We start from the raw sequence: 68,147 nt of genomic DNA on the forward strand, positions 1-68,147 counted from the left end.
TATGTTACATTCTACGAATTTTTCTTGTTAAAAGTAACTACAAGGAATTTGATTTTACTCATCTTCCATATTTAAATATCTAAATATGTTTGTACATTCAAAGCTTGCTTTCTAAGAAAAAAAATGATTGTAATTCAAGATTTTTGTCTTCAAAAGAATGACATGTCTTAGATGTGCAATTCTTTGATGTTTTGTTGCGCCATTAATCTGGTAGCATGTTAGCTACACATTTAACATATAGTCTGACACCTATTTTGATTTTCCTTCTCTTTGGAATCCTGGCAGAACAAGAATTTGTTTAGACAAGGCTAGAAACTCCAGATTTGGCTTTGCCTGGCAGCATAGAAAGTAAAGTGTTTGCTAATGTATAATTTTGGGAAAGAGAGAAGGCTGAGGGGATCTTCCACTTTGACATGGTTTCAGACTTCATGCGCAAACATTTCCCTGCACTACCAGTCCCATATAAATCCCATACCTAAGATTGGATTCTAGTTGTTCTGCTGATGAAATGTGAAGACAATTCTTACTGTTTTTCCTTCTGTGCAGTTTTAGCTCTTCTCATTAACTTTGGGAAGGTCAACTGTGTGATTTGAATAGGTACTGTTAGGTTATGAAACAATGTGCATATTTCATCAAAAAGACTGAAGTGCTGTATACAAAGATCGTTTCCTAAAACATTTCAAACACAGCAAACTCAAATGACGAAATATTCTCTCTCAAGCGCATCATGTAAAAGGCAACAAACAGTTCTACTGAAGAGGAAAAGCCCTCACATGTCAGATGCTTTCATAATTCTGCATTCAGAAACATGTCATATACTAAATAAATCTATTTCCATAACCAGTCTGCTCATATTGAATTGAGAGCAAGCTCTCAAACCTCCTTAGAGAGAAATAGGGTCAGATTTTTTTAATTTAAATATACGTACAAAAGCCTCTGCAAAACAACCCAAAAAAATTGGTTGAGGGAATTAATTTTATTTACAATGTAAACATGTTAACACAGGAAAAAAGATTTTCTTGGTTACTCCCTTGATATCAAACATAGATATGCATTACAGTTCTGTGGATATTGTAGGTTTTAAATACATGTAAAAACAACTACAAAACATGACTGTTACACATAAACACAGATCATAACTGCATTTTTGTATACTGTATGCTCAGTAGATAACATACACATATGTAATATTTCACCTTGCTCAGTATTTTAAAGCTGGATCATAAATCAGTGTTAATAATGTTAACATTTCTGGCTCCATTCATAATTCAGATACCAAAGTGGATATCGTACATGGAAATTATTGAAATAGCTTATTATGACTGCATCCCTTAGGAAAGAAAAGCACCAGAAACAAGGAACACTCAGTTAAAAACCTCCTGTTTTCTTGTCTTTGGTCAAACTGACCATTCCACAACTAATACTGGAATTAACGACATGAAGGCAATCACAAAGCATAACAAAAGAAAGCATGATCAGTCTTGAATCAGCATGAAAAATGTACATGGGTGAAACAGATAAAGGAAAAAATGTCCATTATTAAACACATCCTGTAAAGACCCCTCCTGGTTATAAAAAAGGACTTCCTACCCTCTAGAAATGTTTAATGCTGAAAAATGGTTTTCTCTGAGTTTGAGCTGAATTTTATAATGAATCATGAGACAGAATACTTAAATGTGTGTCCTCATGCAGATGTCCCAAATATTACCTCAATTTTCAGCAGCAGCTTGGCAAGTTGCCCTTTTTTTTACCTGTTTATATTATTTGTTGCACTCATAGTGCTACAATAAATAATTCTTATATTCACTACTTCAAAATCAGACTCAAGTTTCCTCCCCCCACACTCTGAATGGTGTTGTGGAGGAAAACGGGCTTTATATCCAGATATCCACAGGGGCAGATCCTTGAGCTCACCAGCTGGTTGGCTCAAGCTCTGGCTGTAGCCCCTGGTTTTACATAGCTCTATAGCCCAGAGGGCAGTGGCAATGCGTTAGGGGGTGCACGTGCACTCCCTGACAGTGCTGGCACACCCCCCGACCAGCCACGCTCCCTGCTTAGGTGATGAGCGGGGGGGCAGGCGGGAGCGCTGGTGCCCATCCTGCGAGCACTGGCCGGTGAGTGGGAGCGCTGGATGTAGCGCCGCAGCCACTTCCAGAAGCACCGTGGCTGTTTCTGGGAGCAGTGTGGCCGCTTCCTGGTTGGTGAGTTTTGCCATAGGGTAGAATAGAAGCCAAAGTTCAAAATGCAGGTCTGTGAAAATGCAAATGTGTGACAGTGAGGATCTGAGGGAATGGGAGACAATAGGTGTGAGACAGGTTGGGGCGAGGGAAGGAGGACTGTAGAACTGGTGACAGAATATAGCTAGTAAAATGCAGACAGGTTACTTGGGGTTACTGGATGGCAGACTGGTTATAGTGGATCCCTCACATCATCACTGCCACGTATTTGCATTTTCACAGACCTGCATTTTGCAATTTGGTTTCTGTTCTACTCAGGCGAGCACACAGACACCAACAGACTCACCCTGTGCCTGAAGAAGGGTGTTTGTGCCCGAAAACTTGCAAAGGACAATTTTTCCAACTATTTAGTTGGTCTAATAAAAGATATCACATCTACCCAAAGAATCTTGTCAGCCTATGTCCTTAGACCAACATGGCTACAACCAAAAACCCCAAAGAATGATAGTAACTCTAAGACTGTGAATAAAGGGAAATATGTTTGGTCTCAGACCTAATTGCTCAGACGAATCCAGCAAGCAAACCTCCTGGGGGAAAAGAATCATTAATATGTAAAAAAGACTTAGGATTAGCCCAGATGGCCACACCAGGAGGTTGAATGCCTTCTGATAAATATCCTGACTGTGTATGCAAAGGTGGTATGTTAATATAATAAGTTCCTGTATCCAGATTCAAATGATTTCTCTGAAGTACGCGTGTTAGGAAGAAAATTTAAAAGGCTATCTGTCAGAGCTTCTTCAGCAACATTTAGAAGTTAGATGCTATGTTAAGTCATGAAGAAAAATACCAGTATGTAGTTAAAGCTGTTATAAATGAGAGACATCATGGTCTTTTCACTGCCCAAAAACAAAGGACGGTATCCAAAATGGTACTAAGATTGTTCTAAGCTATATTATAAACAATGGACATATGCTCAGACAAGAAGAAAGAGCTTTATTGGCATGGTATGTAGGGCATGTTATACTAATCCAAAGACAGCATGGACACTGACCTAAAAAAAATGTCATGTGTCTTTGACAATCTTTTACCACAAGACTTCTCTTACCCAGTTATCTCTTGCCTCTGTGTGGACAGACGGCTTGGGGAGGAACATGTAGAGGACAGAACTACTGCCAAGTACAAGGGACAATGACAGTTGTATCTCCTTAGCTTAAAACATTAAAAACTGCCGGGTGCTCAGATACAATGGCAACCCGAGCCATTATACATATGATCAAGTAATTGTTAGGTAGGTAGAGGGAGAAGAGTGGCCAGTGTAACTTGGAAGGAAAGGTATTAATGTACATGGGAAAAATAAGTAAAACATTACTGTGGAGTTGATTTTTTTAAATGGTGGCTTTTGTAGCTGTTTGGATTATTCAGTCCCTTACGGACTGGAACGTGTGTGGGAAATATAATTTGTCTGATTCTACCACTGAACATATCAGTCTAAAGACTGACTTTAAGTTTAAAAACTAAATGTGAGTAATACTTCTAATATGTGTGTATTAAGCATAATCAATACTTATTTTATACATACATTTATATTGTGTATTATTCACATTTTGATTCTAGACTTGAAACAATCTTTTGACTGACTAGGAGAGCCATAGACCTACAACTCAAATGTTACTGTGTGCTATATTTCACAGACAATTCTCTAGATAGAGAATTTTTTTTACAAACTTTATTTCAGCTGCAAAGGCAAAGTGTTAAACTGATTGAAATTTCACAAGATTGACATTATTGCTTAAAGTGCTTGCGTTGATTACATTAAAAATCAAAGTACATATCAATTAAAACATAAGGCTAAATAATATTAGCTACACAAATTATTATAGAAATACAGTAACTAGCATGGTTACAGAGAAATAAAAAAGCAAATAAATTAAAAAATAACAGTGACAAAAGGTACTAGAATATAGCAGGTATAAAGACAAAATTCCTTAAAACTTCTGAAGCATAAATTATAAAAGATAGTGCCCAAACTCCTTGGCCACAAAACAGCAAACAAGACACCAGGCATTAAGAGCCTGTTGCTGAGAAGTGCTGAATAATTGGGAGCTGCAAGTTTTCAGCAGCTCTCAGGATCAGGCCCCAAGCACACAATACTGTAACATGAGTACAAATGAGAATGCAATGCAATGCAATGCAATCTCTGAGGACAAAAGCCACATGTAGTCAAATGCTAGAACCTATTATAATATATAACAGAAATTCCAGTTACGTCTTAGTTCAGGTATGCCTGCACCAGGTTAGATGGTGCTAGGGAATATTGCCATGAAAACACGCCCCACCCACTCAGTTCTACTCCATGCATACATACAGCTAAAAACTAGCATGTAGCTGCTTTCTGACACATGCTTAGGGTTAACCTAGAGCCACTTTGAATTTTAGGCGTGCTCTACTCTAGTAGCAGCTATGCAATTTTTTTCAGCATGTGGTACATACAGAACAAAAGCAAGTTGGTGGGGCATTTTCAGAGCAGTACTCCCAAACACACTCCAGCACTGTGTAGACATGTTACTGTCTTCATTGAATTCAGTGCATAAGAGACACCTGCTGCTTTTTCTTCCTGCAGCTGCTAAAGGAATCAGACTTGAAAATGTTAGTCTATTGGAATCCACTGAAATCCACTGAAATGGCATGGGTGGTTGGGATGGTTGTGGGTGTTTTATTTTCAGCTAAATATCCTGCTTTCATTAACCTCCTTCTTCTCTATGCCATTCTTCTATTGCCATCTACTATTCTCCACAAATAAAAAAATATACAAAATACTGACAGCTTATTCCATGACATATAAAAGTTCAGTTTTGAGCTTACCCTCTATGATAACTGATTACACAGTGTACTAAAAAGCTTCCTTAAGCTTACTGGAATAGAACCAAAAATGTTCTTTCCTATAAATAAGAACATTGCAATAACACATACTAATATACAACTAACAAGAAAAGTGTTACACAGAAAATGGATCTCATGCAATGGCATGTGACACAAATAATGAACTTCAGTTACCTTGACTTAATCCAGGCAGAGCTCAATACATTATGAACAGACACTGCATAGGAGCACAAAATGTTGTTAAACATCTGTGCTGCAATCTCTCTTTTATCCCCACACCCCTCAGTTGTTGGCTAGAAAAGCTTTGATTGTCCCAGATTTTTTCAAATCTTTCCTGATGGGTTGGAATTATGTACATAAAAACATGTGGAAAAGGCATTATGCATTTATTAATTATCCATGTAAATTTATTTACATCATAGCAGCTGAGTACCTTGGCCTCCATCCAGCAAAACACTTAAGAATGTGCTTCACTTAAACCAAGCAATGTTTCCACTGACATCTACCTAAAATAGCGCATGATTAAGCAAGCCAGGATCAAGGTGTTTTGGCGTCTTGTAGGACTGGTTTTGAACCAAGGATAATAAAAAAAATGAAGTTATGATTTTATAATCACCAGTCAAAACAAGGATCCCCTGTTTTAACTGGTGCTAAAACAAAATTAGTATCAGCATCCTGTACTTTACAGTCTTTACAAGGCTGATGTCAGGCTATTGATTTTTGGACTTGTATCAAAGTTTTAAATCTTTTCTTGAGCTAACGTAAACTTTCTGATTTAACATCCCTGCAGCATGTTCATAAAAATCTTTTGGGTCTCTACTAATGTATCACAAAAATGTTGATGGACACTTTGTTTTATTCATTTTTCATAAAATGTGAAAAATCCTACCATAATAATGTTACTGTCAGCTAGCATACTGTAACTATCTATATTTATTATCCACCGTTAGTCTTGTCTTGTATCCAGAGAAAATAAAAAATTAGCAGATGTAGAATCCTAGATTTTATTTTGTAAATATTGCTTCGGTATTCAGACCTTATTAACTAAATAAAAATATTTTTCAGTAAACTAAATCCAAATATCTACAGCATTTCCCAAAATTTAGCTCCACTTCAAATCAACTCTAAATGCAAAACTGTTTTTCATACATACATGAACCGTAAATAATCAAGTTATACATTGGTGGTGGTGGTATATTTTAAAGTTTAGCAAAGCTGCTAGAACATGTTTGTGAGAAAATTGTAAAGTACAGAACATTTGTCTTACTAGTTAACTTTGATCTAGAAAGTGCATTTATTCACAACTAGAGTATAGTCTTAATCACCAGGCAAGTTGTAGATATATTAATTATACAGAAAGATATGAATGTTCATTAAAATTCCATTAGAGAAGACAGTTTTCCACACTTCAGGGACTAATGCAGCTCCACTGACATCAATGGAGAAGGATCTCATTGACTTCAAAGACAATTAACAATCTTTATTAGGCCAAACCAAAACTAGTATTTCTCTTCTTTGTTGAAAGATAGACATTTGTATCTCACTGGGCATATCTATACATGCAATTACTGTGCCTGAATAAACTCCAGCACAGTTCACGTCAGAATTTATTGCTCCTGGACGTGCCATCTGCACATGTGCCTGGGACTGCAGCACGCTGTGGTAGAGTAGCTGAGCCCTGGCTGGCAGGGGGTCCCAGCGGTCAGCCTGCCAGCCTGGGGCTGCTCTGGCCCAACTCAACCTGTTGTGGAGGGGCTGGCTGGAGTAGGAGGGTGATTCACTGTGGGGCTAACTGACAGGCAGGCCCAATGCTGAAGCACCCTCATGTCTCAGCCAGTCCTGTCAGTGTCTACACATGCATTGTGGAGGAGTAAATAACTCCATTGTAGGATAATACTTGTATCAGGCAGTACTATCCTATGGCAGAGTTAATTATTTACTCTGCCCTAATAGCAACGCACATGTAGCTGCTGACATTTTACTGTGGAGCTAATTAGGCAACTGCAGTAAATTATGTGGATACACCCTTTGTGAATAAAAGAAAAAAGTGTCTATACCTTTTTTAACCTAATTCTCCAATCTTTACTTGTATGAAAGCTCCTATTAGAACATTGGGATTACCATATAAACAAAAACTGTGAGGTCGTATTGTGGATCTGCTCTCTCTAGCAGCATGAGAAATAGTTTACAAATGTTTACAGATGAAAAATCCACATTTGTTTTTTCCCCTCCACTGTAAAGTGCTATTTCTTTATGTTACAAAATAGCCACTGATCATTCCAAATAAGCTTCAAACCATGTTATATCAAAGGCTAATATTGCATGTTCACTATAAAGTAATAAAAAATAATTTCACATTCACAGTAGTCGTGTAATGCCAGGAAGGTTTTTCACTCTCATAAGAGAAATGGAGATTCAAGATTCAACAGTATTTTAAACAATATGTTTTAAAAAAAGAGAAAAGATTCAGCCATAAAATTACAGTCAGCCATCTCAAAAGAGACTACTAAGAACAAGAATTTCTACTACATACATATTTACATACATACATACAAAGTGAAAATAAGTCAAAGTAAATACTGTGAAATGATGACAGTTCCCACGGGTACTGAACTCTCCTGTAGGGCCAAATCCTTCCTCTAAAGATACTCGGAGCTTTACCATTGACTTCAATGGGAGCAGGATTTGACCCTTAGGGTAAGTCTCCATTGTTTCCTCAGCACTCTCAGTAACACCAGTGAGAAGCATGACCCACCCACCTACTCCTGCTGTGCAGGTGCCAAACCCAGAAATGAGACAAAAGCGGGTGGGTAGGATATGGCTTTTGGCAGCACTCTTGAGAGTGCCTCAGAAGCAGTAGAGACATTCTTTGATTTGGGTCAGCTATCTGACATAAAAGGTTGACACATCATCAATCCCTTCTCAGACCCTACTGAAATGTCCTTCTTTCCTCCTTCCTAGCTAGGTATTTCTCGTATTACTTGTAGAGTGATTTAATAGCTAGAACATGACGACTTCCAGCCAGCTTTGAAAATGCAAAACAATGAACAGTCACACAATACCTCTTCATAGCTCTGAAATCATGTTTTCACCTGAACCTGTCTAAGATATCTTGGTGATCAAGATGTTGACAAACATAACTATTGATGCTGCATGTAGTTAACCAATCACTGCAAGTATGAATATTAATTATATTATTTTAAAGGTGCTTTAAATTGCAAAAGCATGGTCCCCATCCTAGCAGGTGTCAAGCATCTACAGTTCCCACCAATGCCAAGTGAAGCTGTTGGTACTCAGCATGTTATGGGATCAATGTTATAGAGCATGCCAGCAGCATCACTTAACTAGGTTGTGTAATTGTATCCCTGATTTATGAGACATGTTTTGTACAAACAATACTGGAAGATCTGCAAATTCAACTATGCAAACAAAGCATCATATTGTTCCTTTTAGCAGAAAGATAAGATCATTCTTTATACAAGTACCTCAGCTGTGTCATATACAGAACATCTCTCTCACTTTTCCCCACAAAACACTCAGTGCCTTTCTAAGTCTTGGAATCAAAAACTGTCAATCACCTCATCTGTACTATTTCATGAAAAAAAGAAGACCAGGTGCATAGTATTATTTTGTTCCACTGTGGTTTAAATCTCTTTATATGGATTTTAGTCTTGAGGTTACCTATTTAAAGTTTTAATAACCCAAGATTAAAGGATTTGGGAAGAATATCTTTCTAGCAGTGGAAGGTAATGTGACAAAATCCCTTCTACACTGAAAAGTGGTAACTACATTTTAGTATGTGTTCAAAGGAATGCTTTTTAATTTGACACTTCAAAGACATTTAGAAAGTTTAAACAATTTGTCCTACATAATTCACACATCCATAGAAAAAGTGATTCCAGCTCAGTTGTATTTAACAGACGACCTCAAATCCTGTTACCTGTATATATTATTCCATATAAATTCTACTAAGATCTGACTGCAATTAACTCTTGAGTCAGACTAAAGAAACCCAAAGCACTGCATGTCAAATTGAATGGTTATAGTAAAAAACACATCAACTATTTAGTAGGAGACATGGTAGGTAATTGTTCAACCATACAAGATGTGGTCTATTAAGATGTGGTCAGTTAACAGTGCTGATCAGTTTCTCCACTTGCAGTATTTTCACAGTTCTCCAAGTCATTCTCGTGACTGATAGAATAAAATATAACCAGATTCTGAATTTTTTGATATATCAGAGGTCAGACCATAGAATTCTTCAATAGCTTGAGCATCTATTTTCTGCAAAAATAGACAGAGGTTTTTTTAAATACTTGCTGGGAACACAATACTAAGCATGGATTAAACTGATCTCAAAATGCAAAAACAATTGTGTAATTATATGCCTTAGGGTAATGAATAGCAAGCTTTGTTAGCAGTTCACGATGTACAAACTTTTTTTTAACGGCTTAGAAGCCAAATTCTTCTAGCTTCAATCACTGAAGTCAATGGCACTGCTTGTTTGAGTAAACCGAGTGGGGTGTGCCTCTAGGTAGAGAAGTATCCTTTACATAAATGGAGAGATTCTTTCCTTGTTAGACAATAGCAAACATAGGTACAAACAGTAAATATGATTTAAGGTTTCTATAAAAGGGGAGAATAATCCTAAACACATTGAACTTTGGTTTTCTCCAGAGGTACTCTAATTCTTCCCTTTTTTCAGTTTTTTCAAGTTACTGAAATCCAAAATTTGCCATCTTTACTGACATTTAGGCCTACAAGTTGTACCACTGAAATCAATGGACTATTCAAGAAATTAAATACTGGCTGTCAGCAGAGATGAGACAGAAATTGGCTTAGAGCAGATTTGGACACTATTCCTTGCAGAGTTTGTTAGTCAGCCAGAGAGATCACTATACAGTGTCAGGATGTGCTCCCTCCTTCCAGACAATGTCTGCGATATTGATCTCACAATACTCCATTGATTCTAATGGATTTATTCCTGACTTATATTGGTGTGAAATCAGAATGAGACCCCTACCCCGGGAGCGTACTGAAGTGATTTTGTAGTGTTTGCTTAGCACTGTACTGCACTGCACTAAGTATGGGCCACATTCTGTTCTAATTTACCCCCAAGTAAATCCGAAGTGAATGAAGAAGCCAGCCTTACTTCAGTGATGTAATAATTTTTCCCCCACTCAATTTAAAATTCCATAACTTTGAAATCTGAAAACTTACACCAATGTTGCAGTCCATGGCAATTTAAAACAGCAAAGCACTGCAACATTTGTTTCTAGCCCTCACAGCTAAGTGCAGACATTGGGCGGGGAAGAAAGGGGTGAGGTTTAGATTGGGTTAAAAAGGGCAACCCAAACTAACATAGTTTGTGCAGGTGTAGACCTTACACTTGCACTTGATCTCAGTGATTGGAAATCAATCTAAACCTGTAATAGTACAGAAGTTCTGCACACACAGACAGTAGGCCTATGTGAATAGAGAAGTATTCGATTCAGATTCAGATCTGGCTGATTCGCAGGACAGTGATTCGATTTGGAGATTCGGATCACTATCCTGAATCAATTCAGTGCTGATTCGGTGATTCAGCCATAGACTATAATGGGGAATCACTGAAATACCTATAACTTTGTCATTTTGGGGCAGATTTAGATGAAAACAGTAGGGATGGTAGCCCCTTCTGAGGGCATGAAGCCTGTCAAGTTTCAAGGATATAGGTGGAGGGGTTTCTGGGAAACTGCACCTCAAGATGCTGAAAGCAAAACTCGTGTCGTGTATGTGTTAAGGCAGATTTGGATGAAAACAGCAGGGATGGTAGCCCCTTCTGAGGGCATGAGGCCTGCTCGGTTTCAAGGAGATAGGTGCAGGGGTTTCTAGGAAACTGCACCTCAAGGTGCAGACAAGCAAAACTCATGACATGGGTAACAGTGTTTTCTTAAGGCACAGCAGGATGAAAACAGCAGGGATGGTAGCCTGTAACAGGGGGTCTACCCAGTGCTCAGGTAGTAACAGCTCACAGAAGAAACAGAAAAGCTGCAGACAGAGGCTTATATGCTGTTTCTATGTCCCTTCCCCAGAGCACTGTGACTGGGGGGGGGACTCAGGGAAAGATCACAGTCACTGGCCAGCAACAGATATCAGTCTTTCCCCCTCTCCCCCCGCCCTCCCTCCCTGCAAGACTGCCTTCTGAATTGCCAAATTTCTGAATCTTTTTCTGAATTGATTTGGAGGCTCCGAATCGATTTGGAGGGGGGTGGGGGATTGTCTCCCAATTCAATTCGGATTCGGTGATTCGGCTTCCAAATAGCGCCAAATCTTCTCTGAATTGAATCAGCAACCGAAGCTTTGCACATCCCTAATAGGTCTAAAAATGATGGAACATGGTCTAAGATAGACTGATGTACACACAAACTTAATTGATCTAGGTTAGACCAGTTCATGGAACTTCAGTATAGTTACCTGTGCAGCCCCAGGACTGGGAAAGTCCAGCTGCTGGCCCTAGTCCCAGGGCTGTGCTTTTCATACCTGTCGCCCTGGCACCAGGCTATTTTTAGCCCCCCAGCCCCTTGCCATACTCCCACACAGACCAGCCAGCCCCTCCACCCCAGAGGTCACTCCCCGTGCCAGATTTATCAATGCTGCTGCCAGGAGCTGACCAAAGTATCAGTGGGGAGAGGGGTGGGAAGTACCGAGTTGTAGGTTCCCTGGGAAGGATGTTAGGGAGCTAAAAATAGCCCATGATTCCCCTCAAGCTCCCTCACAGACCCTGTGAGCCCCCGTGATCCTGCTAAACCTCCTGGACTCCACCAACAACCCCAAGGACCCCATTTACCCCTGCTGATCCCACCTGCCCCCAATCCTTTCTGTGGATCCTGCTTGTGCCCTGATTCTTCTGCAGATACTGTCTATCTGCCCACCCCTTCAATCATTCCTATGGACATGGCCTGCTCCCCTCCACCCCCAAAATCGCTCCCATGGATCCCGCCTGCCCTCTCCACCCTCCAATTGCTCCTGTGGACATCATTTGTTCCACATCAATCACTCCTGAAGATTCTGCCTGCCCTCCCCACTTCCCATCCTTGCTCCTGCAGATGCCACCTGCCCCCCCCCCCACCTCCCCAATCACTCCCACGGATAACAGATGCCCCTCACCCTCTGATCACTCCCATATATGCCACCTGCCACCCACATGCACAATCGCTTCTGTGGATCCTGCCTGTTCCCCCCCCCGATTGCTCCCATAGATCTTGCCTGCTCCCCACAACCCCCTGATTGCTTCCATGGATCCTGCCTGTTCCCCCACATCCCTTCCACATACCCCCAATCTCCCCCAAACTTGTTTGCCCTCCAACCACTCCCCGCAGTACCACTCCATCCTGACTTACCTTACATCAAGTGGCCATTTTTAACATGATCTAACCTGCCCCTCTAACCTCCCTGAATGTCTGCACTTAGCCATAGGTTTTAAAGTATTTTAACTTGACTTAGATTTTAGAAAACCATTCAAAATAAAATAAATATCTGGTCTAAAAACATTTTATGTTTATCTGAGAGAAAATAAACACTGTTAACATCAATGGGAGTTGTTCTCAAGTAACTATTTCAGGCTTAATCTGTTCGTTCATAACCTTACTTTTTAACAGAGATGAACCCAAACCAAAACTACATCACAAAACACTCTGCCTTTTTACAGAATTACAATCTAAACCCAGATCAAGGTCAGAATTTAATGGATGAAATTTAATAGTGTGAAGTCAAGCACACAGGAATGAATAACAAGAATTGCTACTATACTCTTGGAGGCTTATCAGTTGAAAACAGAAGTAGAGAAACAAAGACATGGGGATTTTAGTCAATAGCACATTGAGTGTGAGCAGTCAGTGCAATGTGACCGGAAAATGGGTAAGTGAACAAGTGCATTGATAATAGTCCTAATCAACATTAGCATACTGACCTCTACAATGTCATCATCAAACAAAAGCCAAAATCCATGACTTTTTACAATGGTAATATAATGCCCACGATTAGGTCCACTAGAAAAAAAAAATAAAGCATCAGGTTATATTGTGATAAGTGATATGTTGAAAAATACATATTTTGATTGAAGTTTCTTATGAGATAATCCATATTCCTAAGCAATCATGCCATCCTCCTTTCCTTTTTATTGAAATGTCTAAAGTGAATCAGTTAACTGAAAATCAAGTGTCCTCTTACTATTGACATTATAGTAGTTTACATATCTACTTCAAAAGTATTTGGCAGTTTGTTGGTGGCAGGCAGAAACTATTGCAAATATTTTCAAAAACCCTCAATAAAATTTAAAGAAAAAAAACCTTGTTAATATTATATATAAAAATAAAAATAATTATCTCCTACTGGATGCCAAAGGCAATAGCTCACATTTCAATTGGTTCACTAAGCTTCTTCCATATTCTCCATGCTTGGCAATCTCAAACTCTTGTAGTCCCCAGTTATAGCTACCATTCTTCAATCAAACCATTCTTCTTTCAGTTCTAACCAATCCTTAAAATTAGCCAGATTTCTAAACCACTTCTAAGTGACTTAGTAAAAAAAAAAGTATATATACAATCTCTCCTGCTAAAGTCTGACTATATTCTCTATATGTGTTTCTAACCTTGGTGGCCTTGGGAATGGAGAAACAGAGCCAGATTCTAATTTTAGGTATGCTCACATAAACCTATTTAAATTAGACTGGATTTGTCCCAGCTTTACTAACAAAAATCTGAGTGAAGCCAGAACATTATTCCCTATGGTTTTGGGCTGGCTTGTAATTATATATTTGTATTTTACATCCAGTGTGTTTCATAATAATTCACTTTCACATAACCTAAAATAGACCACAAACATGCAAACAGATTTACCAGGCAGATTCTTATTCCCATATGTTTTCTCACTGATATCATAGTGACTCAGCATAGATCAAACCCAAAGCCAAAATTCTGGATATGCCTGTACAGTATTGGCAAAGAAATTAGGTGATGCCTTAATACATAATTTCTCCTGTCTCATTTCTATAGACCACAGGTACTAGTTTTAAAAAACCTGCCTTGGAAACAGAATTTTAGTCCTGGGAAACATTTTTCATTTCAGATTCTTTTGTAGAAAAAGCTGGAATCTGGAAATTTTTAAAAGCCTTATTGGACACATCTACACATGTGCTTTAATGCACAGTAGCCTATTGTATTGTGTATTAAAGTGTCACATCAAAACCCATACTAATATGCTAATGCGCAATAAAATAGGCTACTGCACATTAAGCATCACTAAAAAAAGCAAGCACTTTTACTACTGCACATTAGGGCATCCTAATGTGCATTTATTTAGTACCTTATATTAGAGGTACTAAATTTAATGTGCAGTAGAAAAAGCACATTAATGAATGTGTAGATGCACCCATTGTATTTAAGTCAATCTTGTGACTTTTTGGAAATTTCTTCTGAAAGCTTCTCATGGACATCACTTTTGATATAATAATAATTTAGGGTATACTCAAATGCACTTTACCTGCCACAGTGAACAACAACAGCCACCAAGTCATACATGCGATCCAAGTTGATAGCATCTCCAGATGTGTTGAAGAGACGCAGCTCCAGAGGAAATACCACACGGTAAGACAACTTAGTATATCTGTGTAGCTGTTCCATGTATTTGAACCTCTTGAGGTGCAATGCAAGGATCATTGGCAGCTTTTTTACTCTCATCCTATGAAATTATTAGTAATAGTCTTAGAGCGTATATCATGAAACTAATAATTTCAGTCCTATTCCTACCTCAGAGTCTTACAATTAAACATACACATTCTAAATGAATTTTCTGGGGAATGGTCTTTAGGTCTAAGATATTTGGCTCCACCTCTTAAGTTTCAAAGTCCATTGCCTAGGAGAGGTATGGGGAGAATTAAAGGCACTTGAGCACAAGGAGGCGTGTATTCAGGATGCCAAACTCAGGCTTGAGATAATCACAAATAAGTGGGAATAAATGGGAGCTGTGTTGTCTCACATCAGAATCACATTGGACTCTATGAAAGTGTGGGCAGAAAGTTACAACAGCCTCAAGTGCCAGTTGTATCAAAGAGGTGGCAAAAACGATCCAAAGGGAAAAGTTGGTATTTCACATCAGAGGCAGTTTACTTGAACAGGGGTTAAATTGCACTGATCTTTACCCACCTTTTCTGCGCCTCTTGTTTACTGCAGCAAGTTTCACAGTAGTATTTCTGTTCACTACATAATGTTTCTGTGTTGCTGAAATCCCTGTAAACAAAGAGAATGCTTAGATCTTAAGATTTCTTAACATTCTTCCTTTAATGGCAGGATTAAACTGATCAAATTAAAAACAAATTAGACACAGTGCATGAAATCCTGCTTTTGCTGAAGTCAATGGGAGTTTTATCCCGTTTATAAAACGTGTATATTATAAACTTTTGTCATATAAATTATAACATATTGTGATGCAGCAAAGCATTCAGGCCCTGATTTCCAAAGGATCTTCCTGGTCCCTGTGACAGAATCTACAACCTTTCATTAGCCGCCTAAGCTCCCCATGAGTAGGGAGATTTAGGCATTTCAGAATGGGATCCATAAAAAAAGGCACACTGGGTAGGGAGCCACCCAAACTACCAAATATGAAATGGCAAGGACAGGGGGTATATTAAATTCTACCTCTCTCTGGGGCTTTGATTTTTTACTCTAGCCCTCCAAGGAGGTGCCTCCTGTCACTCAGGATGCACAGTCCTGAACCTTCTCCTTGAATTGGGCTCCGAAGTCTCAGGGGTCCCTCCTTACTTTTAAAGACAGGAGGACCCAGTGCCGTTGCTCCCCTTTTGTGCACCTTCACTTCCTGCCACTACATGTTTGCTGAACACAATCTGGTAGGCATGATCCAAGAATACTTTCTTGATTAATCCCCTCAGGTGATATATGCAGAAACACACCCAGTTTTTTAATGGAAATGAGTTTTGACGTGAGAGACAGCTTTTGAGCTAACATCCATCCATGTCCATAAGCACAGCTCTCAATACCTGGGAAATCTTATTGTAAAAAACTGAAGTGCACGCCAATGGATTTTAGGCACTTATAGGATCAGGCTACATCTCAAAAGGAGTTTTGAGGATTGCAGTTGTAGAATTAGCCACCCAAGCACTACTTAAGCCCTTTCATGGATCTAGGCCTTAAGGGCTTCTATACACATGCTGAATGTCTGCTCTGACGTGAGCTAATTAGCACTCATCGAAGCAGACTCGAGTCTACTGAAGCATGTTAATTAATGCACTCCAGCAGCTTCTGTGTCATTTCTACTCAGCATCCCAGCACTTCAGAATGGCTGTGGTGGCACTTGAACTAAAGCTTATCAAACATGGTTTAGGTCAAGTGCCCTTTCCACCATTTTGAAGTGTGGGACACTGAATACATGTGACGCTGTGGGTGCTTTAATTAGAGCAGCTCTCAGAACTGCTCTAATTAAAGCGCCCACCCCTCTACCCCAAAGCACGTGTATAGACACCCTAAATGTGTACTTAAATTATGAGTATACTCTTTGACTATCTGTGTTTAAACATCGGGATGTTCTAAAGTATTTGCTGGACTAGGAGCAAATGGGTAGTATCTCAAGTCAGAGAACTGTGAGAGTATTAAGAGGTTTTTGTTGCCATTATCCTCACTTTCACTATTATTTTACCAAATGAGGAATAACATTTTATGGAATAGTAGTATTTTATGGAAATTCAGCACTTAAATGCAAGTATCTCTTTCTGGGATTCCAGCAAGATTCATAGATTCATAGATTCATAGATGCTAGGGTCGGAAGGGACCTCAATAGATCATCGAGTCCGACCCCCTGCATAAGCAGGAAAGAGTGCTGGGCCTACATTACCCCAGCTAGATACACATCCAACCTTCTCTTGAATACCCCCAGGGTAGGGGAGAGCACCACCTCCCTTGGGAGCCCGTTCCAGACCTTGGCCACTCGAACTGTGAAGAAGTTCCTCCTAATATCCAATCTAAATCTGCTCTCCTCTAGCTTGTGGCCATTATTTCTTGTAACCCCTGGGGGCGCCTTGGTGAATAAATACTCACCAATTCCCTTCTGTGCCCCCCTGACGAACTTATAGGCAGCCACCAGGTCGCCTCTCAACCTTCTCTTGCGGAGGCTGAAAAGGTCCAGTTTCTCTAATCTCTCCTTGTAGGGCTTGGCCTGCAGGCCCTTAACCATACGAGTGGCCCTTCTCTGGACCCTCTCCAGGTTATCCGCATCCTTCTTGAAGTGCGGCGCCCAGAATTGCACGCAGTACTCCAGCTGCGGTCTGACCAGCGCCCGATAGAGGGGAAGTATCACCTCCTTGGACCTATTTGTCATGCATCTGCTGATGCATGATAAAGTGCCATTGGCTTTTCTGATGGTTTCGTCACACTGCCGACTCATGTTCATCTTGGAGTCCACTAGGACTCCAAGATCCCTTTCCACTTCCGTGCCACCCAGCAGGTCATTTCCTAGGCTGTAGGTGTGCTGGACATTTTTCCTCCCTAGATGCAGCACTTTGCATTTCTCCTTGTTGAACTGCATTCTGTTGTTTTCTGCCCACTTGTCTAACCTGTCCAGGTCTGCTTGCAGCTGTTCCCTGCCCTCCGGCATTGTATGCATAAGAACTGCAAGAGCAGCGAAAGGTCTTTCCAACCATTGTTATACTATTTTCAAGACACTTTTAACACTTTCTTTTTATCTTTTCATTAAACGGAGAAAGATTTGATTGAATTATATTTATATTATTTTCAGTACTAGTCTTATTTAGAATTTAAAAAAAACCCTATCCCATAGTTCTTTTTGTGAGCTCTATATAGCAGTCAGAAAGCTGCCTTCTTAAAACAAGCCTGTGGATGTTATTTATTTAAGTGCCCAATAAAAATAGGAACATATTTAGCAGGAAAAAAATTTTTATTTAAAAAGACTGTAGCTGAAAGTCAGGATCAAAAGCAGCAAGCCAAATGGTCTTTACAACTCCTTGTGGAAATAAAAATAATTGACGCATAATTTATTTTGTTGTTAGAGGAATTTTTCTCTTGCAGTTTGCCAGATCTTTTTACCCAGTGGAAGAGAATTATGTTGCAGAGTTGTATTCTTTGGAATACTTGTAGTGAAAATGTTTAAATCTGAAGAATAGTGAAAAATATATTTTATTGAAATATTGCCCCAGCAATATTTCTATTTTAGTCTGTTTTTCAACATTGTATTCATATTGTAAAGATGCACCAAAGTGATTATTTTCATAAAAGATAGCCAGGTAAGCGTAGTAAAATAATAGGACTTCATGTTCCCTATAGACAAAAACTGCAAAGTCATTTATGTCCATTTTCTAATGAAGGGTACTGTATAAAAAGGGCAGGAAAAATCCAGATTCCAGCTTTATTTATACTTATTAAACAGAGATTTTTCTTTGTTTAAAAGGCCATCTCAAAAGACAGTTGTTGCTTATTCTCTGCCTTAAACATTTTGTAAGTAGCAATCTGCAGCTACCTTCCAAAAAAGATTTGTATGATTTTGATCCTGTCTTATTCCTGCAATGGAAGATGAAGAGGATTCTTAAATTGTGGTTGTTACCTGTAGATGGCTTTGTACTATGAAGTAAGGTATGTATGGGACGGGCTATTGGGAAGGATCTCTGAAAAAATACTGAATGCTGAAGGAGAACTCGTGGAGGTCAGCTGAGGTCCTAAATGACTGAAAAGGGCAAAGATAATGCCCATCTTTAAGAAACAGAAAAAGAAGAATTTTGGGAAGTATAGACCAGTCAACCTGACTTCAGTACCTGAAAAGATCATGGAGTAGGTCCCCAAGGAATCTATTATGATGCATGTAAGGGGAACAAGGTGATCCAGAACAGCCAGCAAGGATTAATCAAGAGTAAGTCATGCCTGGCTTAATTTCTTTCTGTGATAAGGTGATAGGCTATGTGGATGTGGGGAGAACAGTAGATATGATATATTTTTTGACTTCAGCAAGGCTTTGGACACTTTCTCCCACAACTTCTTCATTAACAAGCTAAGGACAATTCTGCCTTGAGCAGGCAGCTGCACTACATGATCTAATGAGGTCCCCTCCCTATGGTCAGATGATCTTGCAATCTCAGGTCCAAAATGTATCCTTTTTTAAAAAAGAACTGCTAGCATCCTCCCCTGGAAAAGAGAGGCCTTTTTAAGCAAGAATTTTTTTCTTAGCTTAGCAATCAAACTTATTACACTGATGCTGAGATGTTCTGAAGGTGTGGATTACTACAAAATCCTATGACAGGATGATACTGAGAGGACAACCCTAACTCTAAAGGTTTTTAAAATGAAGTATTAACTGCCAAGATGTTGGCAGTCGTTCTCTGTGGAATGGTTCACTTCTGTTTCGTTCAGGAAGCTGTTCACTGCTCACTGCTCTCTTTCTGCTCAATTTTAGTTTGTGTGCAATCTTAGGGAGGTCTTCCTTAAACTCTGAAGATTTTTTTAAAATGTATTTTTAAAATTTCAATAGTAACTCTAGAACCTAAAAGTAAATTTTGGTTTGTTGATATCATTGAGTTAAGCAAAACATAGTGTTTAAATACAGATATTGATTTATACTACTCAGTGCCAAGACTCAAGATATTTAACATCCACCCAGTACAACCAGCCCTTCTAAACATGGCATTTAAAATGCAACTTTCAGGGATAGTAGTTAAAAAGCTGTCAGATTCTGTTGTACTACAGCTTTGCTACAGAATGGGAGCTTGCAAATAAACAGGATTACTTTTTGCCTTTAATTGCAGAATAATACACAAAGCAACAGTTTTTTTTAAATTTCTTGCGTCTAGGACCTAGGCTACCTGTTCAACACAGCACATACTTCAATTTTGGTACATGCATAAGTTTTAACCAGCAAAGTGCTTGAGCACTAAAGTTAAGCAAAAGTCCCAAAGAATCCAACTCTTATTCTGAAGGATCTTTTTCTTCTCTCTCCTGCACTCATGGTAAGATACCAAACAGTAAAGCATATTCTTATTCGGTATTCCACTGTTATATGAATATCCTATTTAGCCTCTTCTGCTGCTGCTCAGAAATACCTTGTTAAAAATGCTAAATAACTGATGTTTACATAGCTTTTATTTTGTCTCTCCTAGACTAGCAGAATTTAGCACAGTTGAGTAGAAATATCAAATGTATTTATGAAACTTCCATTCATTTACCTTAGACAGTGAGTAATTGATGTGTTTTGCTCCACATCAACAGAAAGGTCAAGAAAATCTTCATCTTTGCTACTAACCTGTAACAAAAACTATATATGTAAAATATACACAGTAGGAAGACATATTCTAAATGTATAGGAAAACTAAGTCTATAGTTTACACTTGGAACAATTATTACAGATGTAAATAGTAAAAAACTAACTCATCGTAATCTCTTCTGAAAAAGATGTCTGGGTTTATATAAGTATATTGACTGTATTGGTAAACCCATTCACCCGGTTGTTATACCAACCAGTTCTGTGTCTGGCACCTTTTCCATACTGCTGATCATAATCAAGTGACCACTACATCTGTTCATTTGACCACTACATCTGCTCACATGGCTTCTCAGCATCATATTTCTGTAGCAGCCAATTTTCAGTTAATTTATGACCTTTAGATGCTCATCCAAGAAGCAGCAAAATGAAAAACAGATTTAAATTTAAAATACAAGTTGTTGCTTCTACATGCTCCTAAACTTCTTTTGTATTGGTCTAGGATTAATTTAAAAAAACCCACGAAAATAATTTTGTCAGTTTTGACTGAGGCTCAGATTGCATCATAACTTTCTTAAAATACGTAAAATATGCTGCATTATATGCATAAATTATAATCCTGCATAGGCATTACACAGTTGCGGATAACAATGCAATAATACTATGTAGGTTTGTGTAAAGTGAGAATAAACATGAATGAAAAAAGTATTCAGTAAGGCAAAGCCTGTGTAATTTAGCTTTTTCTCATCTTTATTGACAAGTGAGGAAGTAAGCATTCTTGTACCAAGTATTTAATCTTTTGTCTACAGCTGGTCAGAAAATCTTTGGTGGAGGAGTTTTCCATTGGAAGAAACCTGTCAAGATGTAAACTATAAAGTCATGCTTATTTCAATGAATGTTGTTCAGGAGAAAAAGATGGAGAAAGTGATTCTGACTATATTTAAATGTTTTGATATTTTCAGGGAAAAAAAACTATTTTTGAGGGAGATCTCCAAAATATAGAAAGGTGGTCAGTGTTGAGGTGATTTTGTTACTGTGAAGGTCCAGGAAATTTGTCAGGCAAGAATTAACATCTTTTATTGGACCAACTGTATAGTTGGAATAGGCCATGCAGTGGTCCAATAAAAGATACAACATACAAGAATTCTTGTCATGTACTAGGCAGCTCTGAAAGAAACTGAGTTTGCAGGAGGATTACCCCACAAGCTGTTTCATAAAAAACAGTCTTGTTTATACAAACAGCGCACACAGACAGAACATTCTGAACTGCTGGGAGTGGCATCTGGAATAACTAGATATGGGACTGAAAAGCAAAATTCAAAGCCAGACTTGGATCCAAACTTCTCCAAAGTTGCAGAGGAACAGAATTCAATATTCTAGAATAAATGCCAAAGTTGTTTCTGAGCCACAGAACTCTGATTCAGACCCCCAAAATTCAAGGAGTTACTGAATCGATGTTCTACTTTGGACCCATCTTTGCACCCTGAACCCTACTGACATGGTAAATCTACCCCATCCCAGCCCAGAACTGCACACTTATTGTGAGGAATTTTGATCCAACTGAAGATGCACAGAGTTATGAAATATATCCAAATACAATGAACTGCAGCTCTTCAAGCAAATGTCCTGTCCAAGATGCAACTGCATCCTGAATACATACATAGGAAACCACAAAACTGGCAACATCTTAGGGCAGTGTAAACATTGAGCTAGAATTCAAAAGATAGAACAGCAAAACTTCAGAGAACATTGTGTCTCTGCAGCTGGAATGAAGAGTAAACCAAGTCCTGCTTGGCTTACCAAATGTTAAGAACATTTGGCATCAAACCATTCACAGAGTTTAGTGCCTGGTCTTGTTGGCATTAAAGTAGGAATTTTGCCAATTGTTTCAATAGGTGCAGTACCAAACATTCAGAGAAAGTGTAGGGGAGACTTCCAGTCTGGATCCAGGGAAGAGTATATTGTACTAAAGTGAACTGGAAGACTGGATTCTATCTACATTGTTAACAAGTGATACTATGACAGCTGGTATCTGAATATTTATACTACAGCAGAGATAAATGTACATCTATTAATCTGTTCTACCACTTTCTAAAGATTGAAACCAAAAATACATAAAGATTCCATCATACAAGCTAGAAAAGCAAATGATACATTTTTCCTGCAGCCTTGAGAAGATACAGAATCAGTCTTCCTACCACAGCAGTCCTAATGAGCAATTTTTACCACTGCTGAACCACTAGGACATTACACATAGGGCATTTTGCAGTTCTGCAAAAGTTGGCTTTAGTGGCCATGTCCAGATGAGCACGGCCATTTGTTTCCTCAGGGACAAGTGCCATTGCTACTTGTCCCCAGGGAATGCCTGTGCCATGTTTGGCCTACTGCATAGCAGGTTACCTTGGATGGGGTAGGAGATGCTGGGGCCAGCAACTGTGCTGACCCAAGCAGCCTTACCTGGGCTACTTACCTTGGGGAGCTGCAGCCATGGCACTCTTGCAGCGGGGAGCCTGGCTGGCAGCCAGAGCTCGTTTTGGGCAGCGTGCACTGCCACCACATGAGCCACCCTGCTTTTTTAAGGCATGGGGTTTTTTGACCCTGGGATCTCCCAGGGCCAACCCCCACCATGCTCAAGGTAGCAACACATGGAATGCCTGCGTGTGTAGCAAGTGTCACCACAGACTCATCTGTGCGCGCCACATACTGCACATCTGCACTTGTCTGGGCACAGCCAGTGGGAGCTTGCCTGAGTAAGCAATGAATGTACATGTTCTGCAGTATCTAATGAAGTGAGCTCATGTTCACCAAAGCTTTGATTTAGTTAGTTTATAAGGTGCAAATTTACCTTGCTTTCTACCTGACTTCAGATTAACACAACTAAGTACCTCCCTCCGCTCTTGAAGGATTTGGCCATACCAGTCTAAAAGGAGACTGTCAGCTTTTTAAAAAAAATCACCTTTTATTTTGGGGGGATTTTTTTAACTTGTGATTCTCACTTGTCTTATTATAAGTGAAACAGATTAGAGCAGAATAAGCTTTTTTCCAGATATTTCCAGTCTAATTTCCCAATTATTTCCTGATGTTTCCAGTCTGGTTTCCAGATTCTGATCCACTTATCTCCACACTACTTCCCCAGTGCTTCTGGATAGCTGTTTTCAAGCATGTTCTTCCCCCCTATTTTTACTGTGTACATGCCAAACCTGGAAATAAAGCTGTGGTGACGGCAACTGAACACAGAGATGTTGACAGCAGCAGAAGGGGATGGAGGACCACCATTCACCACCATTTCATTGTCACGTTTGTTTCATGCACAGCCAAAACAGATGGGAGAGGTGTGACTGGCAACGGCACCCTGGGAGCATCAGATAGCAATTTAAACAAACCCGTGAGCATGCTGAGTAGCAACTTACTCTCCACTTTTTGTGGGATTGTGGTGGAGAACTGTGCTATCTCATGATTGGGAGGGATCAGATTTGGTGCTGTGTACATTTGACAGCACCAATGAATAGTCAATTTTCATTGTTCCCCCTTGCATTCATTTTCCCCTGTTGTTTATGTGGATCTCACATACAACCGTAGCTGAGAGAGCAAAATTTATTAAAATAGGAAAATGTGACTAAAAAACCACAAAAAACTGGCAAGGGGTGTACAATCAGGTGTAGTACTGTAACTACCTTGTACTCATTTTTCAAACAGATGAGACTTCAAGTTGAAAGTGTCCTTTAAAATACTGAAAAAAATAACCCAATACAATTCGTCTGTGCTAATGACATTCCTAGGATGAATTAACACAACTTAATCTCCACTTTGCCACTTGTGAGTTTGCAATTATCCCTAACTCATGGAATAACAAGGCAAATTCATTGCCCACGGCTGCAGCATTCTTATCTGTTTTATTTATAATATGGTAGATGATAACTGGAGACACCAGATCAGCTAATGAGGTATCTAACTATATAGATATATATTTATGATTGCAAGGTTTGGGACAGGGTAGCCAAGTTATGCTTATAAAAATATACTTTTAGAAAAGAATATACTCACTTCAAGAAGTAAAGATAATACAGGAATATTCACATTTCTCAGGTGGCTGAATAGATTCACATATTTTATACATATATTTATCTACATGTGTAAAAACAATGTGTAAGAACAACCACCCCAATGCTTACGGTTTCACAGTTCAAACATCTAGTTTCGTTAGTCAGTGTTCCCTGAAAAATCTCATGCACCCAGGTGAGTTCTTGTTTATTGTTCTCTTCAGTTTCATTCATGTTGCCATTCTTTAATTTTCCGTTTTGCTTTTCCTGCTTCTTCTCCTCCTGTAGGATGTCTGCGATGGTGTTTAGCAAGTAATTTAAAAATTCGTGTGCATCTTGCTGCATGTAGTTGTCAAAGAGATCTACAAAAGACAAAGTCGTATGATTGTACCCATCTCCAAATACAGTTTTTTCCATACAGAAATGAATATGCCTAAATTCAGATTTTCTTCCCAAATATGCATACCAATTCAACAAGGCACATAAAACATACAGAACCAAAGCAGATAAGTAGCCCTACCAATTTCAACAGAACTAGTCAGACACTTAAAATTAGGTATGCATGAAGTATGTTACTGGATTGAGACCTAGATTTAATACAGCTATTTTTATGTACTGCTTTCATATTGCAATCAATATGTTCATTCTTGGAGGTACACTGCTCCTGAAGACACTTTCTGAATCTTCTTGTCTGCCAGTAAAACTCAATACATAATGAGCCACTATGCAACCACTTGCAAGAAACATGTGGGAGGCATCCCTGAAGAAAAGTCTAAGAAGATCCAGTTGCAGAATGTCCATCAATACTTTTTTTCCTACTGGGGACTTGGATATCCCTCATCTCCTTTTCCTGATGAAGCAGGTATTTCAGTTCCCCAAATAGTTGTATTTTTATCCCTTTAATGCCATTCTTACCAAGGCACATGTGGATGTCCATCAGGCATGGGGCTATAGATATACAGACCATTTTCCTTTGTACTGTCTGTGGGGCTGCCACCCACACTGATACGGCTCCAAAGCAGAATTAAACTGTGTTATCAAGAACTCTCTTATCCCCACATGCCCTTACACACTGAACAGTTGCTTAAAATGGAGTACACCCTGTTGCCTCTTATCAACAAATAAGGCCCCATGCTCAGTGAAACTAAATTACTGCCACTACTCTGGGAATGAGGGGAAGCAGCAGATGTAGCTCTCTTGATGCACACACATACACCACCAACACCTGTGGTGTTTTGAACAGTGTTCACAGACCTAATTTTCACACTTTTCCCACCTCCCCACATTATCTCTTTCTGTGATCCCTGACAGAAAACCCCTGCACAGAGGTGCTTGATACAGGTCCCTCCATCTCCCCACTCATGGCTTATGCTAGATTGCTATAGTCTTGCCCTTACTGTAATGAAAACTTCTTAGACAAACTATGTGTCCATGGAAGATTACAAATCTGGGTATATTTGTCATCAAATATTATATTACATGAACTTATATACATGCTGTGAGTATGTAGATACACACACATTCACGCAAAATAATTCATATCTAAGAAGCAGAAAGTACTAAAAGCTTATTAGACATGTAACTGAATATTTGATTAATTTAGCCACATTGGTGATTCTTTTCACCAATTTCACCTATTACATGAATTCCTAAAAAGTTTCACTCACCATTCTCCTTTCGTAACCTTGAAATGAACTTTTTTGGTGGAATCACTCCAACTTTCTTCTTCTGAGTGGCAATACTGTGGAAAAGGTCTGCCAGGCAAGTCAAGAGATTTTCCTTCTTTTTTTGTTGGGCTTTGTATGCCAGCACATTCTCCCGAAATGGCCGGCAAAAATACAATGCCTGCAGCACGGAGTTACAGTAGCAGGTGTTCCCAAACTGCCAAAATAAAAGCAAAAAAACCCTTAATCCTTGTGCAGTGGAACATAATCTAGTTAGTTACTTGATTGTGTCCCTTGTAGCAGACCACCCTAATGACCACACAGCTATCGATATGGGTCCCACACCCTGTACTGACAGCTACTCAGGAAAAACAAAGTATAAATGTGACTATTATTTATCTGACTAGGACTGAAAACAAAAGCTGAAAATGTTTTAAAGTATTAAATGCACTAGGTAGTCATTTGGTAGTCATTCCCATAAACTAGTATGTTCTCAAGGGGCCCCAAATCAATAATAAATTCCCACTGATACTGATGCAAACAGTACTTGCTTGAGTCTCATTTATGTATTCGTTAGGCTGTTAAAAAACAACTTTTGGAATGGTCTGGTCTTCAGAATTGTAACTGGTCTTAAGTATTTGACACAACTACAACTCACTTTAAGTATGTCAGCCAAAATCCTCCCTGGAACAAACTGAACCCCACAGCAGTGTTAAAAAGGAAGTATATGAAATTAAAACTGCATCAAAACAACAAAAGAATCTCTATGGTCCTCAAAACTATGGTTCACTATAAAACAGTACATGGTTCACCTTACTGAAATGGTACTTACATTGACCAATCCAAAGTAATGTTCATTGATTGGGAACTGCTCTGGGCCAATGTCTTTTTCCAGAGCAGAGGCATTAGTGCCCTAAAAGAGAGGGAAAAAAGCCAATTATTCTCCATTTCAAATTGAAATTTCCAAAATAAAAGTATAGACTAATAAAATAGAAACATCGTCTCTTCCCATAAAAGTGATTAATCAAGCTAACAGAGGTCTTAAGGATGAACAGGAGCTTAGGTTAACAAGAATATCTGAAAATCTTAGGTCTGGCTTAATTAAGCTAGATAACTCAGCAACGGTTGATGTGAGGTGAATTGGATAGTGACCCACCATCAGAACCACCATGCATACAGAAATTCACAGAACTCAGGGAGATGCAGAAGAAGCAATTTCCTTTAGTTATTTTCAAGTTGAGTAAAGTAAGTAAATAAAAAGCAGAGTGCATCACCCCTCCTCTTTGATGCAAGGAGTTGCAACTGATGAACAAGAGGTTCCCTGCTATCCTTACCAATTAATCTATCATTAAAAAGCCCAGCTTCTTTCTTAGCTGTATTAAATAAGAAAAATAAAACAAAAATTCCAATATTTAAAAACAGAAGGAACCATTAAATTATGTAATCTGACCTTCTGCATAACACAGATCATCACATTCCATCCCATGAACCCTGCATCAAACCCATTACTTCTGGCTGAACTGCAGCATATCTTTACGAAAAACAGATGGTCTTGATCTGAAAAGATCAGAGGCTGGAGAATCCACCAAATCCCTAGGTAAGTTGTTCTAGTTGTTAACTGCTTTCAGTTTTAAAAATCTGGAACTTATTTCAAAGTTGAATTTGTCTGGCTGCAGATTCCAGTCACTGGATCTGTTTATGATTTGCCTTCCACATTCAGCATCCTTATAAGAAGTGTTCTACCCATGTGCAGATACAGGCTGTGATCAAGTCTTTTCAACCTTATCTTTCAACCTTATTTTGTAGGTGTGAAGCACATTGTCTAATAATTATTGTAGTGCTTTTCTGAAGCCTTTCCAATTTATCAACATCCTTAGTAAATTGTGGGCAAACTGGGTGCAGTTTTCCAACTCTGGTCTCACTATGCCATATCTAATGGTATTGTTCTGTAATGCTTAACTGTTCTTAGCATTAGTTACCAATCTACCAATTTCTTTCACCAGAAAATTTTTTCTAGATAACTGAAATGATTTTAGATAACTGAAATGATTTTCAAAGGCCCTGAGCCAAGAATAGATTTCTGTGGGTGCCCACTAAGCCTGCCCTCACTGGATGATAACTTTTCCTTCACAATTACTTTTTGGATCAGGCCATTCTATCCAGCCCGTGGAGCCCCTAAAAAATTTAGAAAATTAATATTTATGTGCCCTTGGCTGCCTGTCATGTGGCCCTCAATAGCTTGCCAAAACTCAGTAGGCAGCCCTCCTTCCAAAAGGATTGCCCAGCCCTGTTTTGGATCTATCAATTAGCTTTATCAGTTTCATATGCTGTTATTAGCCGAATTCTTATAGTGTGTTAAGACACAGTATATCCATTACTTCTATCAAACAAGCTGTATATTAAGATTGGTTGACAGATCCATTTGTCATGAAATTAAGTTGATTGGCATTAATTATGTGACCATTCTTTAATTCCTTACTGACTGCATTCCAAAGCAGGTTTTCCATAGTTTTGCAAAGGGTCAATGTCAGGCTAACCTGGCTATATGTACTCAGGCTTTCCTCTTATCCTTTAAAAATATTTGTACAATATTACTTCTCTTCCAGTGCTCTATGGTGTACCAAGATTTGTTTAAAACAAACATCCTTGGCAGTAGGAGCACCAGAGCCAAAACCTTCAAGCCTGTTGGTTATAGGATTCAGTGGTTTTGAGGCTATTCCGCCCACCCCCATAAATCTAATCTAATTTTTCTTACTTCTGCCACCAGTTTTGCGCCTTTCTTGAAGACAGGCACCACATTTTTGCCATACTGGATTATCATCTGCTGTCACTCACTGAAAGTTGTATCTGAGTGAGTTGAATCAGCTAAATGAAAACTGGCACAGCTGCTATTGGAGACTTTTCAGGCTTTAAAAGACAACTTATTTGGAGTCAGTAGCTTCCATAAAGCTTCATGTACTTAACATCTCATACCTCTTATTAGATCACCCCTCCTCATTATACATGCACATAATTTCCAAACTACAAGTATGTGTTTAAATACTGTTGCTAATTCCTGGACATGCCATCTGAAAACTACACAAGGCTCAGTTCTCCAGTTCACATAACCAGATTGTGGACCGTAACAGGGGGCCTACTCAGGGCTGATCCAGCCATGGCCTGCCCACCTGTTCCTGAGCTAACTGCCCGTGTTCTCTCCCGCCACACCTTAAGGTTAATTAGTTAAATAGATGTAATTAAGCGGGAAGCTGCCCATTTTCTGCCCCAATGCCAGGGGGCGCTATCTGCAGCTCATTCCTCCCCTATACCACAGCCCAAGCCTCGCAGACGGCATCTCGATGTTCACATAATCACCAGCCCCCACTATGGGTCCCAGAATCCTACTACTGGACCCCACCTGGATTCACCCCTTTCAGGCGGCCTTTTCTGCCATCATACCAGGCATACATAGCTCCCTGAGCTGGTTCCCCTTCGGGTGTGATCCCCTCACCAGGACCTGATCCCCCCATCTCCAGGCCAGTCGGGACCCCAGGCCCTCAGTTCTTGGGCGTCCCTCACGGTGTGCCCCTGGCCCTTCAACCCTTCTGGTCCTGGCCCCAGCATGGGCCAGTCAGGGGAAACTCAGACAGGCCTGAGTCTATGACCCTTTTCTTATTCTCCGTGGGTTCACCCTCTGGGCCCTCCAAACAAAGGGGTAACCCACCCGGTCGTGGGGGCTAGGGGCTAAGGTGCCCCAACCCACCTTTCACTGGGGTGGTAACTGGCCTGACATTTCTTGGATTCTCCTGCACCACTGAGAGCCCCACCAGACCACCCACTCCTGGCAGGATGCAGTTTTAGGTCATCAACTACTTAAAGGGTAGTTCCAAAGAGAATGGAACTAGACTGTTCTCTCTCCATCTTTGGAGGTTTTTAAGAACCAACTAAACAAAGCTTTGGCTGAGATGATCTAGTTGGGGATGGCCCTGCTTTGAGCAGGGGGGTGGATTAGATGACCTCCTGACGTCCCTTCCAACCCTCATTTTCTATGATTCTGTATGGGAGTTTAATGTTCTGAACCAAACTGTATTCATCTTGGTAAATTAGTCCTATAGTATTCAGATCCAATCACAGATATAAAGGTTCAAAGAAAGAAAGTTAGCAATTTACATTCATCTGATTGACCAACAGAAGATGTAACATTCTCCTGCATGTGACTGCCATGAAAATCAGCCTTCCTGTCACAAGATGAGTCAGATAATTTTTTTCAGTTTTTGCAGTAAGTTTCTTAGAACTAAAAATGTCAAAAGGCCTCAGCTGTGGCCTTAAAGAGTAGCATTTCATTTTTATAACTCACCCTACATGGAGGGTGGGTATGTCATTATTAATAAATTGGTTAATATGGTGTTTCACATTTTTATGTAATTAAAATGGTCTGTGTTGCGTCTTTACTAGGAGTTTTGGAGAAAAGTCCTGCTAATGTTAATAGCAATTCAGTTCCAGTCAAAGCAGCAATGGAAAGCTCATGCTGTAAGGAGATCCTACATGGCCTGACAGAAGTCCAGGCTTTTGTGATGGTAATTCCCTTATGGCTGAGGTTAGCCAGATTCAAGACTTTAAAAAAAGAAGAAGAAAAAGAAGACAAAAAAAAAAAGGAGAAAGTATGATAAAGGTGTTACAGTAGTCAGAACCCTTGACAGGAAATCAGGTTGGTCAGGTATGACTTGCCCTTGGTGAATCCATGCTGACTATTCCTAATCATCTTCTCCTCCAAGTGCTTAAATATGGAATATTTGCTCCATGATTTTCCAGGGACTATGGTGAGGCCGACCGGTCTGTAGTTCCATGGATCCTGCTCTTCCCCTTTCTTAAAGAAGGACACTAGATTTGCCTTTTTCCAATCATCCAGGACCTCTCCCAATTACCACGAATTTTCAAGGATGATGGCCAATGGCTCTGCAATCACAGTAGCCAACTCCCTCAACACTCTCAGGTGCATCATGTCCAACCCCATGGACTTGCATATGTCCAGCTTTCTAAATAGCTCCTAACCTGCTTTTTCACCACTGTTGGCTATTCACCTCCTCTCCAAACTGTGCTGCCAGGTGCAGTAGTCTGAGAGCTGACCTTTCTTGTGAAGACTGAGGTGAAAAAGACATTAAGTACTTCTGCCTTTTCTGCATCATCTGTCACTGGGTTGTCTCCCACATTTAGCAAAGGACCTACACTTTCCCTGATCTTCCTTTTGTTGCTGACATACTTGTAGAAACCTTCCTTGTCCTTCTTTTCCTTTTACATTCCTTGCTAACTGTAAATCCAATTGTGCTTTGGCTTTCCTGATTTTATTCCTGCATGCCTGAGCAATCCTTTTATACTCCTCCCTAGTCATTTGTCCAAGTTTCTTGTAAGTTTCTTCTTTATGTTTTAGCTCAATGAAGAGTTCCCTGCTAAGCCAAACTGGTCTTCTGCCATACTTGCTAGTTTTCCTGCGTGTTGGGATGGTTTATTCCTGTGCTCTCAGTAAGGTTTCTATAAAATACAACCAGCTTTCCTGGACTCCTTTCCCCCTCAGCCTGGCCTCCCAGAGCATCCTGCCCATCAGTTCCCTGAGTGAGTCAAAGTCTGCTTTTCCAGAATCCAGGGTCTTTACTCTGTTTTTCTCCATCCTTCCTTTCCTCAGGATCCTGAACTCAAATCAACTTGTGGTTGCTGCTACCCAAGTTGCAATCCACTACTACATCCCCCTGTTTTTGAGCAACAGGTCAAGAAGAACATGGCCCCTAGCTGACTTCTCCAACACTTGCACCAGGAAGTTGTCCTCAACACTTTCCAAAAACTTCCTGGATTGCCTGTACACTATTGTATTGCCCTCCCAGCAGATGTCATGGTGATTGAAGTCCCCCATGAGAACTCTCATCCTCCTAGTCTGGTCGTCTATAGCAGACCCCTGCTGTTGGCTCATATTTTAAAAATTACCAGCCTCTGTTCAGGGTCAGGTGCAACCAAAGACCAAACATGACTCATCCATTCAATTGCAGGGGGCTTTTATTGATTCACAGTAGCAGCATGTGATGATTCACAAGCAAGGCTCTCACCACACACTGGACTTCTAGGAATGCTTGCAGGAGGCAGATGCCTGGCCAGTAAGCTGATTGCCGATCTACAGATCTGCTGTCTTTGATGATCTCAAATGCAGGCTAATGCCAGGAGAGAGAGCACACATCCTTTGTTTTCCACTCCAAGTTTATACCCTTAATTCATGCCATTTGTCTCGCACTGGTGTTCGATCATTGATGTGTTAAGTCTGATGCAACTTGTCAGCCAATAAGGGCACTGTTCAAATGTTCTGAACTTGTTATTCAGACAAAGTGCCAGCAAAACATTGTCATGTCTAGCTGTACCTTTATCTCAGATGGAACGCATGAGAAGTTCCATCTGGGGCCCATTACTGTCTGGGAAAGATACTCCCTCCATCTGCATCCTCCTTATCTTTGGAATCACTCCTGTCAGGTCTCCATGAGGAACCTTTCCATTGTCAGTGATCTCATTCTTCTGGGCCTTCCCAAATACTACCCCTTAACAAGTACTTGACATACTTATGTCAAGCAATATATATTACTTATACATGTATATATGTTCTGTCAGGTAACATATAGTGATATTTCAGTAGTAAATAACAACACATTACTTACATATATGTATACTGAAGAGTAAATAGGTCTAAACCCAATATTCAGCCAACACCTATCACAATATCACCATTGTTGCTCTCCCTTTTGATCCTAGGCCAGAGACTTTCAGCAGGGTTTCATACTATCCAGTTTCATACTGGAGCTCTTTTATATAAAGAGCAACTCCTCCTCCTCTTTTCCCCTGTCTGTCATTCCCAAACAGTTTGTAACCATCCATGACAGTACACTAGTCATGCAAACTATCCCACCAACTCTCTGTTATTCCACTTGTGTCATAGTTCAGGACTGTGCAAAGACTCCCAATTCTTCCCACTTGTTTTCCAGGCTCCATGCATTCATGTAGAAACACTTGAGGGAAATAGCCAATTGCCCTACTGTCTCAGGAAAAAAGAAAATGCCTCCCTTATTGCCCCCTCCTGTTTGTGCTTCCTTCAGGTCACCCACTTCTCCATTTACCTTAGGACTTTGGTTTCCATCCCCTGGTGAACCAGTTTCAAGTCCTCCTCACTAGGTTAGTGAGCCTGTCTGCAAAAATGCTCTGCCCTCTCTTCATCAGATGGATCTTGTCTCTTCCAAGCAATCCTTCTTCTTGGAACAAAATCCCGAGTTGAAGAAGCCAAAGCCCTGCTGGTGACAACATCTGTACAACCATGCATTAATCTGCAGAATGTGTCTGCTCCTGCCTGGGCCCTTCTCCTGACTGGAAGGATCAAGAACATCACCTGAGCCCCAGTCCCCTTCACTCTTTTACCCACAGCCCTGTAGTCACTTTTGATCTTCTGAGGGTCTCCCTTGGTGCCCACATGGATGAGAAGCATGAGGTAACAGTCAGAGGGCTGGATAAATTTCTGTAATCCCTCTGTGACATCTCCGATCTGGGTTCCAGGCAAGCAGCAGACCTCCCAAGACAACAAGTCAGGCCGGCAGATGGATGCCTCCAACTCCGACAGAAGATAGTCTCCAACCACCACCACCTATCACTTCCTCTTGGTAGCAGTGCTCTTGATCCTTCCAACCTGCTTCTCTCCTTTGTTGCTAGGGCTCCATATCTGTTCTCCAAGCAAACTACTACACATGGAGAGAAATACTTCTGCTTGCTGCCAGAGGTCACAAGCTTCCAGCTTCCACCTTCCTGGGAGTCCATGTCCTCTTCCTTCTCTAGCAGTGCCTTTGGCAATCGTTCCTCCACAGTCCTAGAGGTCTGTTTCAGCATCCAATCTATGAAGGATGTCACAGGATACTTTGAAGTCTTGCCATCTCCTCCTGTAGGTTTCTCGCCTGCTCCCTGAGGGATATTACCAGGAAGCACCGCAGCACTCCACCATCTGGCCATCACTGGAAGGAATCTGAAAGCCACAGTCTCCACAGTGCCTAACCAGGACCTTGGTGGAAGCCTTGATGGTTAGTGATCCTGACTGGAAAGACACCTCACAGGTGCAAGCACAGGAAGTTGACAGTGACAGTGGCTCTGGCATTACAACATCCTCCAGCCATTTCTCTGGGTCTCTTCATACACTGTATCCCTCTTCCTGTCCCTCTTCCAAGCAGATCCTCCCTAGCAAAATCCCCTGTAAGCTGGTCTGTTCACTGCTTCTTGGTCCTGAAAGGTTCCTTTTTCCCTGCTTCCTCTCATCAAGCTTATAGTGAAGAAAGGTGAGAATTTTTAGGCAAACTCCTTAGCAAACTTCCCCTTGCTCAGGACTCTGGTTAAGCAAGGGACTTAAGTATTGGCCTAACTCCTGAATTTTAGCTACTTACATTAAATATATGTGGGTTAGCTATTTTTAATTAAAAGAAAGAGTTTACCTTAAAGGTTCCCCTTCTAAGGGGTGAGGTGAGCATGCTAGTAGGGAGGGAAAGACTGCAACAAGACCTGGATAGGTTACAGGAGTGGGCTGACATAAACAGGATGCGTTTCAATACTGACAAGTGCAGGGTGCTGCACTTAAGCAGTAGAAACCAGCAGCACACTTATAGAATGGGAAACTCCCTTCTTGAGAGCACGGAGGCAGAAAGGGATCTTGGAGTCATTATTGACTCCAAGATGAACATGGGCTGACAATGCGAGGTCTCAGTTGGCAGGGCTAACTGCACCTTGTCGTGCATCCACAGGTGCATCTCAAGTAGAGCCAGGGAGGTGATCCTCCCCCTCTATCCGATGCTGGTCAGGCCACAGCTGGAGTACTGCGTCCAGTTCTGTGCGCCCCATTTCAGGAGGGATGTGGACAACATTGAAAAGGTCCAGAGGAGGGCCACCCGCATGATCCCGGGACTACAGGGCAGACCCTACCCTGAAAGACTGCGGGACCTAAACCTGTTCAGCCTTCACAAGAGAAGGCTGAGGGGGGATCTGGTGACTGTCTATAAACTCACTAGGGGGGATCAGAATGGCTTAGGGGAGACACTGTTTCCCCTAGCACCCCCTGGCATGACAAGGAACAATGGATACAAATTATTAGAGTAGGTTTAGATTAGACATCTACAAGAACTACTTCATAGTTAGGGCGGCTAGGAGCTGGAACCAACTTGCAAGGGAAGTGGTGCTGGCTCCTACCCTGGGGATCTTTAAGAAGAGGCTTGATGACTACCTGGCTGAACTCATTTGAGTCCAGTCTTTTCTCCCGCCTAGGCGGGGGGTCGGACTTGAAGATCTACAAGGTCCCTTCCGACCCTACTTCTATGATTTTATGATTCTAAGAGCAGGGTGGCCAACTAATCTGAGAACTGCCTTGTGAACTGCTTGCAAACTGCCGTTTGCTGTCCCTGTTTGTTAAAGTTGTTTTGCTTCATCCTATTTAATCATAGTCTTCACTTCATCTATTATAGCCCTATAATGCAGCTGGCTATCCCCATTATGAAGGTGCATAGAGAAACACCACTGCAGCTTTGACAGAGGGTTCTTTAATCTACACCTCTTCCAGCTCAGGCCCTAAGGACTATAAGAGTGAGAGAGCCAGGCCACAAGAGTCAGTTCTGGTTGTGGATGAAAGAGCTCCTAGCACAGGAAGCAGTACTAGATAGCTCCCAATGGGAACAGAGGAATAACTGGACTGAGTGGTGTAAAGCAGTGTTTCTCAATCTGTGGCTCACATCCCAAAAGTGGGTTGCCAAAAGATTTTAAAGGGTTGCGGGGAGGGCTAAGGGAAACACTGCAAGGCTGCATAGAGCCGGCACATAGTGAGGGGGTGTGATGAGCATGCAACAGGGCAGCTAAAGCAGCAGGAAAAGGAGGGAGGGAGGGAGGGAGGGAGGGGGCCAGATGCAGCAGATGGAGAGAAGGGCGGGGGGAGAAAGGGAGGTAGAGAGAGAGAGAGAGAGAGAGAGACTCTGTGGGTTGGGAACTGAGAGTGTGGGTCACGGCAAGCTGAGAGTTATGCTAACAGGTCCCAGTGTGAAAAAGGTTTAGAACCACTGGTCTAAGGAATGCAGAGGACTGAGATAGGAAGTGGTCCAGGGAATTCTGTAAAGCTGTTAGAGAAGTATGGCCTACTGGGCAATCCTCATAGCTATTTAGGCTCCTGAACTAGGACCTGGTGGAAGAGGTTGGCTCAAGTTCCTTCTGTTTCGTTCACGTCTAACAACAGGAATCTTGATATTGTTAACAAGTAGAACCTGAAAAGGAAGTGACCGTGTTAGCAGTGCTAACTACATGGGAACATTCAACAGACGGGACAGTTGAGCATTATTGCCAAGAGGACAGTCTATGGTCAAACTACCCAGAGACTGCATAGTAAGGAGATCCTACCTTCCAGTCTTTTGTGTAACACTGTCTTATTATAAAATTATGTGTATGCCCTTTGATAGAACAATGTGTCTGCTACCTTCAAGGCACAGCTTGTCTGCTGCCATTGGATGGTGCAGTCTAGGTGAGAACTGTATAATTAATCAGGACTCTCAAAAACAATATTAAGAACTGAATTCCACTGAAAGAAATATATTCAAAGTTTCCCTTAACTTAAATGGCAAAGGATAGATTAGAAGACTTTACAAGATTCATGTCTGATTAATAATCAAGAAAAGCTACAATTAACCAGTCATGACAAAAAAAATTCTATTAAAGAATATAATTACAAAGTAGCTGTTTGGAAAATCTAAGCCAATGCACTTTAGTTAAATAGAACATGGATACAGGCAGTCCTCGACTTAGTTTCGCACTTACACGTTTATAAATTGACACCCTGTTTCAACTTTCTGACATCAGTTTTGACTTTATAGCACTTGATCCAATGTGACACCATGCCAGCGAACAAGTTTGTTATGTCACCCATCTCACTGGAGACCATCTGTCCAAACTTCCTTGGACACTTTCTTTAAGAAAGCAGACAAGACTCCAGAAAAACCTGCATCTTGAGAAGACTCCAGCCAAGGACCCTTCAGAAAGTCCAACCAAGAGCCCTTCAAAAAGTCCAACAAAGTCACCTCAAAGAAGTCCTTCCAAATCAACATGATTACTATTTATAATATAAATACATTAACATAGCTATATTACTCCTCTATAATGAGTACTTTTGATGAAAACAGGGTATCAGGCCTTGGTTCAGGAACCAATCCCCCATTTATAACATTGTTTCTTATGATAAAACTGGCTCCAAGTTACAATGTTTCAACCAAAAACATGGTTTTCAGGAACCGATTGTGTCTTAAGTCCGAGGACTGCCTATATTCAATAAAAGCTAGAAATATATCTGTTCTCTCATATTGCATATAAGACATGATTTTACTGTGAGACAGAACTATCAGAAAGACCAATGCCTCTTTAGGCCCTAATGCTACAAATATGTACATGCTTAGTTGTAAGTATATATGCAGTTCCACTGAAGCCAATCCAAGAGAAAAACTAAAAGTATCCCAAAGCTAACTACAGAGGACCCCCAAAATAGACATTCTTCTGAGAAATTAATACAGTAGAACTGTTATCAAAGTATGAACAACCGGGCACCAATATAAGAAAAAGTGAGGAGTAAAAACAGGACTGCAGGGCATAAGATGGGAAAAGGAAAATTAAAAAAAATGATTAGAAAGGCATATAAAAAAAATGAACTATGAAAACAAAAATTTAACAAATATATAAAGACCAGAGGTCAGTGAAAGAAAACCATGGGTCCGCTCAGAACTAAAGATCAGCTGTGGCTGGAAATTAAACAATATTTTTGTTTAAGTATTCAGGGAAAGCGAAAGAAACATGCTAGAAATAGAGACATTTCCTGGGGGGAGAAACTGAAAACTTAAAGTAAAGTCAGAGCGACACTAGAGCCACTAAAAGAGAAATTAGAGTAAAAATAGAAATGGCTTCAGGCCAGAAAGCCTATGTCCCAGAATTTCTAAAGAGGTAGCATATGGGGTGGAGGAAAAAAGAAAGACTGACCTAGCTCTCTCTGTGAGGCAGATCAGCCAGGCCAGCAAAGGACAATGCAATGTAATTAGGGGGAGAGGGCACAGTGGTATATAAAATCAGATCTCCTGTGAGCAGAGCCAACATGAGCGAGAAGGGGCATGAAGAGAAGTAAACCACTTGGCATCAAACATAAGCAGTTCCTTTTGACAGACACACAAAATAGCACTGTCTCCAAACTTCGCTCTTGCCTCTACTCAGCAAGAAACTACTTTCATCAGTTATTGGCCAGTGTGACAGAGCACCTTTGGGTGCCTGTCACTTTAAGGGCCAGAGCAGGCATCAGGACAGCCAGCAGGTGTGAGCTGGAGTGACGAGCTAGTCACATGACTGCAGGAGGGTCTTGGGATTGGAAGAGGGGGCTGAGCAGCCTCCACTTTAGATCCAGGTGCTCAGGGCTGAGGCAGCAGTCTGCTGCTGGCAGCTGGAAAGACACCACCTGACTGAGCAGCTACTCAGGAACACCTTGGAGGTAAGGGAAGGAGCTATGGGGATGGCAGGATGCTCCTGGTCCTGGGTATGACTGAAAACTACACCCTGCTGGGGAAAGATGGCCTCGTGGGACTGCCTGCAGTGGGGCAGTTTCCCAGAAATGTCAGGCCATTTGCCTCTACAATGAAGTGGGGTAGGGGCACCTTATAATACAGCAGAGTGGGACCCGGCATACCTAGAGAGAGGTACCTCAGTCCATGGGGTGTAAGACCCCAAGGCCCCAGTGAAGCGGATAAAAGTGGCTCAGGGAGATGCTAGTGGCTGAGTTCAGCCCAGCGTGAGGCATAAGGCTGGTGGCCATGTAGAGTAGAGTGCATGGTGGCACCTGAAGGGCTGTGTGTGGACCAGCTGGAGGGTAAGTAGGGAAGCCTGAAGATCACAGAGTCACAGAGTAGGGTGGGTTGAGAGTGGCCCACGGAGGGGCAATATGAAAGAGGCCCTGTGAGAGGGGGTGGAATGCAAGAGTAGAATGCTAGAGGCCCAACAAGGGACAGAGTTTAGCCTGGCCCTGGACCCGTGCTATAACATATGGATGCCATCTGTGAGGCATGGGACACAGTAAGGGGAGGTTGGAGCCATATGCAAACCCCTTGGCATTGGGCTATTAAATGGGCAGCCTCCTGCTTATTGCATCAGGTTTAGTCCAACAAGTTGTGGCAAGCGAGATGGGGCAGACTGCCCTAGACAGAGGGGAGGCCGGTATAGCGACCAGCTATGAGTAGGGTCCTTTTGTCACAGCCAGCAACTGTTATAGTTGTCTGAGTATAAGCAGAGGCAAATTGAGCCTTAAATCAGCTGAGTAAACTGATAACAGAATTATTGTCCCAGGAGAAATTTCAATATTTTAAAGTTTTTGCACCCCAAATTTAGATGAAAATTTAAAACTCTGGATTTGTTTTAGTGAGATGCTGCAAAGAAATGTCCTGTCAATCTCATAAAAAAGCTTTGTTTAGATAGTCAAAGTGTTTCATTTTAACTTTTATTGTATATATTATAAAATAAAAAGTCAAAATGACCAAGTTGAAATGTTTCAATTATGTCCTATTAAATATTTGAACAAAATAAAGTTCATTGAATCAGCTTGTCTGATCAAAACATGTTCCAGTGGAAAACTGTTGACCATCTCTACAGCTGACCTGTTTAATTGAGATTAACACTTTTGGAAAACTGAAAAGGAAGAAATTAGAGAATGAGAGACCAGAAATCTCCCTGGTCCACTACCATATGCAGCAAAGCTGTCTCCTAAGCAACTACCTCTGGCTTGGCCCCATATGTTTCAAGAGGCTTCCCAGTTCTTTCCATAAAACCTTGTTGCCTCTGAGCCACACAGAAATGGATTCAGTGGTTTCCTCTCCCTGATTCCACTTCCCCCTTCCTGCTTCTTGATGTAGTACATTCATAGGGGACACTTACCATTAACAAGCAATGGAACTTTTAGCACCAGTGCCTAAAGGGTGAGGAAGGGTCACAGGCTGAAAAAAAAAAGGTGTTTTGCTGTCTATAGACCTCATACAAAATTCAGCTTCTCTTAGGAGAGTTGCTGCTCTCCCAGGAGAAACCACAAGTGTAGAAGTGTTCACATTATTTATCACAGAGTAAAAGTAGCCACTCCAAGAGAAAAATAACCTAGAAAACAACTAGGGTTAAATCACTCCCAGGAAAGTTTCTTGTGGGAGTGCTAATATATGTAAACATAATTCTCCAGCATTCCCTCTCACCCGCTCCACCTCCACCCCAGGAGACATTGTATTACTTGCTGGACTCTTCTGCTCCCCTTCACTATCCCCACACTAAGCTGCAGGAAAACACAAGTTAATCATGGACAGTCTGGTTCAGCTAACCAGAGCTTTCCTATGCACTGCTGCCATCCATCAGCAAGCAGACTAAGGGAGCAGTCTGAAATGTGCATGCTGAGATGTGTATGCTGAGATGCGCAGCCAGAAGGAGCCTGTGTACCCAGTCTCAGCACTACAAGCTCTGAACTCTTCAGTGCCTCAGCATTTGAACGTCTGTACAACTAACTCTGGATAAGTTTCTCTACCAGGAGAACAAATATGGGAGAATTCTCCCAGATTATTTGAATGTGTATATGCAGCTTATAATGGTACAGAAACTGAAGGAGAAAAAGGAAGGCTTGTAAGTGTCCCTAAGGGGTGGGGGGGGGAATCACAATAGGCAGAGCAGGGAGGGAAAATTGGTCGTAGCAGAAAGGCATAGAGAGGAAAGTTAGGGAAGGCACTGACTGAAATTATTCCATGTGTTTATTAAATGAGGTTGACACTCCTCTTCTAGAATTATGTATCAGTCACAAAATAGTAATGCTGAAAAGGATACAGTTGACTAGAATCAGTCTAAAACATAGTTTGCTTGGGTTGTTTTCCCTCAGTAGCATTCTCTAACCTTACCAGCCTTTTTTATTTCACAGCCTCCAAACTATCTCCCTAGTTCAATGAAGGAAGTAGAGGCAACAATAATTTTTTTTTAAAAATCTGTGTCAAAGACAAGGCCAAAAATTTTAAGTGCAATTGCCTAAAATTAAACACTTACTAAGGGTGATTTGATTTCTCACAAAATAAATGAGAAATGGAGGTCTCATTGGAATCAATACATATTTTTAGTTTATCATTAAAATAATATCTACATATTTCATTTCAAAGTTTTATTTATAGGTATTGAAAAGGAATGAGAAAACAAGATGCTTCATTATTTGTATTCCCATTTATAGAGGAAGAATTCAGAATGCTAGATACAAGGAATTTGTCCATCTCAGAGCCATAATCATAACCAAAAATATTATCCACAATCCAAAAGGGTCATCACAAATATTGAAAAGATACTAACTTTTAAAAAAGCAGGATGATATAATGCTCTTAAAGGGATTTCAAACAATGTATCAAAATAGACAATCCATTTAATTTAAATGATAATTAAATTATGTTTAATTTAATCTCTAAAAGTATTCAGATCATTAGATCAATCCCTTTAATAGCTAAATATTTTAATGAAAAGGAACCTATAAAACCACCAGTTTTCTAACCAGTTAATTTATTGAATGCATGCCATAAGCACAAAGGCAGTCATGTAAAGTGAGTAAAAATCCTTTATTGCGTATGCCAAGAAACATATGCTTCAGCCATTTTAAAGTGGTTAGTGATTTTCAGTGCCTTAGTAATCAACCTGATATACCTTAATAAGCATGATTTTCTCAAAATATCAAGTGATCATGTCCTAAAAATGAGGCCCTTGTAAAACGTGACAAGCTGGATACTCAAAGCTACTAGTTGCTTTTAAAAGTACTAGTCCAGTTGCTCTTAGTCCTTTATACCATCAACGGCTTCAGTATATTTGCCAAACTACAACTTAGTATTTCATACAAGCATTTTTTTTTATGTCCCCAGATGCATTCTTTTTCTTCTTGGACTGGTGACACCCAAATCTTATTTGAAACCATATGCAATATTTTCACCTGGCTAAATTCCATCATCGGATATGCCTATTTAGCCGAAGTGCAGGTAGCACAAAAGAGACTGGAGGTTGGTTACAAGATTTAAAATTACCATGTTGATTATTATAGTTATTATATAGTCATTATAGTTCCTTTCTTTTAAGGATCTATTCAACACTACAGCATACATTATCAGAACAGCAGCCTCCTCATCATAGAAAGAGTATGCCCAGAAATATTTGTATAATTTAAGCTTTGAAAGCAGAAAACAGTCGCACTTCTTTTCCAGTAGCATCCAGATACTATAGTGGTAAGTGCCTTAAATGTACATATAATAATAATAATAGCAGTAAAACAATCAAAGATAATTTTATTTCTTCTGGCTAAGTAAAGTTCCTCAGATGAAACAAGTCATGCAAAAATGACAAGTATAGAAATGAAGCATTCTTGATACCACAGTTTTAAGATGGGAACCAACACTGTGCTTGCAACTATATTTTTATATTTAAAAGTTAACAATATTTTAAAAAACCTCCAGATCAATAACTCCAAACAGGGTGCATCATCTACATGTGCACTTTACTATAGAGCTGAGTAACTAACTCGGTAATAATATGTCACTGTCTACATGTGTAAGATAGTACGGTCCTATGGCAGATTTATTTAGTGCATCGAAATGCATTCATAGACGGTGACCAGAGCTGGCTGGGGCATGAGGGTGCTACAGGGTGGGGATTGTCTGCCAGCTAGCCCCACACTGTAGCACCTTTGTGCCTCAGCCAGGCCCTATGCAGCATGCTGAACTGGGAGGCTGACCCCCCTGGAGCTCCTGCCAACTGGGGCTGTCCTGCCCCAGCTCAGTGTGCTATGGTCCTGGGCACACATGTAAATGCAGTGCCTGGGAGCAATAAACTATAGCACAAACTGTACCGGAGTTTATTACTGCATGCTAGTTGCACATGTAGATGCACCTACAGTTAGTTTATTGCCTGGACATGTGATATGCTGTCTAGCAGTTTTCCTTGTAAGTAGAAATTTCCAAAAATCAAGTGTTGTTTAGAATATTAACATATTCTATAATATTAAGATATACTTTGTTCTATAATATTAATAGACCATATATACCAGTATGTTCCCATACCAACTTAAGCTTATAGTACTAAATTCTGCACTTCAAGTACAGTAGTGCTGCAAGGAGAAAAATTGGGCACATAGGGTGCCTGTACACAAGCGTGGAGGCTGCTCGGATGCACTGATTAATTGAGTCTGCTGGAGCATGGCAATTACCATACTCCAGCAGCCTCCTGCATCTCATGTATCACCATCCCTGCACTTCAAAATGGAGGTGGGGGGCGCTTGAACTAAAACTCATCAAATGAGCTTTAGTTCAAGTGCTCCCACGTCCATCTTGAACCATGGGGATGTTGATACATGAGATGCTGCGGTGCTTTAATTAGAACGGCTCTCAGAGCAGGCCCCACCCACTCTTGGAACACCTGTAAAAGTGCCCTAAATCTTTATAGAAATAGAAATCTACATTTCCAGATTCTGACAGGTTTTAAATCTGCTTCTGTGGCCCTTCATTTAAAAGAATCTTTAGTTGGGCCCTCAAAACAAATAGTTTCATAGTTTCATAGTAGCTAGAGTCGGAAGGGACCTAGGTAGATCATCTAGTCCGACCCCCTGCCTTGGCAGGAAAGAGCACCGGGGTCAGATGACCCCGGCAAGGTGCTCATCTAACTTCCTTTTAAAAATCCCCAGGCTAGGAGCCTGCACCACTTCCCCTGGAAGCTGGTTCCAGGCCCTAGCCGCCCTGACTGTGAAGTAGCGCCTCCTAATATCTAATCTAAACTTACCCTCCGCCAGTTTGTGACCGTTATTCCTGGTCACTCCTGGCAGCGCACGGGGGAACAGGGACTCCCCCAATACCTGCTGATCCCCCCTGACCAGTTTGTAGCAGGCCACAAGGTCCCCCCTTAACCTTCTTTTGTGGAGGCTAAACAGGTTCAGGTCCCGTAGCCTCTCCTCATAAGGCCTGCCCTGCTGACCCCTGATCATACGAGTGGCCCTCCTCTGAACTCTTTCCATATTGTCCACGTCCCTCTTGAAGTGTGGCGCCCAGAACTGGACGCAGTACTCCAGCTGCGGCCTGACCAGTGCCGCATAGAGGGAGAGGATCACCTCCCTGGACCTGCTCGAGATGCATCTGTGGATGCATGACAGGGTACGGTTGGCCTTCTTGACTGCCTCCCCACACTGCCGGCCCATGTTCATCGTGGAGTCAATGACGACTCCAAGATCCTTTTCCGTCTCCGTGCTGGCAAGAGGGGAGTTCCCCAACCTGTAAGTGTGGTGCCGGTTCTTCCTCCCCATGTGCAACACCTTGCACTTATCAGTGTTAAACCCCATCCTATTCTCATCCGCCCACCGTTGCAACCTGTCAAGGTCAGCTTGTAGCCTATTGCACCCTTCTAGTGCACCCACATCCCCCCACATCTTAGTGTCATCAGCAAACTTGAACAGGGTGCTTTCTACCCCGTCATCCAAGTCACTGATGAAGATGTTGAACAGTGCGGGCCCGAGGACCGAGCCCTGCGGAACCCCACTGCCCACATCCTTCCAGGTCGAGAAGAACCCATCCACTACCACCCTCTGGGTGCGGCCCTCCAACCAGTTGGCGACCCATTTGACCGTGTGGGCATCGACACCACAGTCTCCCAGCTTTTTGATGAGGACAGGGTGAGAGACAGTGTCGAAAGCCTTCCGGAAGTCCAAAAAGACTACATCCACAGCAACCCCTGCGTCTAATGATTTGGTGACCTGATCGTAAAAGGCCACCAGGTTGGTCTGACAAGACCTGCCACTGATGAACCCATGTTGGTTGCCCCTAAGCATGCATTCCCCCGCAAGGCCCTCCTGGATGTGTGCCAGGATAATTTTTTCAAAGAGCTTACCCGGGATTGAGGTAAGACTAACTGGCCTGTAATTTCCTGGGTCCTCTTTTTTTCCCTTTTTGAAGATAGGGACCACATTGGCCCTCTTCCAGTCCTCCGGCACCTCGCCAGAGCACCACGAGTGCTCACAGAGCCGCGCCAGGGGTCCCGCAATGACCTCGGCCAGTTCCTGTAGAACCCTAGGGTGAAGATCGTCCGGACCAGCAGACTTGAACACGTCCAGCCTCTCCAGAAGTACCCTAACTAACTCCTCGCTAACCCCTGGCCCAGGCGTGTCTCTCTCGGGGCCCGAGGGGGCCCAGCAGGGAGGTGGCTGAACTGGTCCCTACTTAGGAAGACAGAGGCAAAGAAATCGTTAAATATGTTAGCTTTGTCATCTGGCGTGATGACTAAGTTGCCCATCGTGTCCTGCAGGGGCCCCACATTACCCGGGACCCTCTTTTTACCCCCTATGTATTTGAAGAAGGACTTCTTATTGTCCTTAATCCGGGAAGCTAGTCCTATCTCCAACTCTGCCTTGGCCCTCCTGACTGCCCCCCTACATCCTCGGGCGACTGTAACATAGTCCTTCTTGGTGATGACCCCATCTCTCCATTGGGTATATGCCTCCCTTTTAGCAAGGAGACATTCCCGGATGCTCTTAGTGAGCCATGGGGGTTTATGTGCCCTCCTGCTCCCTTTGACCCTTGTTGGGATTACCTCCCTTTGGGCATGGAGGATCGTCTCCTTAAGGAGCAACCACTCACCTTCGACATCTGATTCCCTTCCCCACTGGGTCCTCAGCGCTTCCCCAACGATCCTCCTTAGCTTGTTGAAGTCAGCCCCCCTAAAGTCTAGGGCTGTTGCCTTGCTGCAGCCCTTTGCCACCTTACGCTGGATGGTGAATTCCAGCAAGCGATGATCACTGTCTCCCAGGTGGCCCATCACCCGCAGCCCCCTCACCAGGTCATCACCCGTGGCCAGCACCAGGTCCAACAAGGCGTCTCCCCTGGTGGGACTGTGCACCTCCTGGGTTAGATGGAGGTCCTGCACTCTGGCTAAGAACCGACGTGAGCGATCAGACTTGGCTGACTGCTCCTCCCAGCAGATGTCTGGGAAGTTCAGGTCCCCCATGATGACCACATCCTTAGCCCTCACTGCCTCTGTAAGCTGACCTAAGAATTCCTGGTTGAGCTCTTCTCCCTGGTTGGGAGGTCTATAGTAGACTCCCACCGTTAAGTCTCTCTCCCCTGGACTGCCTTTTACTCTAACCCAGAGCACCTCAGAGTGCCCCCCCTCTACCCCCTTGCTAATTAACGAGGAAGTATATTCCTCTTTGATGTAGAGTGCTACTCCTCCACCTTTCCTTCCTATCCTGTCCTTCCTGTATAGCCTATAGCCCTTGACACTCACCGCCCAGTCATGCGATGAGTCCCACCACGTTTCTGTGATCCCTACTATGTCAGGGCTGGTGACAGCTAGGAGGAGGGCGAGTTCCTCCTGCTTCTTCCCCATACTTCGAGCATTCGTGTAGAGGCATTGTTGGGTTCTTTTTTATTTGACTTGTGGATTTGGAGCCTTTTGTATTTTCAGGTCTCCTCTACAAATAGGAAGGCTAAGCACTTTTTATGAAGAGTGAAAACTAAGATTTTCATGTATTCACAAAATTCCTGGAGCTGAGGTTACAAGAAAAACACCAATAATTATGAGCCTTATGGTAAAATCAGAAGAGAAGTTGGCAACAGTATAACTGTGAAACACAACCAAATTAACTTGTTCTTTTTTTAATAGTGTAATTTTTATTCAAATGATATCTGTACATCCTACAGGATTATCAAATAACTGCTTCCACTACAATATATGAGATGTGATGCATTGAATCAAAGATCATAACAAATTTAATTGTTAACACTGCGATGTTGATTAAACTGGCACAGATTATCTTGCAACAGTGATCAAACTATTTCAAACTTCATTGAAAGGGGATATTAACGTGTTTGTATCAGTAAAACACTAAAAGGCGTTTTTTTCCCCCTTGTTCAGAGGACAACAGGTCCTAAAATACCTTATTTGTTCTCTATATACAGTAATATAAAATAATTTTTAAAAAGATCAGAAAGTGTTCATACATTCAACAGTAATATTCTTTACGATCAAACTGCAACATGCATTTAGCTCCAAGCCCTAGCCTGAATCAGAAGATCCTCAAAGAAATAAACTGCCAAGAATTTCAGTAAGTTACCATTTCATTCTAGCAGTCTTACTTCCCGATGAAGATCGCAATGTGTATTTAATATTGATAAAATATGAATAAGATCAAATGCTGAAAGTCCCAAATTTTGTCTGGACTTCCTCCTAAGGGTACCTTTCAGGACTCAGTATCATCTAGAAAAATGTTTTAATTACCGATTTATACCACCTGGCATGGGTCAAAAAACTGTGCAGACATCTATTTATGAAATCTCAGTAACTGTAAAACTTTTAAGACAGGCTTGGATCCCCATCCTACATGTACTCTAAGGTTGTTTACACAGGTATTCCACTAAGACATTAAACTATACAAAACCAGGCATAGTAGAAGGGTCTTGCACTTCACCTTCCCATAATAATTTTTTGTAATTGTGTGGAGAGAACTGGGAACTAGGAAAACAAAGGTCCTTCTTTGGTCTGGTCTGGAAGTTGTGGGTTTGCATTTTAATAGGAAGGCAGCTATCCTGAGTTATTCTTGTTTGCCTATTAAATGTACTGGACTGGTATTGTATTTTTCAAACAAATGTAAAATATTTTCCCTCACATCATTGTTTCCTGTTTTGGCCTCCTCTCAAAGAGGTCACAGCCTTACCCTCGCATCAGGAAAGCAGAATTACAATTTGAGATGCTATATCCTCAGACAGTCAATTAAACAACAGGCAGTCTTTGCTTGACTAACCCTGTTAGATCCAGCCAGTTTCACCCTGCTAATCCTCATCTTATTTGCTTTCTTCAGAACACAGTATCTACCAAAGAAAAATATCTGTAATTAATAAAAGACTACCATCCAAAATATGTAAGCATTGTGACAAGCAATGCCTGCTTTTGAAGAACTAGTACTTTTTTCACTTCAGGTGATATAAATATAAAAATAAGCAAGGTGATATTTTGTGTCTGCTAGTGTTAGGGAGATAGATGCATGCCTTCATATCTTAGATGAAAGGAGAAATGAGAAGCATAGGAAGGAGAGGAGGGCAGATATTTTAGGTTTCTTTTAAATAGAAAAATCAATGCCAAGATACTTTAGTTAGTTAATTCTTAGACCAGTGGTGCTCAGCCTCTGACCTGTGGGGCTTCCATGGGTCTGGAAATTTGGCAGTGTAGGGATAGTGGTAGCATTAATTGCTGCTCCCCTGCTGCCAAATTTCTGGACCTGTGGGAAGCCTTGCAGGTTGAATAACTTGGCCCTGCCTGCTACATCACACCAGTCCGCAGTGGGATCACTCTCCAGGTGATACAGTGTGTGGAGCTGGACTAGCATACAACCAGATGCAGCATGTGTGGTTAAGTGGGCTCACAGATAAATTCATTTTGAGAGGTTGGGCCCGTGCACGGCTAGATCTGGCATGTAGGGTTGGACCAGCACGTGGCCTGATCTGGCACTTGGCCGTATACAGCACATGGGGTTGAGCTGGCAGGCAGCCAGATCCAGCTTGTGGACTGGCTCATGCCGTTCATTTGGCCTGCAGACATAGAAAGCTGAGCACCATTGTCTTAGACCAAAGACTTGTGTCCAGCCTTTCAAGCACTGAGTTATGGTCTGAGATCATGACCTAGGAAAAAAAAATTCTGGCTGTAAGTCATACTAGCAGATCTTTAGGGACGTCCTAAACCAAATTAGTAGTGCCAGACTTCCTTGTCTTCCTCCACAATGCAGCAATTCCATTTTTAATGCCTTTTGTTTTAATACATTCATTTCTTGCCTCTCTTGTTTTTTCATTTACTATACATAGCAACAAAGAAATAAGACTGAAAGAAACCTGCTGGTCATCAAGTACAGACCTTTGCTATCCCAGGCAACCCTGTCACACAATCCCTTTCATATATTAATAGATTGTGAGGGGCTAGAAGGGACCTCGGCAAGATCATTTGGTCCAGCCACACTCTACTAGGAAGGAAAGACAACTGGGGTCGGGTGACCCCAGCGAGGTGACTGTCCAGTCTCCTCTTGAAGATTTCCAGGGTAGGTGACTGCAAATGTATTAAGCCCAGTCTCAAAAGCAGTTAGGTATTTTCCTTCCCCCTTGCATCAATAAGAAGGTTGTTCCATAACCTACTTGTTCTAATGGTTGTGAACCTTCTAATTTGCAGCCTAACTTTATTCATGGCCAGAATAAACCCATTTGTGCTGCCAACATTGTCCTATAGCTGAAGGAGCTCTTCTCCCTCCTTGTTTACTTCCCCTGTGTATTTATAGAAAATAGATTTTATAGACATTACGCTGGAAGGGACCTCACGTGATCATCCGGTCCAGCCGCCTGCCCAAGGGGCAGGAAGTCAGCTGGGGTCAAATGATCCCAGCACAATAATCATCCAAACATTTCTTAAAAGTGTCCAGAGCAGGTCCTTGCACCACTTCTGGGTGGAGTCTATTCCAGGCTCTGGGCACTTGGATGGTAAAGAAGATTTTCCTTATGTCCAGCCTAAAACGGTCTTCTAGCAGTTTGTGAGCATAAGACCTTGCCTTCCCTTGATGTGCCCTGGTGAACAGATTTTCTCCCAGTTTCTGATGCATACCCCTTATATACTTATAGGGAGGGCCAGCCCATAATTTTTGGGGCCCCCTGCAAGATATAGTTTTGGGACCCCGATGTGAAGAAGCTGGCAGCAGACAGGGTGGGGAGGAGCAGGCAGATGTGAAGCCAGTGGTGGTGGCAATGTAGAGGGGTGGCAACCGCCCACCTCCCCTGCTACAGCACTGATTTGGCGTGTTCACAGCCACAGGGGGCCACTTGGCTGTGGGGCCCCCTGACGCCACAGGTTCCACAGGGTAAGACAGGCCGGACCTGCTTATAGGCTGCTACCAAGTCACCCCTAAGCCTTCACTCCTCCAGGCTGAAAAGTCCCATGCCTCTCAGCCTCTTCTCATAAGGCCTACCCTCTTCTTCTCTAATCATGTGCATGGCTCTCCTCTGGACTCTCTCAAGCTTCTCCACATCCTTTCTAAAGTGCAGAACCCAGAAATGGATGCAGTTCTCCAGCTGCAGACTCATGAAGGTCAAGTAAAGTAGGAGGATGACTTCCTAAGTCTTGCTCGAGATGCATTGGTAGATGCAAGCCAGAGTTTTGTTTGCTTTGCCTGCTATGGCACTGCATTGGTGGCTCATGTTCATCTTGGGGTCAATCATGACCCCCAAGTCTCTTTCAGTCATGGTGCTAGTGAGTGTAGCACATAGTTAGATCCACACACAGCCTTTGTCTTACAAGGCTAAGCAAGAAAAGATCTTTTAGTTTCCTCTCACTAAATAGGTTCTCCATTCCAGTGATCATCATGGTAGCTCTTCTCTGCACCTGTTGCAATTTGAATTCCTCCTTCTAGAACATGGGTGACCAGAATTTTACAAATTATTCTAGATGAGATCTTACCAGTCCCTTGAACAATGGCACTAATGCTTTCTCCTTTGTACCAGTAGTACCTCTGCTAATGACATCCTTATTTGTATTACTCTTTCTCCATCTTACTATTTTGTTTTCTTCTTTTTGGGAGTCTTTTAGATCTCTTGGCTCCCCCTGCAACAGACCACAGATCACAGAAGTCATCTTATTTAGGGCTGACCTCAGTTCCTGTAGGGTCCACTGATATAGCTCCTTCAAGCAGCTGAGCTCATTTTCAGAGGTCCAGTAACTACATTGTCACCAACTCTTATAGTATTCTATGTCTTTCTTAAATTCTCTTTGCTTCCTGGAATGCTGCAAGAATCTCAGCTTTCTTTTTTTTCCAAAAGAGGTTCTAACCTCTGTGGCTATGGTCGTAAAAGCTTGTAAACGGAACTAGAATCACCCAAAGATGCAAAAAGCAGAATACAACAATCCCAACATTCATTTCCTTTTAAAAAAATTATTTTTACATCAAGCTTATGACATGTAGATATCTGAATTGTGGTATTTTTACACTTTGTGTTACCCATGCTGAATACAAATGCATCCTTTCCTCAAAGGCTGAGTCTGCTCCTTCCACATTCTTGTCACCCAGGACACCAGGAAGAGAGTAAGGAACCAAACTTGGTCCTGAAGTATGAGTTGTTCTCACTCCTTCTGTTCTGTTCTTGTTCCCCCTTTTCTGTTTGACTGCTTCATTGCCCTCTTTAATCCCTCCATTATATTACAATGCCACTTTTGCACGTGTCTATTGATAGTAATAGGAGCAGCACTAGCCTGAATTAATGCAGGCCTAGTTCAGTTTTGTGTGATGCCCTCCTAGACCCCAAGGGAGAAATATTATGCAAAAGCTTGTCTATATGGAAAAATCTGGGCACATGTTATGAAAACAGAGGTTTCTTAAGGCTGCATGCCAATGTTAAATTTTTGTAACCAGCTATCAATCTCCAGCTTCCCTTCATGTGATGCTTTGTTATGCATTTTTATGGTGATCACATCCACCATTCATCAACAATATAAACTGAACCCTGCCTATAGGGTAAGGTAAGTAAATCCAGGTTTTTCCCCCCCAATACCGCATGGTTTCCTAAATATTTCTTTGCAATATGCTTGCCTCCTGTCCCACATGGTTAAAAAAAAAAAGTGCAATTAAAACTTTAGAAAAATCACATAATATTGGAGAGGAAAGGTAAGAACCCAGATTATCTTACCCCAGGGATTCTCAACCTTTTTCATAATATGATCCAAGTCCAGTCCTCCAGTAATGCACCTCAGCACAGGTGCTTCAAAGGAGGTAGTGAGGACCCGGTAGAACTGTGGGCTGGGTGCTCCTGGCATCCAAGAATGACTGGTTGCAAGCAAACCCACTTCAGTGGAAGACTGGACCCAGAATGAGAGCAGGCTCACAACCCTCATCCCCCTTGAACAACTGCTGGTGGCCCCCATGGAGGTCACAACTCAGAGGTTGAGAACCACTGCCTTACCCTATAGGTAGGCTCCATTCTCCAGTGCTGATGAATGGTGGGTGTGACATCACCAGCAAAGGGTATGCTGGGGCACCACATGGAGGGAAGCTGGCGACTGCAAGTAACTGCTCTTGAAGAACCTGAAAACAAGGGGGAAAAGTATAAACTAAAACAACAAAGTGCTGGAATGTGCACTTGCCCTATTTGTTTTGGACATCTAACACTTCCTCCTGACATGGATTTATTTTCTTGACTGCTTTCATTCTAGAATTACTGAATAAATCGCTCGCCAGAAAGTCTTAGAGCCCCCAGATAACAAAACATTTTAAAAATCCACAGGCAATGTGGCCTAATAAACCAGCCTTGACAGTCACAGAGTCAAAATGAAAAGTATACTTGAATGTACACTGCAGAAGCCTCCCTGTCCTCGAGCAGCGGGGCTGTGCGGGGCAAGGACCCAACAGGACAGAGACAAAATGTTCCTGTTTAAATGCGCTTTTTGGATCTTTTAGAAGACCATGGGAAAGCTGATGTGTTTCAAAATGCACTACAAGGATCATATGGGGCTGAAAGCGATGCCCATTTGCATGCACTGAAATCCCAGCTGGGTGTGGGGTGGAAATGCCTTACAGGGGGCAGAATAAGCAGGAGGACCTGGACCTGCAGCTAAGATTTTAAAGTCAGTGCCTAAGTGCATAATGAGGTACTTAAAGAAGCACCTGGATTTGGCAAAACAAGTGAGTGTGGGTGACTGCGGCGCTGGAGGCGGCTGTTTGGGAAATGAAGCTGCTTATTCTAAGAGCCTGCCCAGGGATTTAGGATCCTGACTCCGGCTTCCCTTTCTTGGAGGTCCTGCCGCCAGGGGCAGGGGGCAGCGAGAGGCAACCCCTCCCCCACCCGGGGGGGCATTGGGGGCGGAGTGGGAACCCCTCGGCCGGCCGCCCCCCGCCCCGGCCCCGCCCCGCGGGTACTCACCATATTACAGATGGAGGCGATGTTTCTGACAGTCATGAGTCTAAAGGTTGCAGCGATCGCCCACCGCCATCTTTACCAGGGGAAAACAGAAGGGCTCATGGCTGGGGGGCAGCAGGGGCAGTACCAGAGCCCCCCGGGCAGGCGGCGGGGCATGGGCTGCCGGCCTGCCTCTGCCTCTGCCTTCCCCGCGGCGGCTCCTCGGAGCAGCGGATTCAGCAGCGCTGCACGGGCGTCCGCAGCAGCACGGGCGTCCGCAGCAGCCCCCGCCCGGCGGCCCGGGCACCCAGCTCCATCGCGGCGCACCGCAGCTCAGCGCAGAGCCCGCGGCCGCCCTGACAGCTCCGGGCGGCGCTGCGCGACTGGCATCCGCGCCTGCCAACCCGCCGCCTGGGCTGCTCACGCGGCAGCCAATGGCGAGGGGGGAAGGACGGGCCGGTGCCGCCCCCGAGCCGTGCTGACGGCTGGGCGGGTTCGTGGCCTGGCCGCCGCCAAGCCCCTTCGCGGCTTGCGCGGGGGAGGCTGTAGCTGGGCCGCGGCCGGGGCCGGGGCCGGGGCGGCGGCCTGATGAAGCCGCAGGGTGTTGTTGTGTGCGAAACGGTGCGAGGTGTCGGGAGCGTTCCTGACCCCGCCAGGCACTGCGCTGCGCTGTCCCCTGCTTCCCAGACACACCTGAAGGTCCCTGGGGACTGCGCCTCCGCACGTGGGGCCGAAGAAATAAGGACTGGCCGCTGGCGCTGCCATAGCACTTCCTGTCCAAGGGTCAGAGCTAGGGTGGCCACTCGTCCCGTTTCATAGAGGACGGTCCGGTGTTCTGGTCATCCGTCCTCTATTGATATTAAACTGGATGCCTTTATGTCCTCTTATTTTTCACCCGTTGGCACCCCCTGTCCCCTGCAGGGCCCTGCGGGAGCTTCCCACTCCCTGCCGCCACGCCCCCGCCACGGCTGCCTGCAGGAGCTTGCCGCGCCCCCCAGCCTCGGGAGGCATGCGACGTTCATGGTGGTCCTCAGTGCAACTGTCCTCTATTCTTGAGATACCTCGATGGCCACCCTAATCAGGGCACTTGCCAACCATCAGTGAACTGAGACCCACAACATACTGGGAACACGACTATGCTGCTCCCGTACAGCACGACAGAGACTTGTGTTGAGACACAATGTGCCCACACTTTCTCCCCAGAAATGGTGGGTGATGGCCTGGGGCACCATGGTCAGTGGGGTGCCACACACACACAAACACACGTGTGAGCAGTAGGTGCGCTCACAGCAGCACTTCCCCTGTCCCACCCCGCCCTGGCAGGAGGAGCAGTGCCCAGTCTAGCCTTCCCACCACCTCCCCTCCAGCCGCTGCTCAGGCAGGGTGGCCGTCATAAAGGACATTCAAGTTTTATGCTGCTCTGTCCTCTAATGATAAGAAATAGCCAAATCGCTGATTATCCAAATTAGGATAAAATCTTCGGATTCAGCCAAATCAAATCAGGGACAGTGATCCAAATCAACGAATCAAATCACTGTCCCTGATTCAGACGGAACCTGAATCTGAATCGAATATGGCCCATTTCACACACCCCTAGTACTAGGCATTTGCCTTGCTGGCACACACCCAGTTCTGCATTAAGGCAACCACTTTACCCCCAGAGAATTAAACACTGCAGGAATAACTATACAGGGTCAAAGACATGTTTTTTTCTTCATCTCCCTCTCCCTCATTTCCTCCTCCTCCCTCCCCAAAGTCTGAAAGCTAATTCGGGTATACTTTTGACCACAGTAGGATTCTAGACAATAGCAGCTTCATTGTGCTGGGGCCTGAACCCACAGCATTTAGATAGGCAAAACACCCTAACATCAATGGAACCTTGTTTTTTTTCCAGAATAAGGGCCCCAAGGTCAGGTCTGTGATCATTAATAAAAAATCTGATACCTGTTAAAGGGGACTGAAAATGAAACCTTACCAGCAGAATGCTGTTATTTGGCTTTAGTAATATATGTTGCTGGCCACAGGCCACTTCATAGTGGACAAATGCCAATATTACAAAAGTCACCATCTAAATTGACACTAATTTGGTCTGCTGACAGTTTCAGTGGAGAGGCCAAGGACTGAGATGCTGTGGAGATGAACTCTTATCTCTAGTAGCCTGACTTCATCATTACAAGTCTCTAGTAGCCTGCTCCAAACATGTTACTTTTCCTTTGGTAAGGAACAGATGTCAAAAGCCTGGTGCTGGCTTTATACTGTAAAGGGATTCCTACGACATTGACAGTGCCCCACTGCCACTTTCAAGACCTCTTTCAATTAGTGGAGCATCACAAGGATTCAATCCAGGCTAATAACCTGGCCCTAATATTATTTTAGCTCACTTTTTTAGTAGATAATGTATACCTGTGAAGGCATGCAATAATTGCAAATGCAGCACTGATTAGTGCAAGCATCAAGTCAAGACAGAATGGTAAGACTTTAAAAACAATCTAAAAGTCTTGAAAAATAGCTACCATGGAATAATCAGCACACAACATTTAGTTATTCTTTCATTTTTCTACGGATATGTGACTAGCAGCATTGCAAAACTCCTCATTTAGCTTTTAAAATTCAAAATAAATACCAAATGTACCAATCATGAGGCACTGAAATAGTTAATGTTTCTCCCAATCAAAATGGTTCATGTTAGGGGTGCATTTCAGAAATAGGAATGAGAAGGAAATGAATTTGAAACAGTTCAAAAGTAATTGTATTGAGATGAGACCAAGTTTAGTTGCAAGTAAATCAAGAAACATGAAAAAATACTTCTTTAAATCTTAAACATTCTAATATTAAAAAAGCCTAAGTCTGTCCTTCTGACCATAACACTTTAGTCGCACTCTGATTGGCTGATGGAAATAGCCAATCAGAGTGATCCAATCACGGGGGAGCAGGCACTGCCATGATTCAAAGCTGTGCTGAGGACGGGATGGGGTGGGGGAGTTGAGACCAGCAGTGCTCCCTGCAAGCAGCACCGGGGACTGGACAGGCAGCGGAGGAGCCGCCAACAGCACTGGCCTCAGCTCCCCCATCCCGCTCCCTGCAAGAGGCAGAACAGTGGCAGCATGGGGCACTGGGTGGCGGCACTCCATCCCAGCCCCCTCCCCACTGTCATTCTTGATGGGCAATTGGCTAAGTGATGATGAGATTAGGGAAAAGACAACTGGGAGGAAAGATAGAACAATGGATAAGACAATGTAGAAACAACTTATTGAATGCCAAATAGTGCCATAGAAAAAAATTTTTAATAGCAGAATTGTGGCTTGAGGTAATAGTCTGCAGCCTGAAAGAATGCTGTGAAATGTTTGTAGTTTATCAAGAAAGGATACCAAAATACAGTTTGTTTGGCACTGGGTAATTTGCAAGGTTTGATTGGCATCTATTGAAAAATAAGTTGAAAAGAAACTGAAATTGGCTATAAGAATGCTTTAGTACTGTTTTCTAATGCAAGGGTCTTTTCCCCATATGCAAAATTCTGTCCATTCATTCTCATTTGTCTTAATGAAAGAAAGATATCACAATAAGTAATTATGGACTAGATAATGCTCTTGGTAAAGGAGTGTAAGAAGAATGGATTTTGCAGTTGATTAAAAATGAAAGTGAAAAAAAGGTTTGATATTTGCAAAAGCCTTTTAACTGCAACTGTATTCCAATACTATGTGTATTATTCTTACACATAGGCCATATCCTATTCCATCTTTTGGACATCTAAGTGCACTGAGGCTTCTAAGTATCTAAAATGGGTATGTGGGTCCTCTTTCTCTTATTGGGTTGTTTTACAACAAAACAAAAGTAGTAACTCAGACTGTAAAAAGGAAGATGGTAAGCAGTATTTTTCTTCTTCTGGAGATTTTGAATGTTTCATGGTGCAGCTTTTTTGGGCTTCCCCATTATTTCATGTTGGGGTAAGATTTTAAGGCCACCTACTTGAGTTTGAGGCTAAACTTTTCTTAGAGGAACAGCCTGTTGAATGTTTTTAGGCACCCATGCTTTTGATAAGTTTTCACTCTAATTGGTGGAAGGATAATTTCTGGGACCTAGGAGCTGCCAGACTAGGTCAGACGAATAGTCCATCCAGTCCATTTCTTGGGACAGTACAAAATAATTCAGCAAAAACATCCAAAACACTCAGGTGACAATTTATTAGCATTTAGTCATCTAAGTGGCCATTGGGTCTAATAGCTTGGATGAAATAGAATCTGGATGACCAAATAGTAACAGAATTTCACCGCTAGCGGACAATTTTGCCATATGGAAAGTTTCTTCAGACTTACCCTCATTTAGAGATTGATATATATGCTGCAACATTAAGGGCCATATCCTATTCCATCTTTTGGACATCTAAGTGCACTGAGGCTTCTAAGTATCTAAAATGGGTATGTGGGTCCTCTTTCTCCTTATTGGGTTGTTTTTGGGTTTTGGTTTTTTTGGGGGGGTAGAGGGTGGGGAGGGACAAGGGCATGGACTCACAACACTTATAATGATTTAAATGAAGTTTAAACCTCAAGTGGACAGGCATACATGCCCACTAGCCTGGTTTAAATCAGCCTGCAACATTTCAAAAGTATACCTAACAAATCAAATTCTGCTTTGACCTGGTTCCCTGTGTTCAGTGTTGTGTGGACACCAAGCATTCTACAGCATGGGTCTGGTCTGTCCTCCAGGCACCCCACACTGCCTTACTTCTTCCCCCAACACATAGGGTGTCTGTACATGTGATTAGAACATGTCGGAGCAGACTTAATCAAATCTGCTGGAGCGTGATGCAGCATCTTGTGTATTCAGCATCCTGTGTTTCAAAATACAGTGGGATGCTTTAAATAAAGCCCCCACTGCCATTTTGAAACGTGGACACGGAATACACAAGACATTACAGCCTTTTAATTAGAGCAGCTCCCAAGAGCCACTCTAATTGAAATGCCCCCTCCCCCATGCCAGAGCATGTGTATAGACACCCTTTTAACTGCCCACTCTGGTGTACAGCCAGAACTCTACTGCCCATTTTCTTTCTTCTGTTGGCACATTTTAATCCATGAGCTCCCTTGCACAGCTTGATCAATACAAGCTACCTAGCAATCAGCTGTGCCCTCACTCTCTACTATAGCACAGCCCCTCATCATGCTCCCGCCTACCCCACCGCAGCCCCTAGGAACTCAAAAGAATGGTTCAAACATTTCCCAACATGTCAGGCAAGCATACCTCAAACTTTGGTCTTTTGCAGTTTACTGAAGTTTATTGAAATTGTATTTAGGAAATAAGGGAAAGCACAAAAGTGACAACACCCCCAGCCACAGTCATACACCCCCTTTGAGACCCCCAAAGTGATTCCACTGTATGGTGTATGACTGTAGCTGGGGCCTAGGTTTGATTCAGATTTTTTAAAAGTCCTATCTAATGTAACTGTAGATAGTCTCATTATACATAAACACTTACAGAAATGCTAAATTCAAGGCTTCCAATCAATGGTTAAAAATTTCTTTTCCAATCCACAAGACATATTTCTAGCTGCAGTGCAGATCTTTACTGCATATTCTGTAATCATTCCCTGAATCAAACTTGCATTGACAACAGTGGGAGTACTGCAAGAAGAATATGCAATAGAAAGATCTGAAATATGGTTCAGAGAGAATTTTGATTCCAATGACTCCATTTGTAAATTGTAGGAAGGCACTTCACACCACACTGATTTCAGGCTATAAGTTTTGGTGGATTCAGAAAAAAGGGAAATAATTCTGATGTTCATACTCCTCTAATTGAAGCGTACTTTGATTTCATTGTTCTTCAGTTACAACTACTTTTAAGGCAGGAAAGAAGCAAAGTAAATATAGTTGTTTAACTGGATTACAGGTTCTTTTCTTCTCTTTTCTCTTTTCTTTTCCACATCTATAGAATTTTATTCTTGTGGTTTTTAGTGATAATATCTTTTTAATTACAAAGAAATGATGAGACCAGCAAATTCTAATTCCTAAGCAGTATAGGAACTATACAAATAAACAACAGTGAACAATTGTTTACACTGTATTAAAGTACAAAGCCCTGCCCTATCTTTCCATAATGAACAACTAACCCAGTGTTTCCTTTCAGAGTAAAATAAAGAGAAGTAAAACAAAGAACAATTTATAATACAACAATGCTTACATAATTTTTGTTGAAAGGTCAAAAGAAACCTCTGAATTTCCTTTTAGATCAATCTTGTTCACCTGATTATATATTTGAGCCCTTTTATTTTACTATATAAAATATGTTCCAATTGCAAATATCCTACCTGGCTCTTATTGGCTCTGGATTTCCAATATATTTTCAATATGGTATTTTCAAAATACTTTACAAACACAGCTAATCCGATTAGGCCTCACATGCAGCAAGGAAAGAGTTCTTTTATTTAAAAAAATGAGAAAATGTGGAACAGATAAGTTAGTCATTTGCCCAAAATCACACAGTAAAGTCTGTGGCAGTAGCAGGAATAGATCCCAGAGTTCGTGTACTACATTCACAAAACTCTTCTTACCCATAAGCATCCTACTTAAGAGGATTTTTTTACATTTTAACTGAACAAAGCATTGTTCAGAAATAAGCAAGCATCAGTCAGGCAGCTTTAGTAAATATAGCTAAACAAGAAATAAAATAAGTATACTTAAAGGATCCAGTTCCAAACAGTTACAAGAACATTTTATTCAGCAGCTAAAGCATATTTTGGGAGAGGTGGGAACACAGGTGGCAGATGGGGAAGGCTAGTAGGGCTTAGCCCCCTCAAATGTAGGGCAGTGGTAGGGCCACGAGGCAGCCCGGCTGCGGGCTTCCAGTGGTGAGGGAGAGAGTGGGGCTAGGGCTGGGGCTGGGGGAGGAGCAGGGGCTCGGGGAGGGGTGCGGGACGAAACCCGAGCAGCTCATAAGGGGGTGTGGCTCCTGCTGCTATGCATAACCCAGGAGGCGTGGGGGGCATGTGCCCCTGGATCTGTGTGGGGCAGTGCACGCTGCAGATGTGAGCTGGGGCCTGGCTCTTCCCAGGTGGGAGAGGGGAGGTAGATTATGCTTGGGGCAGGTGGTGACAGTATTGGAAGAGGGCTGAGGCGGGGCTGCAGCCACCCCAAGATTTGGCATAGCCCACCTGACCCCCCTCCCAGCACCACTGCGGCCTGCTGGGAAGAGCCTGCAACTGCCCCAGCCCAGCCCAAAAGGCAGCCCTGTGCACGCACCCCCCACGCCTCCTGGGACACGTGCAGCAGCATGAGCTGCTGCCCCTCTCTGTGCCCCCCCGGATGAGCCATGGCTCTGTCCCACACCCTGACCCACCTGCCCACGCTGTGCAGGGCCTGGCAGGGCGCATGCGGGGGTCCCAGGGGCTCCATCCCCTCCAGCCTGCCGGTGCAGCCTAGGGTGGCCCCACTCTGGCTCACAGCTCCGGGCCACCCTGGGCAGTGCAGGGCCAGGGCCAGGAACAGGGAAGCAGCTGGGACAGGGCCAGCGTGTCACTGGGTAATGCCCCTCGCCCCCACAGACCTTTCACCTCCTCCCACCCCTTCCCCCTGCAGACTTTTCCCCCTGGGAAGGGGGGAGTGAACGCACATGCATGCACACACGCTCAGCCCCTCCCTCCCCCCACATTATTTTCTTCCTCCGCCTATGGGTGGGAAACATGTAGGTCATTGGACAAGAATATAGGATGGGCTGTTTAGAACAGTGGTCACCAACTGGTCAATTTTAATCAACCAGTCAATCTCAGAGCCTCTTGGGGTCGATCTGAGGCTAGGGAGGTGACTGACCGCATGCATGCATGCACATGCGCGACCCACCCCCAGCCCAGCAGGTCAGTTCATGGGGGAGGGAACAGGCAGGGGCCAGATCAAGGCCCCCACAACAAGGGACAGAATGCCACACATGAGTGGGGCCTTGGCTGGGTAGGTGATGGGAAGATTGAGCCCAGGCTCATCCATAGGCATGGGGTGGGGAGAGGGGGGCTCACGCCACTGTGCGCACCTACTGGCAGAGGCCCTAGGGGGCACATGCCCCCCCATCTGTGCACAGCAGAGGCAACTGCCATTGTGGGCTGGGCTTTGCACTGAGCCCCGCTACAGCCCGCCTGGGAGCAGCCTGATGCTACATGTGTCCAACAACTGGGCAGGCAGGGCACGAGGTTCAGCCCAGCGGCAGGACACACATGGTGTGGGGCCGCTTCCAAGCCAGCTGCAGTGGGGCTTGGGGTGCAAAGCCCAGCCCACAATGGCAGCTGCTTCCTCTGCACACAGATGGGGTGGGCATGTGCACTCCCCAGCTATGAGGGAGGGAGTGGGGCTGGAGCAGGGGCAGGCCCTGCACAGTTGGGGCATGGGACACAACCACGAGTGGCTCATCTGGAGGGGTCCAGGCGGGGGTGGGACACACAGCCTGGGAGGGCATGAGGGGTGCCCCCGCATCTGCACACTGGCTGGGCAGGCTGCCACTGTGGCTAGGGCTGGGCTGCACTGGGCTGCAGTTGGGCTGGGTAGCGGCAGCACTGGTAGTGAGGCTACAGGGGAGCTGCAGGCACCTGAAAATTCACTGTAGCCCTCCTATAGGCCCCCCTCCTCCCAGCACTGCTGCCGCCACTCAGCCCAAGCACAGCACAGTGCAGCCCAGCCCCCCACCATGAAGAGGTGGTGGCCCCAGCTACTAGTTCCCCCTGGCTGCAGATCTGGGAGGAGCTGGACAGGGTCTTTTTGCCCCAAGTGGCACAACTTGCCTCACACCAAAGTACATGTCCAGGCACATGCGCTGAGGCAAAAATCTCTGGCACAAATTCATACCACTCCTATTTGAGCTGCTGTGAGTGTGTGGCAGAAGCCACCTCTGTTTCTACCCAAAATCTCTGCTCTGTGACAATTTGGTTAAGATGGGCCCTGCATAGGGTACACACCTTACCCTCTCTCTTTAGGTAACCTGAGCTGGATACATTCCTGCGGGAGGGGGAAACCTGCTCCCTCTGCCTACATGACTGGCATCACATACCTGGGTGAGGGGCTTGGGCTCCCTGGGGAGCTAGGAACTGCCAGTGTGCCCAGCATCTAGTGATGCATTTCAAATGTGTTGGCTGACAGCCAACAGGTGCTGACCTCTAATGGGCCAGATAAATGAGGTCATAAGGGCTACATAGGAGGCAGGGGCAGCAGCCATGAGGAAGACTCAGAGAGAGAGAGAGAGAAGAGCTGGACCATCTAAAACTTGCTCTCTTTCTCAAAACTCATGATCAAGGAACTGCCTGCCTCCAGAGGGAATCTCCACCTGCCTTTGGATGATACTTGTGAGTAAGCTACCTGAGCTTTAACTAGATAAATAACTTGCAGTAACTCAGATGCATGATCAAAGGCTACCCAGCCATGCCAGTTTGCTCTATGGGATTTCTCTGATATTGCTGTACCCTATTCCAACCTTACCCCTTGTAACCAATAAAGTTCTCCTGTGTACCTAGTGTGGGAGACTTATTGGGTGTGGGTCTAGATTATGCCTTGGGGTCGCCTTGGTTCGGCTGACTAAGAGAGACCACTACTTGTGCTTCTGACTGAGGGAAGCACCCCCAAGTGCTTGAAGTGAGTCAAGTACCCTTGAGGGCTACTAGGCCTGTGTTACCCAGGGGACGCAGAGCCAGAATCAAGCCCAGCCCTGGGTAGTGGCAGTTTTTACCCCAGGCTAGTGGGTGTGCTCCAGGAAGGGAGTCAGCCAAATGTGAGGCACCCCCAGGGAAGCACTCGGAGCCTGGAAGGTGGTCAGGCACCATGAGGTGGGTGGCTCAATACAGGAGCACCCCCTACTGGCCTGCCACAGAGTGCACATGCCTGCATGTGTGGATGTGCCCTAGATATCTCCTGTCAGTTGTCCATGTCTCAGCTCCATACAGGAAGGTGGGGATCACAACTGCTTGCTAGACCATGAGCTGGTTTTGGATCTGATGTTCCAATTTTTGAAGACCCATTTCTTCAGACATCCAAAAGCTGCACTTGTACACTTGAGGCAATGTTGGATTTCTTTGTTGACAACAGTCTTCTATGGGAGATGGCTTCCAAGGTATGGGAACTACTCAGTGTTTTCCAGAGTCTCACTATGGATGTGGATTACCAGAGATGGGGAGTGTTCATTAGGAGCTTGTTGGTAAAAGACCTTAGTTTTCTGAATGTTAAGCATCAGTCCCATTTTCTTGTATGCTTCAGTAAAGATGTTGAAGACTGCCTGAAGGCCTGCTTCCAAGTAAGCACACACTATAGCATCATCAGCATACTGGAACTAAACGATTGAAGTCAGGGTGGCCTTGGTTTTGACTTGGAGTCACCCAAGGTTAAACCACTCATTCAGTAGTTTAGCTCCATTTTGGCTGAAAGCTTGGTGGCCAGATGTAGCATTGCGACAAGTAATACTGAGAAGAGTGCTGGAACAATGACTCAGCCTCGCTTAACTCCCATTTTAACCTCAAAGGAACCTGTGATAGATCCATTACTGAGAACCACTGCTCACATACCATCATGGAGCAGGCAGAAAATGGTGACAAGTTTTGGTGGGCATCTGTACTTCAGAAGGATCCTCCACAACACTTCTCAGCTGATGGAGTCAAAAGCTTCTGTGAGGTCCATGAAGGCCCTGTAAGGAGGCTTATGTTGCTCCCAGCATGTCTCCTACAGCTGGTGAGCACTGAAAATCATGTCAGTTGTGCCTCTTGATGTCCTCAACCCACACTGAGATTCCAGGAGGAGCTCTTCAGCAAGTCAAAGGAGATGGATCAGGAGGGTTCTCTCAATGATTTTTCCTGTGGTACACAGCACAGCAATCCCTCTGTACTTTCCACAGTTGGACTTGTCACTTTTTTTGAAGACTGTCACAGTCATGGTGTTCCTGAAGTTGTCTGGGATTTTCTCATAATTCCAGATCCTTAAGATGAGGGCATGAAGCTGTGATGTGAGCTCCTCTCCCCTCTGCTTGAAGATTTCTGTGGGGATTCCAACTGCTCCAGATGCCTTGCCATTCTTCATCTGCTTGATGGCTTTCCCCATCTCGTCATGGGCTGGAGGGATTCTGAGATTATCTCTAACTGTGTGTTGTGGGATGAAGTTAAAGACACTCTCATCAACAGTCTTGAGACGGTCCTCAAAATGCTCCTTCCAACAGGCATTGATGGCTCCCCTTTCCTTGATCAGGTCTCCTCCATCCTTAGGTCTCAAGGGGATTGCTCATTATCATGAATGTCATGAGACATTCATGAGAATAAGCATGATAAAGCTGCACACAGTCAAAAGCAGTGGGCTTAACACAACTTGTGAGCTATAGGCAGTTTAGGGGAGTCAAGACAGGAACTCTAAAGCTGCAGAAAACTTCAAGCAGGTGAGCTGGAGCGAGCTGCAAAGAGAAAGAGTTCTAGACAGCTAGTGAGGTAATGGCCACAGCATAGCTAAGTAGGCTACAGCAGAGCAGAGCCTGCTTAGCATCGCAGTAGGCTGCAGCAGAGCAGAGGCTACTTAGGACTATTGGGCTAAGGATAAACCCCTGTCTCTGGTTGAAAGATCATGTGAGTGGAAGGGATGCCGAAAGCAGTATAAGCCTGGTTTCTGGCCTAGAGAGATCAGCCTTGAAAGGAAAAGAGCTAGAGGGCCCTCTGAGAGCTGTAGGGAGAAGAGCTCTCTGGAGAGCAACCTACTGACTCATGATCCACAGAAAAAGGGAGATACAGTGAGGAGCTGGTGGGAACCAGCTGATTGGGGACAAGGGTTTTCTGTGTTAGAGGAATGCAGTTATTTTGGGTTAAGGGCTAATTCTGGCTGTTCTAGTGCCTCAAGACTTACTCTGGCATTCTGAGGGCAGACTCACAAATTTATACTTATTAACCATCAAGTCATGGCAGGTGAGGACAGGCCAGTATCCTGGTGGGAGCTGGAGCAAGAAACAGGATTAGTGGGGCTGCCAGAGGGGACTAGAGTCCCTGTTTGGAAGTGGGTCCTGTTATAAAGGATTGTCCTTGGCTGTAAATAGGCAGTAATGGAGTGCTAACATGAGGGAAAGCCAAGACTTTTGACTAGCAACAGCATGACCTTGGGGAGCAAAAATGGGCAATGTATATTACCAGCACCAGCAAGCCAACTCGCATATCAAGCAACACTGAAAATTTTGTCACAAAGGTATTTATTGTGCATAAGCCTTCACAACCATCTGCATCTGCACACCCACTATGCTTGATTCATCCATCCCTACTGTTCTCATCTTCTAGGAAATAGCAACAACAATGACCATTTCAAGCATCAGTTGAGCAGGAGAGGCACACTTCAGCAGCCATTCACCTTTTTCCCCAAATGCAGATTTTTTTCCCCCCTTGAAACAGGCATCTGATATTGTTCTACATTCCAAGTTAAATCAAAATGAGAAATTATGTATTTAGATAAATATGAGCCCGAATCCTTTACACCAGGGGTGTCAAACTCATCTGGTCCCACAGGCTGGATGAGTGGCATGGGACTAGGCCATGGGCTGGATGAACCATGCAGGGCTGGCCAGATTGAACCCATGAAACACCCCCTCACTTCCCACCACACTCTGGATCCAGTGAATGTGGTACCCACTCCAGGTGGTCAGGAATGGGCACCATGTGCAGCGTGAGTGCCATAGTCCCACACTAGCTAGAGCAAGTGCTGGATCTAGCATTCAGGGGACCCCCAGACCCTCTCCCCATCCCCCCATGTTGGATCCAACCCCTGGTCTGGCCAGTTTGGGACTCATATTGCACATGATACATGTCCTGGACTGGCCAGAGTTGGTGCCATATGCAACACAGTCCCGGATCAACTGAAATAGGCACCAAATGTGGAGTGCATCCCAGGCTCTGCATATGGAGCTGGTCTGGTACACACCACATGGGTTAGCTACTAGACCCTGGGGCGGTACTGGAGCCTAGATAAGGAGCTTATGTGGGCTGGATCCAGCCTGTGGGCTGTATCTGTGACCTCCTACATTAGACCTTGTGTAGAGTTATATCATACCATCAGTTTTAAGTATATTTCATAATTCATCATTTCAGTGGGACAGACTAGGTCCCACCATTTAGTACACAGGCCTACTGAAGTTGTGAGACTTCTTCTCAGTGACAGCAAAATTAAAAAAAAAGAAGTAGTTCTCTCTTATGCAAAAAAAACCTAAGGGAGAGGGTCTAGACAAATGAAAAATCCTAAGAAATACTAGATGATCAGTCCAGCTTCACAGCAGCCTGTAATCTCAACAGTCTTTCTCAAAGAGTCTTAAAAAAATAGCCATTTTCCATGACTCACAGAGTACTTATCTGCTAGCTTTATGCTTTCTTTCCAGCTTGTGCTAAAATTAGCAAGGCAAATTGCCATGTATTATAGGCCCACTGCTATCTACTGTAGCTGAATATGATTCACAGAGATTTAGACATCAGTGGTGGAAAATTTTGCCAGATTCAACTCTGAATTCTACCTTGATTGGCACAGAAATGACATTTCATGGTAGTGAAGAAATACTGATGGGCTTTTCCTTCTTTGCCTCAGATCCTGCTAGCTTCATAAAGAAAACAAAACAAAATTATAGTGTCTCACTTTTTATCATTAAAATATAACGAGATTTTAAAAGTAAAGCTAAAATGAAATAGATTCAAGTCTTCACCTGTCAAAGATAACAAGGCCTGACTCAGCAGATGAAACAAGTTAACATTCTTAAGGCAGCAGAACTTATGGCATTTATTCCATGAAGTCTGCTTTACAATCAGTTTGTTTCTCTATAATGCCCTAGGGGTGTGATTATCTTATAATATAACTACTCCCCTTCTACCTTTCTGCTTAATTATACTCTATAAACTTGTATTCCCTTTGTAAATTAGTAGCTTTATACACACAGTAACAAAGAGGCAGATTTCTATATGGAGTTACAGTTTAATCTGTTTACACAGAATTTATTTTTACTGGTACACAACTCAACTACAAATATTCCCAGACTCCTATGGGCTGGAAGCTTGTATATGGTTGCAGAAGTGGTGTCTTCACCAGATAGTTTAATAATCACCAAAGAAAAATAATTGGTGAATTATTGCCACTTGTTTTTTAGATATACAAAGTGCATTTCAAATAGGAAAAATGCTATGTACTGGTAATTATTAGGTATCTATCGTGGAAAAGATGACCAAAATGTTTAGAGTAACTGAGTTATACAATTTAAAAACAATGAAGAATAATTGAACACAAATAATGTATAACTAAATTTCTAAATTGTCTCTAGAAAGGATATATCAATTTGGTTTGCCCTTTTCCTTTCCTTCAAAGTTATATTATTATTATTATTATTATAAGCCACATGCACTAATTGTAGTGAACATAAATTCTAGGAACGAATTAAAGAGGATATTGTGACAGTTATGTGGGCTACAAATGGAACCTGATCTATTTTGAGTGTGAACTTAAGATAACTTTTGAGTGTATGTAAATTGTGGTATATTCACCAAATTATTTCTGATTAAACCTGGAGCCCCATGGATCCTAAACAAACACTGGATCCCTTTATTTTAAGACTCCAACCCTCAAAACAAATTATTCCACCTGGACAGACCCCTGGTTGCATCTCTATGGGCACAGAAGCTGCTCATATGGAGTACCTTCCAGAATTGAGCCTATATTTGAAATGAAGCCACAAATATAGAATGGGTGGTGATCCACTGGCTGGCACAGCATCTGAATGAGACCTGGGGGTCAGGACTGACTGGAAGATGAATATGAGCCAACAGTTGATGAGGCTGCCAAAAGGGCAAACAAAACTCTGGTGTGCATCAGCCACTGTGCAGCCAATGGATCCAGGAAGGTTCTCTTCCCTCTCTATTCAGGGGCAAATCCAGAGTCAAGCAGCAGTTGAATGGAGGTTTTCAGGATCCAAATTTTGGATGTAGGCATTTAAATTCCACAAATTCCTTTTGTGACTCTGGGCTTTGGCTCCCACCTCCAGGCCGCAGGGAAACACCTCTGTTGGTTTGGGTTCTGCCACAAACCCTCTCTGAGCCAGGCTCATCCTTTCTTGCAAAAGGCAGCTCTTTTTATCCAGTTGCTTGAGGTTACACCACTCACAAAGTGAGTAGAGGCAAGATGTCCATTTCCCTTTGAAATGGGA

General features: G+C 42.9%; 1 protein-coding gene across 2 annotated transcripts; it reads right to left on the reverse strand.

Annotated features, from left to right (window-relative positions):
• Positions 1 to 972: 972 nt before the first annotated feature.
• USP46 (ubiquitin specific peptidase 46) lies at positions 973 to 53,412 on the reverse strand. Of its 2 annotated transcripts, XM_090035920.1 has the most exons (10): positions 53,016 to 53,412; positions 52,059 to 52,180; positions 26,846 to 26,926; positions 26,017 to 26,230; positions 24,482 to 24,711; positions 20,275 to 20,351; positions 15,242 to 15,325; positions 14,580 to 14,777; positions 13,009 to 13,087; positions 973 to 9,341 (listed from the first exon to the last, which is right to left on the reverse strand). In XM_090035920.1, the coding sequence occupies exons 2-10, from the start codon at positions 52,137 to 52,139 to the stop codon at positions 9,240 to 9,242; spliced, it is 1,146 nt and encodes a 381-aa protein (XP_089892046.1). In that variant the 5' UTR covers positions 52,140 to 52,180; positions 53,016 to 53,412; the 3' UTR covers positions 973 to 9,239. The 2 variants fall into 2 exon arrangements, with proteins under 2 accessions (XP_089892046.1, XP_089892047.1); XM_090035921.1 differs by lacking the exon at positions 52,059 to 52,180 and having other exon boundaries at positions 53,016 to 53,411.
• Positions 53,413 to 68,147: the final 14,735 nt, after the last annotated feature.

This window comes from Crocodylus siamensis, chromosome 2 (assembly GCF_052110815.1).
Source record: "Crocodylus siamensis isolate JL-2025a chromosome 2, ASM5211081v1, whole genome shotgun sequence".
In the NCBI taxonomy this organism is placed as follows: Eukaryota; Metazoa; Chordata; order Crocodylia; family Crocodylidae; genus Crocodylus; species Crocodylus siamensis.

What these genes read in the sequence shown, in the direction of transcription:
- USP46 (XM_090035920.1), bottom strand. Translation starts at nt 52,139, where the DNA reads ATGTGGTGCCCCAGCATACCCTTTGCTGGTGATGTCACACCCACCATT. An exon ending in GTTGTTGTTCACTGTGGCAG is followed by an intron (nt 13,088 to 14,579) that starts GTAAAGTGCATT and finishes TTTTTTTTCTAG; the next exon opens with TGGACCTAATCGTGGGCATT. An exon ending in TTGATGATGACATTGTAGAG is followed by an intron (nt 9,342 to 13,008) that starts GTCAGTATGCTA and finishes CTATTTTTGCAG; the next exon opens with AAAATAGATGCTCAAGCTAT.